Source organism: Lactuca serriola, chromosome 7, assembly GCF_051521515.1.
Source record: "Lactuca serriola cultivar US96UC23 chromosome 7, Lser_US96UC23_V15, whole genome shotgun sequence".
Classification (NCBI taxonomy): domain Eukaryota; kingdom Viridiplantae; phylum Streptophyta; class Magnoliopsida; order Asterales; family Asteraceae; genus Lactuca; species Lactuca serriola.
The window spans coordinates 37652036-37724124 of record NC_136414.1 but is presented as its reverse complement, the minus strand read 5'-3'; the positions used below and the strand labels follow the sequence as shown (position 1 = coordinate 37724124).

General features: G+C 33.4%; 4 protein-coding genes across 6 annotated transcripts; 1 reads left to right on the top strand and 3 right to left on the bottom strand.

Moving 5' to 3' along the window:
* Positions 1-25420: 25420 nt before the first annotated feature.
* LOC145060963 (eukaryotic translation initiation factor 4E-1-like) lies at positions 25421-26962 on the bottom strand. The gene is made up of 5 exons (XM_079008293.1): positions 26640-26962; positions 26113-26278; positions 25914-26039; positions 25732-25797; positions 25421-25652 (listed from the first exon to the last, which is right to left on the bottom strand). The coding sequence occupies exons 1-5, from the start codon at positions 26924-26926 to the stop codon at positions 25602-25604; spliced, it is 696 nt and encodes a 231-aa protein (XP_078864419.1). The 5' UTR covers positions 26927-26962; the 3' UTR covers positions 25421-25601.
* Positions 26963-33772: 6810 nt separating this feature from the next.
* Positions 33773-36451, bottom strand: LOC145063646 (DNA-binding bromodomain-containing protein). 2 transcript variants are annotated; one of them, XM_079011241.1, is made up of 5 exons: positions 36353-36451; positions 34806-35608; positions 34662-34725; positions 34298-34416; positions 33773-34192 (listed from the first exon to the last, which is right to left on the bottom strand). In XM_079011241.1, exons 2-5 carry the CDS (start codon positions 35577-35579, stop codon positions 33998-34000), a joined length of 1152 nt encoding a protein of 383 aa, XP_078867367.1. In that variant the 5' UTR covers positions 35580-35608; positions 36353-36451; the 3' UTR covers positions 33773-33997. The 2 variants fall into 2 exon arrangements, with proteins under 2 accessions (XP_078867367.1, XP_078867368.1); XM_079011242.1 differs by having other exon boundaries at positions 34806-35589; positions 36353-36433.
* A 1920-nt stretch (positions 36452-38371) lies between these two features.
* On the bottom strand, positions 38372-42484 carry TOZ (Transducin family protein / WD-40 repeat family protein). Its single transcript, XM_079011240.1, has 14 exons — positions 41940-42484; positions 41680-41859; positions 41440-41589; positions 41152-41351; positions 40773-41061; positions 40542-40676; positions 40336-40454; positions 40089-40245; positions 39752-39998; positions 39581-39657; positions 39392-39511; positions 39173-39303; positions 38928-39102; positions 38372-38838 (listed from the first exon to the last, which is right to left on the bottom strand). Exons 1-14 carry the CDS (start codon positions 42234-42236, stop codon positions 38560-38562), a joined length of 2556 nt encoding a protein of 851 aa, XP_078867366.1. The 5' UTR covers positions 42237-42484; the 3' UTR covers positions 38372-38559.
* A 4431-nt stretch (positions 42485-46915) lies between these two features.
* On the top strand, positions 46916-51039 carry LOC145063606 (5'-3' exonuclease family protein). Of its 2 annotated transcripts, none has more exons than XM_079011204.1 (13): positions 46916-47188; positions 47814-47933; positions 48007-48130; positions 48246-48383; positions 48520-48729; positions 48846-49023; positions 49143-49213; positions 49318-49447; positions 49565-49662; positions 49754-49808; positions 49906-50328; positions 50504-50555; positions 50656-50792. In XM_079011204.1, the coding sequence occupies exons 1-12, from the start codon at positions 47028-47030 to the stop codon at positions 50548-50550; spliced, it is 1755 nt and encodes a 584-aa protein (XP_078867330.1). In that variant the 5' UTR covers positions 46916-47027; the 3' UTR covers positions 50551-50555; positions 50656-50792. The 2 variants fall into 2 exon arrangements, with proteins under 2 accessions (XP_078867330.1, XP_078867329.1); XM_079011203.1 differs by having other exon boundaries at positions 46917-47188; positions 49906-50324; positions 50656-51039.
* The last annotated feature ends 21050 nt before the right edge of the window (positions 51040-72089 follow it).

Sequence of the window (72089 nt, the reverse complement as noted above, 5' to 3'; positions counted from 1 at the left end):
GATTCTAAAATCGGTCAATGTTCAACTTTTGAACATTGTCACCTTTAGTCCTTCCACTTTTAATTAATCCAATTAATTCCAATTATTTGTTAATTAAACAATATTATTTCTAATTAATATATCATTTTCATTATATAATAATAAATTATTTATTTTTGATTTCTAATTAATTTATTAATCATATAATAGATTAATAAATTAATCTCTCTCCCTCCAAAAAGCATTTCAGTCAATTGTTAGGTTTGAGGGCAACCTACAATGACTTTGCTAATAATTCAAGATTATACTAATTTAGTTATTGGTTTAGACACCTAATCCAACAATTATAAGTTGACATGAATCATAAACTAATTACCACATCATTTTATGTACATTAAATGTGGTGAAATATATTTATATGAAATCATTAAACTTAAATATGAATATATGTTTCTTGGACATCATTCTTATGCTAAAGCCTATATGCTTGATATTTATGTTGCTCAAAAACTAAGTGTTAGACTTCAAATACTCTCTAATATGATGGTTTACAAGAATCATGAACAATAAACCTAATTTGTTAAAAACTTTAATAAAGTAAGGTCAAAATGTAAATACACTAAAGTGGTGGACTAGTTTTTATATAAAATCAATATTTTATAAAATTAAAGTTTATAATAATTTTTGCAAACATCTTATAAAAATATGTTAGCTTCTATGAAAATTATATAGCTTTTATATAAAATCTATACTATATATAAAGAGAAAGTTTACAAAAAAAATTGCAACATTTTATAAAAATATGTTAGTTTTTCTAAAAATATGATGATTATTATATAAAATTGATATTTTATACGAAAAGTAAGTTTACAAAAAAGTTTTGCAACATTTTATAAATATATGTTAGTTTAGGATGATTTTTATATAAAATTTATATTTTATATAAAAAGGAAATTATCAAAAAGTTTTGCAATATCTTAAAATAAGTTAGTTTTCTTTTTAATATATGTTAGTTTTTATATAATAAATTGATATTTTTCTATAAAAACAAAGTTGTAAAATATTCTAATGTTTTTGGTTATATATATATATATATATATATATATATATATATATATATATATATATATATATATATTTTACATATATAATAAACTAGGTGTGATACCCGTGTATTAAACGGGTTGATTTAAAAAGAGATTAAATATTAAATTAAAATGTAAATAGAAAATATTTTTTAATATATAACTTTTAAAATAAGAAAGGAAGAAACCTATTTATTGCAATTTAATATCATGTATATGATATTTAATACTTTACATATATAAGTATATGATTTTAATTTTAAAAATTGAAACAAATCAAAAATTGACAACTGGATAATATTTATTTCAAAAATATCACAAAATGACAAGTATCAAAATTCATGAGAGATTGACATGTGTCAAAAAAAACCTTCATTTATTAAGAAGGAAATGTAGTCACGAATTGAATATATATATATATATATATATATATATATATATATATATATATATATATATATATATATATATATATATATATATATATTTGTTAAAATATGTACCTTATACATATATAATAAAAGTGTAGTCACTAATAAAATAGGAAATTGAGTATTAGCATTTTTCAAAGTGTTATATATATATATATATATATATATATATATATATATATATATATATACTTACAGGGCCGGTCCAGACTGTGGGCGATCCGGGCTATCACCCAGGCCCTACAACCCCAGGGACCCAAAATTTATGGGCTATGTAGTTTATATATATATATATATATATATATATATATATATATATATATATATATATATATATATATATATATATATATATCCCAAATGATTTTTAGGACGTAAATGATTTTTAGGACGTATATTTGGTTAAAACTCATATTAGCTTAAAATATAAACAATTTAATTTGTTTTTTATTTCTAATTGAAAACGTCTATATTTAAGAGTAATGATATTTTTTTGAATATTTATAATATGTGTATTTGAGGAGCTCTTTTTTTCTTTTTGTCTCGGGCCCCATATATGTTTGGATCGGCCCTACTTACTTATGACGGCAAAAGAGTTATAAAACTTTGTTAAAAGTTTGAGACTTAAATGATGACAAAATCCTAAGTTTGATATCCTTTCTTGAATGTTTCGAATGGATTAATCAATAAAACTATCATAATAGTATGCGGCTGAAGCATATGCATAAAATCCAAAATTTACCAATTTAAGTTCATTCTATATGAGAACTACTTCATCACTAAGAACTCAAAACTTAGTACAATCCCTCTTTGCTATAACCGTTGATCCGGATGGAATATGGAACACATTGGTATACAATTAGGCATGGCAATTGGGTTGGGTTCGGGTTGGTGGGTCACAGGTTGGCGGGTTGGCGGTTCAGAAAACATAAACTCAACCCAACCCATTTAATATATGGGTTGACGGGTTGGTGGGTTGGAAACCTCAACCCAACCCAACCCATATAACCCGTTTAAGTATATGGGTTCGCGGGTTTACAAAGTAATTGATCAAAACCAACCCATATAACTCGTTTAATAAATAAGCAACACATTTTAAAAAATGAGGTTTTTTCAACATAAATTCATAAAATAATTAAATTAATTAACATAAAAAAAGGTTTTCAACATAAATTCTTAAAGTCGATAACAACCAAATAAAAATGAAAAATGATAATATTCATAGAAAGTAGATGTGTTCTGCGTTCGTGAATCGTGAAAATAACGACATTTATTTTTTCTTTTTCTGATTAACGAACCGCAAATGCAGATTAATCACATACGAATACAGAAGGAATACAATGATATGAAATATTATGAATACAAACGGAAATCAAATTTCATTAATAATTAAATATGATTTTTGTTAAATGTAATATATATATATATATATATATATATATATATATATATATATATATATATATATATATACGGGTTGGCGGGTTGATCCGCGAACCCAAAGCGATAACCCAACCCAACCCATGAAATAAACGGGTTGGTGGGTTGGAGGGTTGACGAGTTGATGAGTCAAAAATCCCAAGCCAATTCTATTTTCGGGTTGGGTCAGTGTCAGGTTACGGGTTGGGTCGAGAGTTGTCACCCCAAATATACATCCATATGGGTTGATAGGCCCGTTTGCGGCTACTAGCTACAACCATCGTCTGATGAGTCAAAACGGGCGTAATTATTCAGTCACTTTATTATTTCACAACGTCAATGAAGCGTTAGTGATGGTCACAACACATCTCCTCACGGTGCTACTCTACAAAGCCTTGCACGTCTATAGTTTGGTTATAGGCTCATATTAGAACCCATAAATTTAATCTAGAATTCCTACCACAAAAACAAAACTTTTGAATGAAACGGTTAAGTGTTGAAACATTATTTTATATATTTTATACAGTTCCCAACACGACACTTTTTGTAATTATTACTTAGGATTATTAAGTTATAAACGACAAAAGAATCTCTTTTACTTGTATAGGTTTACAAGGATAGAACATGATGCATTTATGCTTTTATAATTCATTAGTCTAAACATACTCTTTATTATAAAAACACTTGTATTTCAAAGCTATAAACAGAAATATTTTTACTTATAGGTGTTTTACAAGGGTCAACATGTTGCATTTTTTAATCTTTTATAAATCATGAGCCTAAACACACTTTTGATTATAAAAACATACAGAGTCAAAACCTATAAACCTCACCAACATTATTGTTGACGTATTGTTTTCAAACGTATGAATCTTCAGGATCTAGGAGTTGGAAAACACATCATGTGTGTCATGGAATAATACATTTCTTTGGTTGGCCGATCTATTAGGCCTTTTGTTTCATTTTGACTTATGTTTATAGCATTTGTTCTTATATTTTATCGTCTAACAACAATGTAATTCTTCATATCAAATTTATGGAAGATTGTAGCGTTTATATTATTCAATATATGTTCTAAATCGTGATCCAATGTTTATGTCACAACCCCGGTGTTTCCGCCATTGGTCAGGGTGTGACACTAATTTTCCTGAGAATTTTTTTCATTGCAAGTTCCTATGATCCATATAAGGTCGGTAGATTTAACTATGTTGGTAATGACATTGTCTTAGAATCACAACTATAATTAACAATATAACATAATAATAGAGTTAAATCATAATATGAAATAGATAAAAACAAATTAATTTCAAATATAAAGCAACAAAACCCTATTGGGCTTCAGATGTTGTTGATTCCATTCAGGTTATCTCAAATCGTATGGAACTTATATAATCTCACCCATGTGGAATAAATAAAACACATTAAAGGCAACATAGTACATGAAGAAAGGTGTGACTTGTCTTTATCACGTGAGGGTATGGTATTTGGCAGAGAAAACTTCAAAGAACATGAAGACATATTTGCATAAAGGAAGCATATGTTGTGTCAGTACAGTTGACAAATAGACAAAATGCATGATTTCCTTCATTGTCAAATATTTTTCATCACTCAAAGCAGAGCTTTTAGCTTTATCCTCGGCGATTATACTTCTACAAGTAACGCAAGCACGGGCTTTCAGATAAAAAAAAACATTAATCGATTATGTGAGCTACAAATAAGCATCTTAAATGATGTGAATATCATATAAAGGATGAGATAATATCACATTTCAAAAAACTTGAATCAATCAATTCCAACAATGGTATCAAATCCGCTTTTAGACTTTATGATAACATTGTTTTAATTTATTTACATTTAATAATGGATATGATTTATGTTTTGTTGTATTTTTAGTTTTTAATGTAATTGTAAAATACGGAAACAAGAAAAATACAAATACATAAACCCTAAAAGGCATTAGACAAGACAACAAAGTGAGTCGACAGGTCATTCCTCAGCCTCCTAGGCCAACAGCCTTGGCAGCATCATAGTCCCTAAGCTAGTTTGGCCCAATGAAGCAGTAAACAACAATGTCCCAACAAGGTTAGCCAATCAGACCACGCCCACAAGGTGAGGCCCGTAAACAACTACTACACCTCTCTCTCTTGTTCGGGCCAACAACGTTGCTTCTCCCTTGTGGTGGGGGTTGGTGACTTGTGATAACAAGCATAGTGGGATGACAACACGACGACAACATATGGCGAGGAATTTCCTAATGACACCAAACACTTTTCCTATATTCTTACGGTAAAAAAAATTATGAAATTTTTTTTTTCTATATGTATGACCAAATTTAATCATGATGGCTAATGATTTATGTAAAGTTCAGTTTCTGGTATGAATTTAAATTGCTAATTTTGAGTTTGGTAGATGGCCACGACGTGGTGAATGGTTCAATACGACATGGAAAATCGCATGAAATGTGTGTTTCATTAAAGGTTACAACGATATGGCAGCATGTGTTCCACGACGTGGCGATGGCAGATGAGATAAACCCCAATTTTTGGGCTTAAGGCCCTATTTAAGGGAAGTGATGGCTAGGGTTTCCTCCACCCTCAACCTCCATCACCTCCCAAAGCACTCTTGATAAACCCTAGCCTCTCTTTAAAGTTCTTAGCTCAATTTTGTGTCTTTGGTTCCCCTTGAAGGAAGAATAAGGTTTTGGGGTAAGGATCAATCAAGCAACTCCTTTCCATCCTTGGAATCATTCTCTAGACCATTTGTATGGCTTCAAGATCTTATCTTTTTGGTTCCTCTTTTGTAAATCTAGGATCTGTATCATCTTTGGGTTCATAGTTGTGATTGGGATGGTCCTATGAGATAAAGTTTTCAACTGTATGACTCATCTAAGTCCCTGGAGCCTTATATCTTTCAGGTCTAGAAGATGTTTGATCATGTTGTTTAGGTCAAATTTTCTCACATTTTGACCGAGTTGGATGAATTCTGGATTTTTATGATCCTTTGGAGTCCCTAGAAGCTTTCTAGAAAGTATGATTTTAGGGCTTAATGGATTAAGGGTTCAATCCATTAAGAAATCCAAGAATAGTAGCCACAACATGGCAATTTGGTTACCACGATGTGATGATTTAAGAGTTGTAGTGTATAGTGATGCTAGCTTTCAAAATGACAGGGATAATTTCCGCTCTCAGTCGGGCTGGGTCCTTACCCTAAACGGAGGGGCAATTACTTGGAAATTTTCCAAGCTGGACACAGTGGCTGATTCCACTTGTGAATCAAAGTATATAGCAGCAAGCGAGGCAGCAAAGGAGGCTATATGGCTAAGGAACTTCATCGGAGACCTTGGAGTTGTACCAACTATAAAGGAGCCAATGGAGATTTTCTGTGACAGCAATAGTGCGGTTGCCTTATCCAAGGAACCAAGAGATCATGGGAGATCCAGACACATTGACAGAAAATATCACTTCATCAGACATCGAATAGAAGAAGGAATCCTCGTGGCAAAGAGGGTATCATCGGATGAGAACCCAGCAGACCCCCTAACGAAGGGACTGACTCGGCTTAAGCATCACCAGCATGCTCGGAGCATTGGGCTGAAGGATGATATTAGTTTTAGTAGTTAGATAATCTTGAAATTTGTAAAATGTAATTGACATTTGATGATAAATAAAATCTGTTATTTATGAGTAAAGTGTTTCTATCTCTACTCAATCGTTTACTATTATTTCTTTTTGCATGTTTTGACTTCCAGAATAATTATGTTATGGTTTATATCATATTATTCAAACTATCCACAGTCGGTCATATGTTTGAAGTAGATATGAATCAAGACTGTCATGGGTTGGCTTGTAAAGGTCTAAGATGTTAGACAAAGTGGGGCTACAAAACTCATGAGGGCTCATAAGTTTTGAGTATTGGATTCAACCCACGCTCACTTGTATCACTTCATGGAATTTATCTCGAGTGATGGTGAGATGCTAATATCATATAAGTCTTCAAACCTAGAGATATGATTTGTTGCCTATGAGTTGGTTATGCATTGATTGCACGAAAACGCATTGGTAACTCGATGTTATAAACCGTGCTTTTGTGTGTAATTTAACAAGTAGTAGAACAAACATATGAGTCGAATTTTATCTGTTCTTTCTAGGATTAGAAGCGATATCTGGGCCCCTAGATGATTTTGTTTTGACCTATGTACCGGGCCCGGTCAGAACTAAATTGATGTGTTAAGTTAAGTTCTATGTTAAACAAATCGGAAATTAGGAAACAAATGCTGGACAATAAGCAAGACCATGTTCCATGTATTTGTCCGGCTGATATCTAGAATAGAGGATTATATGATCACTAGCGCTTTATAGTTCAACAAAGTTTAAAGAGCAACGATTGTTGATCGGTTCCTGAATTCATACTTGCAACTATAGTTATTAGACTTATCCAAGTGGGAGACTGTTGGATATAGTGTCTAAGTTCATAACTATAATTGGTATGTTCTTGACCCGACCAGATATGGTCCATTTGGGTTGCACTTCACCCGAATAATTTATGGATAATCTTTTATGAATAGTATAAGTTATGATTTATAAATATATTATAAGTTCTAATATATTAATATAAAATCATATTATTTAATTAGTGTTGATCTATAATTAATCTAGAATTAATTTAGAGATCAAAAGTATGACTAATTAAATATGGGCTCTTGTATTTATATAGTGTGGGCTAATGCTTATTTGGAATGGGCAAGGTTTGCATGGAAAGTCCATGGATACTCCATGGAGCTTTAACCCATGGATCTCATGGAAAGGAAAAGACATGGGTATTAGGGTTTACATGGATGTAACCCTAATCGACCACACTATATAAAAGAGACTTTGGTTCTTGAAATCACACTAGTTGTAGTGAGTATACTAAGAGGGACGATTTCAAGAAGGTTGTTACTATTCTCTCAAAGTTCCAACGTTTGTGGTGATTTGTGATTTCCATTTGAGGCATCCACACTATTGGTTCTAGGCTCTAAAACTCCAAGCAATCAACTACAACTACAAGGTAAGTAATTCTACTAGCTTTATTTGATTCAAGTTCCCCATGCCATGCTAGATAGGATAAGAACCTTGGAAAAACAATTATTTTCATGTATCTTAGTCAAACATATATCCAAGGTTTCTAGGATTGCATGTACACCATAGGAGTGTTAGAATGCTCAAAACTCATCAGTGGTATCAGAGACTAGGCTTGTTTACTTGATACTTGATGCAAATAGCTTGAAAATCGAAATTTTTGCACGTATGAACTCATCGAGTCCATCGGGGGACTCGACGAGTCCATGAAGAAATGCATGCTACTCGTCGAGTCTGTTCATGCACTCGACGAGTAGAGGTTGCAGTGTCCAGTTTTTCGAGTTTTGCTGCTGGAAATGGACTAGAAACATTACCCTAAACTGTTTTGGTGTTATAAAACTTGTTTTAGATGGTGTAATGTTTATGCTAATCCATTTACAGTGGCTATTAACAAAATTACAAGTTTTATGAGTAATTTATGATTCTTGAAATGTTCATATTCATGTTCTTGAACTTATGAAGATTAGATGATCATAGGAATTGTTTATAACCTACTTGGTAGTTTAATTCATGGTCATTATGTGTTTTAATGGAGTCCATAACATGTCCTCAAGTTATGGAAAACCAAAGGTCACACTTTAATAAAAATCATTAAAAAAACACAAGAGTTAGAAAAATGAAGAGTCTTTATTTTTAATACTCAATTAAATTCATAAGTTATAAGAAATGAAAAGTTTTGAAAGTTTACAAAACTTTCCCTCAAGTTTTGGAACAAGTAAAGTCATGATTAAAACTTTAGTTCCAACCCTTAGAATTTTAAAAGTTAAAATTCAACCCTTATACTTTATAATATTATAACTTAATAATAATAATAATAATAATAATAATAATAATAATAATAATAATAATAATAATAATAATAATATATATATATATATATATATATATATATATATATATATATATGTATGTATGTATAAGATCAAGTCGTCTTACCGCTAGTACGTCTCATTCACGAAGCCGGTCTATAAGGGGGTATAAGGTTGTTGCCTATAAAATGGCAACTTAATGGGTGTCCACTCTCACCCACCGCTTCCTTGATCGGTGGAGGGTCGTTAGCCGAACGGGTAGGACAAGGACTTATAAATTCTCATTAAAAGTATAATGATAATTATAAAGTAACTAAATGCTTAAATTAAATTCCCAATCTTAGTTACTTTAGGAAAATGTGAATAAGGTGCTAATCCATGAAATTACACTTTACACTTTGTTTAAGTCGTTAGTGGAACGTGTGTGGTTAACCGGCACACCAACTTGAACTTAAAAAGGTAGGTAAATGGTGACTTAATGTGTATCATAGTATCGATGGAGCGTGTGTGGTTAACCGGCACATCGATTGAGGGGTAATACATTAAGGGTACCACGTAATTTGCATGTTTACTTCACACCTTGTTTTGTGATCCTCGGCATCCCAGTCACAAAACTTGAAGGGCACTCTCGAGATTGAAACATGCCATTGAAGAAATTTCAATGAATCTCAAAGAATCTAGGAGTTTCTAAAACCAACGAAAACCTAATTAAATATTTAGTTTTTCATGGTGGAAATTGATGAATCGTCATTCACCTACCTTCAAATATCTTATAGCTTAGATTACGACATCCCTCTTCTAAGTTATAAAATATTGTGTTGGGTCCTAGCCTTAATATTACATTTGGGTGTTTTATTAAGGACTATCTCTATATCTAATCTAATCTATTCCCTCTTCTTTTCATATGTCTTCCAATAACAATGCTTCTGGCTCAAACCCTACTAGCTCCTTCTCTCTCATGAATCTTTGTGGGAGAGTCATCTTTGATGGGTCCAACTTTACAGATTGGATCAGAAACATCAGGATGGTCACTCGGTATGAGAATAAAGAATATGTTCTCGACAAGGAGCTGAAGGTACCCGAGCAAACTGCTACTCCTGAAGAGCTTGTTGAATATGAGGTAGAGATGCTACAAAAGTGGCATGCATCATGATAGCCACCATGACAGTCGAGCTCCAAAAGTCCTATGAGGACTATCATCCTTTTGAGATGCACCAGGACTTGATGGACCGCTACCATCAAAGTGCTCGTCAAGAGCGATATGAAATAATCTCCTCCATGATAACAACCCGAATGAAGGATGGTGAACCCATCACAGGCCACATGCAGAAAATGCAAAGGTATGTGGACCATTTACTGAAGCTGAATGTGAACTTCCCCGAGGAGTTAGCAATAGACATCATTTTGCACTCCTTACCATCCTGTTATGATCAATTCTGCATGACATATCACATGAACAAGGAAGAAGTCACCCTCAGCAAACTTCAAGGACTCTTGAAGACCGCCGAAAGTGGTCTAAACGGTAAGTCGGTTGTTACTACTCTTACTCCTACTCCAACTGTGGCCAATGTCTTCGCAATCGGGCATGGAAAATGGAAGAAGAGATAGAACCCTTCTAAGGGTACCAAGGGTAAGACCCTTGAAGGCTCCTTTTCAAGCAAAACCAAGAAAGGTTTTGTCACTCCTTCTACTAACCCTAATGAGGCTGAATGCTTCTATTGCCATGAAAAGTCGCACTAGAAGCGAAACTGCCCAAAGTACCAGCAAGATTTGAAGGATGGGAAAGTAAAACCCAACCATGCAGGTATATACACTATATTGTCTAATAACTCACCTCATTCTAAGTCTTGGGTCCTTGATACATGCTGTGGTATTCACATATGTTGTGATTTGTAGGGACTAAGAAGACGTGAGAATGTGGAGCAGGGAAAGGTAAACTTGATCATGGGAAACAAGAAAGCTTCACATGTCACCAAGATAGGAGTTTATTCCTTAGTGCTAAATAGTGGGTTTACATTAAATTTGAATAAATGTTATTATTCGCCAGAAATGGCAAGAAATGTTATTTCCTTTCATGCATTGTATAAACAAGGTTTTACCTTTTATTTTGATAATAATAATGGTAGTATTGATGCTTTCTTTAATAATGTTCTTTATTTTAAAGCATTACCTTGTGATGGTGTGTATGAAACTGTATCTGTTGTGGATAATCTAGGAAATAATGTATTGTGTATTGAATCTTCCACTAGCTTAGATAAAGCATCTTTATGCCATTGTCATCTTGGACATGTAAGCAAGAAATGCATAGGCCAACTCCAAAAGGATGGAGTCTTGGAGTCATTTGTCCTAAAGTCAGATGATAGTTGTGAATCTTGTTTGCTTGGTAAAATGACAAAGTCACCTTTTACTAACACTTGTGCTAGGGGTGAAGGTGTGTTGGACCTCATACACACGGATGTGTGTGGACCCTTCAAAACTGCCACAAGAGATGCTAATCGCTTCTATGTGACTTTTACTAATGATTTTAGTAGATATGGATATGTCTACTTAATCAAGCATAAGTCAGAAACCTTTGAGAAATTCAAAGAGTTTAAGCAAGAAGTGAAGAATCAGTTCAGCAGGAACATTAAGATGCTTCGATCCGATCGTGGTGGTGAGTATCTTAGTACTGAGTTCCTTGACTATCTTAAGGAATGTGGGATTGTCTCACAATTGAGACCTCCTAGGACACCACAGTTGAATGGTGTAGCTGAGAGGCGCAATCGAACCTTGTTGGACATGGTTCGTTCCATGATGAGTCGAGCTTCGCTACCAATCTCATTTTGGGGGTATGCCTTAAAGACTGTCGCTCATATCCTTAATCTAGTCCCTACAAAGAAGGTTGCCAAAACACCTCACGGTGTGTGGACAAGAAAAGTTCCCAATCTAGACCACATCAAGATTTGGGGTTGCGAGGCTTTAGTGAGATGCGAGACTCACGATAAGCTCGAACCCCGAAGCAAAAGGTGTATTTTCATCGGATACTGTGACATCCCCAAAATCTCGGCCAGAAAAGACCGATTTCATTTATGCTTTTTAAAACATTTTCAGAGTAAATCCGTTTGATTTTAAAAGAGATGCGGAATTTGTTCCCAAAAACAAAACATGATAAAATAGATATTTATCAAAACATTTCATATAGAAATATGATTTCATTTCATAATCAAAAGTCGGGATGTCATGTTCCGATATAGATCATAAAGCATAAACGATGATATTACAAGTCATTCAACAAATATATACATATGCAGACTTGTAAACAAAAATGACTTGATGATTCGCCCATCCTAAGCTCTTGCGCCACTTCCTGTAATACAAATCAACTGAGTGGGTCAGGCTTGGGAGCCTGGTGAGCATATAGGGTTTTCAAACCCACAATAATTATATTTAATTTCATCAATCAACAATAAACCCGATTACCCATACCCGTTATCCTCACCTTACGTTCCTAAAAATAACGTCTATTATAAGGAACTTATATTCAGGATTTTCATCGGGACGGACATTACTGCAGAGGGGCTTCCTCAACACAAAGTGTCCTAAAGGCAACCATGTGGGGGATAGAGTACACCGGTGAACACGTCGTTCACAACACCTACAGGTAATGAGCCTGCTAGTGTTCCACAGGACAGTCTAGAATAGTCTGTGGTCGTCATCCATACTCTGCTGAATGACTAGAATAACACCAATAACACCGAGGCCTCTCATCTGTTTATTTCACACCAATTATCTACCCATGTTCTACCCAACATATTAGTAGATAAAAATATACATTTTTATACATTGTTTAAAAACCTGTATAGCATGCTTTAATCAATACATATTCCACATAACAGATGAGGCATACACACATAACACGTATTTCATAGAGAATATATCAGATCTATGAGATAGAAGAGAGTGAATATACATTCACACATATAACCACAAAATATATACACGTAGCACGTATTTTATATTAAATACTTCATAATATTGCGTTTTGAAAAGGGACTATACACTCACTTGATCAGAAGATGATCCGACAGCACTACGGCTTATAGAAGTAGCGTCTCTCCGTAGATCTGGAAGATCTTCACAAAAACCGGCTCCTCGTGGGCAGGGCTTCGGCTCGGGAATAACGCTCTTCGGGATTCTCGGGGCTTCGGATCTCGCTTCGGGGCTCGGGAATAATACCGGGGCTTCGGGATATGATTGGCACGCAAATCGAGGCAAAACTTAGAGAGAGAGAAGAGTTTGAACAAGAGAAAATGGCTGATTTCGAGTTCTATTTATAGGCTGAGGGTCTGGGATTACGCGGGGCGTAATCTTAAATTACGCAGGGCGTACTCAGTACGCGGGGCGTACTTTGACGTCACTGCATGCGTCGATCTGTGGCACTCGAGTATTGGTCAGACAAGTTGCATCCGACTGAGTACGCGGGGCGTAATTGACTCGTCGAACTTCTAAATTGCGTAACTTTCGCATACGAGCTCCGTTTTCGACGTTCTTTATATCCACGCGAAGGTCAGACCATACTCTACAACTTTCATTTAGACTCCGTCGGCTAATTTTGACTTTTATTTTTATTATTTATTTTTAGAAGGCCGGGACAGAAAAACTTCGTTATAAATTCATAACTTCTTCGTTTGACGTCCGTTCTCGCCTCACTTTTCATCGTTTCGCTACTAACAACGAGATCTTCGATTCTCATTTAGATTGTTTTGGCCAAAAACCGCTCGATCTCAAATCGAGTATTCGGGCTGCATACTGCTAAGTCGAAACTTAGAAAAATCATAACTTCCTCATACGAAGTCAGATTTGGGCGTTCCTTTTATGCACGCTCTCGGTTTAACGAAATCTACGACTTTCGTTTAGATCGCTAAGGCTAAATATCGCTCTATCTTAAATTCATGTTTTACGTCACTCAGCGTCGTGCCGTTCCCGTCGCGAAACTTCGACAGGTCATAACTTCTTTGTTATAACTCGGATTTTGGCATTCCTTATATCTCCGGAATCCTTGTTTCAACCACTACAACTTTATGCAAAGATATCGGGCTTATCTCACACTTTAATTTTGACGCTTATTTTATTCTTAATTCATTAACTTATAATAATTAAGAAAATAAACACATAAATCACATAATTCACATAATTCACAAATAATACATTTTTATTATTTCAAATTGGGTTACAAAGGTTAACCTAGACTATTACATTGCTAAAAATGGCAATCCCAGAAACACGGGCGTTACAGCTACCCACAGAAATCCTTTGGCTACATCTTCTACACACCCAGTGATAATGTGGTTTTTGTAGCAAGAAGAGGGTTCTTTCAAGAGAGAGAATTCATAAGCCAAGGAGACAGTGGGAGGCAAATTGACCTTGAGGAAATTCAAGAGTCAAGTGGTGAAGGAACCTCAAACCCTAGCCCTCAACCTGAGGAGGAAACTTTTGTTGAGCCGAATGAAGAATCTATACCTCTAAGGCGTTCCACCAGAGTTAAGAATGCACCTGAGCATTATTATGGTTTCCATATTACTGCAGAAGGTGAAACACTTATCAGTAATAACACACTGGTAAATCTGGATGAACCTAACAGCTACACGGAAGCCATGGCAGGCCCTAAGGCTGCTAAATGGAAAGAGGCTATGGACAACCAGATACAGTCCATGTATGACAATCAAGTTTGGAACTTGGTTGACAATGTACCTGATCGTAAGATAGTTGGGTGCAAATGGATCTTCAAGAAGAAGACCGACATGGATGGTAATGTACACACTTATAAGGCACGATTGGTTGCAAAGGGTTATTCTCAAACTCCGGGAGTTGATTATGATGAGACCTTTTCACCAGTGGCCAAGATTAAGTCTATTAGGGTTCTGTTAGCCATTGTTGCATTTCATTACTATGAAATATGGCAAATGGATGTCAAAACCGCTTTCCTTAATGGAAAGTTGGTTGAAGATGTTTACATGGTTCAGCCATAGGGTTTTGTCAGTACAGGGTACCCCAATAGATTGTGTAAGCTCGAGAAATCCATTTATGGATTGAAACAGGCACCTCGCAGATGGAATCTTTGCTTCGATGAGAAAGTCAAAGAATTTGGCTTTTCAAGGAGTGAAGATGAATCTTGTGTCTATATCAAGGCTAGTGGGAGTATAGTCAGCTTTTTGGTATTGTATGTGGATGACATACTACTCATAGGAAATGACATCCCAAACCTGCAGGAAGTAAAGTCCTGGCTTGGGAAGTGTTTCGCTATGAAGGACCTTGGAGAAGTTGCCTATATCCTAGGGATAAGGATTTTGAGAAACAGGAGTAAAAGACTAATTGGACTTAGTTAAAGCACCTATGTAGACAAAGTGTTGAAAAGATTCAACATGCATAACTCCAAGAAAGGTGAGTTACCTATCCAGCGTAATGTCATACTGAGTAAAGCTCAGAGTCCGAGTACAGAGGCTGAGATAGCTGAGATGAGTCTAGTACCATACGCTTCTGTTGTAGGCTCGATCATGTATGCTATGACTTGTACTCTCCCTTATTTTGCCTTTGCTTTGAGCATGGTTAGCATATATCAGGGGAATCCTGGCAAGGCTCATTGAACAGCAGTAAAGAATATTCTCAAGTACCTGCGAAGGACTAAGGACTGGGTTCTTACCCTTGGTGGGAGTGATGACTTGAGAGTTGTAGGCTATAGTGATGCTAGCTTTCAGACTAACAGGGATAATTTCCGCTCTCAGTCGGGCTGGGTCTTTACCCTAAACGGAGGGACAATTACTTGGAAAAGTTCCAAGTAGGACACAGTGGCTGATTCCACTTGTGAATAAGAGTATATAGCAACAAGCGAGGCAGAAAATGAGGCTATATGGCTAAAGAACTTCATCGGAGACCTTGGAGTTGTACCATCTATAAAGGAGCCAATAGAGATTTTCTGTGACAGCAATAGTGCGGTTGCCTTAGCCAAGGAACCAAGAGATCATGGGAGATCCAAACACTTTGACAAAAAATAACACTTCATCAGACATCGAATAGAAGAAGGAATCCTCGTGGCAAAGAGGGTATCATCAGATGAGAACCCAGCAAATCCCCTAACGAAGGGACTGACTCGGGTTAAGCATCACCAGCATGCTCGGAGCATTGGGCTGAAGGATGATATTAGTTTTAGTAGTTAGATAATCTTGAAATTTGTAAAATGTAATTGACATTTGATGATAAATAATATTTGTTATTTATGAGTAAAGTGTTGCTATCTCTTGTCAATCATTTACTATTATTTCTTTTTGCATGTTTTGACTTCCAGAATAATTATGTTATGGTTTTGTATCATATTAATCAAACTCTCCACAGTCGGTCATATGTTGGAAGTAGATATGAATCAAGAGTACCATGGGTTCGCTTGTAGAGGTCTAAGATGTTAGACAAAGCGGGGCAACAACACTCATGAGTGCTCATAAGTTCTGAGTATTGGATTCAACCCACGCTCACTTGTATCACTTCATGGAATTTATCTCGAGTGATCGTGAGACGGTAATATCATATAAGTCTTCAAACCTAGAGATATGATTTGTTGCCTATGAGTTGGTTATGCATTGATTGCACGAAAACGCATTGGTAACTCGATGTTATAAACCGTGCTTTTGTGTGTAATTTAACAAGTAGTAGAGCAAACATATGAGTCGAAGTTTATTTGTTCCTTCTAGGATTAGAAGCGATATCTGGGCCACTAGATGATTTTGTTTTGACCTATGTACCGGGCCCGGTCAGAACTAAATTGATGTGTTCAGTTAAGTTCTATGTCAAACAAATCGGAAATTGGGAAAAAAAATGTTGGACAATAAGCAAGACCATGTTCCATGTATTTGTTCGGCTGATATCTAGAACAGAGGATTATATGATCACTTATCTAAAATGGCGCTTCATAGTTCAACAGAGTTTAAAGAGCTACAATTGTTGATCAGTTCCCGAAGTCATACTTGCAACTATAGTTATTAGACTTACCCAAGTGGGAGACTGTTGGATATAGTGTCTAAGTTCATAACTATAATTGGTATGTTCTTGACCTGACCCGGAATGTTCCATTTGGGTTGCACTTCACCCGAACAATTTATGGATAATCTTTTGAGAATAGTACAAGTTATGATTTATTAATATATTATAAGTTCTAATATATTAATATAAAATCATATTATTTAATTAGTGTTGATCTATAATTAATCTAGAATTAATTTAGAGATCAAAAGTATGACTAATTAAATATGGGCTCTTGTATTTATATAGTGTAGGCTAATGCTTATTTGGAATGGGCTAGGCTTGCATGGAAAATCCATGGATACTCCATGGAGCTTTAACCCATGGATCTCATGGAAATGAAAAGACATGGGTATTAAGGTTTACATGGATGTAACCTTAATCCACCACACTATATAAAGGAGACTTTGGTTCTTGAAATCACACTAGTTGTAGTGAGTATACTAAGAGGGCCGATTTCAAGGAGGTTGTTACTATTCTCTCAAAGTTCCAAAGTTTGTGGTGATTGGTGATTTCCATTTGAGGAATCCACACTATTGGTGCTAGGCTCTAAAACTCCAAGCAATCAAATACAACTACAAGGTAAGTAATTCTACTATCTTTATTTGATTCAAGTTCCCCATGCCATGCTAGATAGGATAAGAACCTTGGAAAAATAATTATTTGCATGTATATTAGTCAAACATAGATCCAAGGTTTCTAGGGTTTCATGTACACCATAGGAGTGTTAGAATGCTCAAAACCCATCAAGATTGTCCTTGTGACTCTTACATGCATATTGGTCGGGGCATGTTATGTTGGGTGGGGCCCGTTTTATGGACCGGGCCGATTAGTTGTCTGGTTCAGGCCTGATGTTATGTATGGTATATGGTATTTTGGGGAACACACTAAGCTTTGTGCTTATCGTTTGATGTTTAAAATATTTCAAGTACTTCTGGTTCCAAAGGGAAGGGCCCGGCTTGATCGCACATTCGCACTGCATCCCCTGGAGTCTTATTTGTCCTTATCTTTTTGTGATTTATATTTGATGTTTGAGACTACTTAAATTGTGATTATATTTTGAAATAAATGAATGAATGATTTGGTTGTTCTAAAATTGAAATTATTACCTAGTATTTTAGGACAATACAAGTTGGTATCAGAGCCTTGGTTTGACCGATTCGGACACACTCTCGGGTGTGTCTGGACTCAAAGTGAGGAATTAATAAAATCTTTTCAAAAGAAATTGCTTTTCTAAAAAGGTTTTTACAAGAAAGGTATGTGATGCATGCAATTAGTCGAGCTCAAGTACATTATTCCCAAAATACTCATACATGAATGTTATGCTTTAGTATGCTATTATGTTGGTTGCATGCTAGAATAAGGCTATGGATCTGCTCAGGATCGCATAATGAGTATGCATGTTAGGAGAAATACCTTTATATGTTTGTTATGTGTAGATTGCTTAGGTGCTTTAGGGTCTTTGGTATCGGCAGCGACCTTTCCGGCACGTGTGAGGGGGATTCCCCAAGAGAGCCTAGGAAGTACTATTATGTGTTATATTTGTGGTACCTATGATTCTTGAGGAACGTACGGATAGGTGTGGAAGGTAGTATTGGGCCCGTACTACTGAAAGCACGAGATCTGTACTTGAATCAAGGAAAGTCACGGAAATTCTAAGAAGCTTATAGTGTGATAGATCCTTATGGTTCTAGTTTTTGTTATGCACGCAAGTTTATCACGTCATAGATGTAACATTTATTATTCATTTGATTTACCTTTTGATCCTTAGTATGAGAATTTGTTTGCAAAGTTGGTCCTTTGGCACTTAAATGAGAAACGCGAGTTGTATGTGTATGATGGGCATATGTGGTCGATGTTCAAACCTTAATTTTTAGGGTTTGAGCCCTATTTAAGCAGCATTAACTCCCAAGACCTTTTCCCTCATCAGCCTCCATTGCCCACTTCGTCCTTTACAACCCCTAAACTCTATCGGTGGTGTTTTGAGCTCATTTTTGGTGTTTGGTGTCCACTCTTGAAGGAAGGAAGCCATTAGAAAGCAAGGAAGGAACTCTAAGCCTTGTAGATATGAGTTTTACACTCCTTCGGCAACCTCCAGAAGGTATAAAGTTCTGAACTTGCTTGTTATCTCATTAGATCTTGCTAGATGTGGAGTTTTGTGCTTATTAGTCCCATAATATTGTTCTATTTGGGTATGAGCTACGCTATACCAAATAAGTTGTCCTTATGGACGTTTTAGAATGAGTTGAGTTATAAAAATGGGATCTTGATCGTTCACATCCCTCCATGCATCCATTTTAGTGACTTAGAACCTTAGGATAGGTTAGGATCCTAGTGTTGGGCACTTAATAGCCATGCAAGCTTATAAAGGTGGAAACTATATGATTTAGTACGTTATTTAGGACTGGATCTGGGTTTTGGACTAAAGGACTTAATAGATTAAGCACTTAATAGAGGAGAAAAAGTGGAAGCTAAGTAAGTTGGGCATACTTGAGGGTACGTTGCACGTACCTGGTCAAGACCTCGTAACCTGACCAAATGAAAGCACTACGCGGGGCGTAATAGCTGAGTACGCCAAGCGTACTTGGCCTGAGTTGACTCGATTGACTTTTTACCTTTGACCTTGACCCGGATTATGACCAAGTTTTGACCTAGGGGTATTTTGGGTATTTTGAGGTGTGAATTGACTTTAGGTCATTGTTTTCTATATAGGTGACTGGTAGAGTTGACATTTGGAGTAGCGTACTTCTCTGCTATCTTTTCAGACATGGAGAGTGCTCCGCAGACAAGTTGTTGCCTGGGGGTTGAGGGTGAGGTTTGCAGCTTGCCTTCTGAGAGATCAGGCTCATGATTGGTGGGAGGAGTTTGGTCATGTGCTGGGAGCAGAGGTAGTTGAGGCCATACCTGGCCTGATTTTGTTACCAGATTCAGATCGGAGTTTGCACCTACTATTAAGGTGTAACAATTGGCAAGGGAGTTCCAGGACCTTCATCGAACAACGGAGACTATGGCAAAGATCATTGTTATGTTCAGAGAGAGGGATTCACTAGCTCCACAATATGTTGCAGATGAGGAGAAGAAAAAAATGAGATACCATGATATATTTAGGGATGATATCAGGGAGTTTGTTAGAATTATGGGATGCAGGACCTTGGAGGACATGATTGATAGAGCTTGGGAGCGAGATATTAAGTTGGAGCTTTGGACGAAGTGTAATCCAACACAAGTTCAAACAGTTGAGGGTCCAACAAAGAGATTCAATACTTTTGACTCTCGATCTAGAGGCCAGCAGGGTCGTGACCGATGTGTCAAGTTTGGGAGGGCAGATGAGGGGAGTTATGGGAGTTTCTTCAATTATAGCCAGACTAAGCATTACAACAGAGATTTCATATGGGGAGCACTGATATGCTTCCACTACAACCAGACGGGCCACAAGAAGGCCGATTGCCAGCAATTATCTGGAGGGGTCGCAAGGGCACCCACTCCAACTACATTGAGGATTACTGATGGTCGTGAGGGGAAGACAGAGGCTCTCATGGTGAAAATCAGAGCTTTTCAGTTGACGGTAGAGGAGGCCCGAGCAGCTCCATATGTCGTCACTGGTATGTATCCTTTTTATATCATTCATGTCTCCGTTATTTATGGTTATATTGTATATGCTTATGATTAAGGATGCTTTTAGTCAATGGTGTGACCGTTCATATTCTTTTCGATTCGGGGGCTATCCAATCTTTTATGTCTCTTATGCTTAGCAAGAATTTCAGTGATGCTCCAGGAGCATTGGATTACCCATTAGAGGTTGAGATTGTTGATGATCATAGAGTAAGTGTTACATATTCCTCTGCGAGGAACAAAGATTATCGTAGACATGGATTGGTTGAGTTAGAATAGGGTTGTTATTGATTGAGAGCACCAGTTGGTGAGAGTTAGAACCCCAAGCGGGGGAGAACTAGTTATTGATGACGAGGGTGCTTTGCGTGGACCTGCTATTTGCTCAGCTGCGAGGGTTAGGAGGTATCTTCGTCAAGGATGCTTTGTATTTTTGACGTATATTATAGATACTCAAGTTGTAGAGAATTAGATTGTAGATGATGTACCTATCATTCGATATTTCCATATGTATTTCCTGAGGATTTGTTGAAAATGCCTCCTGAGTGGCAAGTAGAGTTTCAGATTTATTTGTTACCGGGTGTGGCTCGAATAGCCAAGGCACTGTATCGTATAGCTCCTCCAGAAATGCAGGATTTGTCCACACTCGACACAGTTGCAAAAGCTATTGGACAAGGTATTTTTCAGTTCAAGTAGTTCGTAATGGAGAGCACTGTTCCTATTTGTTAAAAGGAAGGACGGTTCACACACGATGTATATTGATTACCGGGAGCTGAACAAGTTAATGGTAAAGAACCGTTATCCACTTCCAAGGATTGATGATTTATTTGATCAACTTCATGGTGCATCTTGGTTCTCTAAGAATGATTTGATGTCGGTATATCATCAGATGAGAGTCAGTGATGAGGATGTCCAGAAGACAGCCTTCAGAACTCGTTATGGTGATTATGAGTTTGTGGTGATGTCATTTGGGCTCACCAATGCATCGACAGGGTTCATGGATCTCATGAACTAGGTGAGTAATCCAATCTTGGGTCACCTCATCAACCAAGACAATATCTTGGTCAATCTGGGAGATCGAGGCCATGATGCAGTGGGAGGTCCTGAGGTCTCCATCTGATATTCAGAGCTTCCTAGGTTTGGCAAAGTATTATCGTTGTTCCTTTGAACCAATTGACAAAGAAGAATGTTACTTTTCGGTGGGGCCTGAGCAACAGGTAGTATTTGAGATCTTGAGGCAGAGACTTTGCGAGGTTCCGATAGTGACCCTTCCCGAGGATGTAGATGGTTTTGTAATCTATTGTGATGCTTCTATCATGGGTTTGGGGTAGTGCTTATGCATAGGGGTCATGTGATCACTTACACCTCAAGGCACTTGAAGCCTCATGAGGCCAACGAATTATCCTACTCGTGACCTGGAGCTTGTTGGATTAAGGTGTCTAAGGTCCTAACTAAATTGGTATAATGTTGATGAATTGAATTAAAGTCCTTTTTGGGTCTCCCTCAACATCTTGGATTAATAAAAGGAGATAGATAAATGATTTATTAATATATTAAATGATTAACATATTAGTTTGAAATAGTAATAATTAATAAAGAATTAATCAGAATTAATTTAGAATTAACTCTATGTTAATAAGAATTAATTAAAGGTACAAGGGCTAAGCTACAATTGTTTAATAGTTGAACAAAAGAGATGGTCTATGACCTCCTTATGATATGGACGGTTTTGGTGCTCTTGATAGAGCTTTTGGAAGCCTCCAATTGATAAAAGAAAACTAGATTTGAAAAAAAAAATATTGAGTTCAAATCTAGGGTTTCTAGGATAATCAGCAGCTATATAAAGGGCATAACCACTTGCTTTTTCTTCCTAACCATTAACACAAGAGAATTCTGGAAATTCACATCCTCTCCCCTTTCTCCTTCAATCCTAAAGTTTTTTGAATTTTGGGTGTGACGCATTAGAGGCTGCCATACTTTTGGAGCTAGTTTGTCAAGGATACTAGAAAGGGTTTCTAATTGGCTAAACTGGACTTAAGCTAAAGGCATGTGGTTCTATTCATGAATTTGATTCATAAGGTTTTATAGTTTTTGTTTCATAAGTATGTTTCTATTAATAGTGAAAAGACATAGATCCAATTTAGGTTGCATGTACCCTTATGAGTTAAATAAAATTCCGCATGTAAAAATTGATTATAACATAAAAACCCTAACAGTGGTATTAGAGTCATGCTTTTTCAATTGATAATGCATAAAAGATGAAACCATAAAAACAAAAAAAAAAAACCACAATCGGTTCTGGACACAACGAGGGCATCCATCTGCCACGTCGTAGGAACTGCCTGGAATCTGAACTTCGGGATTTTCTTGCCACGTTGTGAGGCCTTCTTGCCACAACTTCACTCTCCTGTCTATCCTCTCAAAAGACAAGCTCACTGGTCCCAACTACATGGATTGGTTGCTCAATTTGAAGATGACATTGAGATATGAGAACAAAGAGTATGTTCTCGACACTCCAGTCCTAGAAATTGACAAAAAAATATGCTACTCATGAAGAACTGGTTGATTATAATCAGCATGTTGACGATGCTACAACAGTCACTTGCATTATGATTTTACCCATGGCACCTGAGCTCCAAAATACCTATGAAGAGGCCCTATGACATGAACCAGGCTCTTTCTAAAATGTTTCTCAATAAATATAGACAAGAGCGTTATGAATTCGTCAAGTCCTTACGGTGTGCAAGTTGAAATATGGGGAATTTGTGTGTGCTCATGTGCAGAAAATGCAGAGACACGTAGAAATATTGGAAAAGATCAATGTGAAATTTTACAAAGAGCTTGCTATTGACATGGTTCTCAACTCATTGCCAGTAGTTATGATCAGTTCATTCTGACTTAACGTTTGAACAATACTAAGGTGTTGTTTGTTTTTTTCTCAAAAGCTCTTCTTGACCACTTTTGTCTGCGCCCCGCAGATGGTGTGCAGACATTTAACCTTGCAAACCGTTTGTTTTTTAGAAGACTACAGACCTAAAAAGGTCTGCACGCCCTCTTCTTGAAGCAGACTTGGCCCATCCACTTCTTACCTCTTCAAACATATGCACGTGTAATTTCAATAAAAAAGGATGCGGCCCTCCATTATAATTTGTAAGAAACAAAAGGCCACTGCTTTTTTATTTTATTTTCAGTTATGTATTTATTATATAAAAGCCTCACCCTTTTTTCTTTCTTCAATAAACCGATGTGGGTGGGACACATGACTTTCTTACAACACCCAGTGTTTTCACAATTAGCATTACTTCAAATATTACATAAAATATAATTCAATTTAAAATAGTGTCTGAAGAAATATATTAGTTTTAAAACTAATATCTAATAATTTAATAAGTTAAGGGGCGAATACATGAAAATACAATAATTAGTATGTTTCTAATTATATAAAACAAATTTTTTGAATTTTAAGTATTAATAATAATTTTAAAAAATTAAAAAAACTATAATGGTGGTTGTATAATTTTAATTTAAGTGTTATGAAACTATAATTATTGGAATAGCCTTTTAAATTAAAAAAAAAAAAAAAAAAAAAAAAAAAAAAACAAGTTTATTTAAACTTTATTTTTTTACACATTCTGCAGAGTTTAAAAAAAACAAACAGTCTGTTTCCTGCAGACGTTTGGTCCACCTCTTCTTCTACAGATGTCTGCAGATATGGCTCGCAGATTGCAGACATTTTACCTATTAAAAAACAAACAACACCTAAGACCATATTGATTAAGCTTCACAATCTATTGCAAACAGTTAAATCAGGAATGAAGAAGTCTCACTCCAACAGTGTTGCAGTTGCCCCAGTTATGGCTATCCAACAAACCAAGGGTAAGAACGGAAAGGTTCATTCACAACCCAATTAGAAAGGGAATGCCTACGTTGGAGAGTCCAATGGGTTAAAGGGAAAGCCCAACTTTAAGACTCCTCTTATTGCGGATCTGAAAGAAGTCGTGTGCTTTCATTGTGGCTAAAAGGTCATTGGAGAAGAAGCTGCCCCAAGTACCTACAAGAAGTGAGAGAAGCTAAGGGCAAGGTGTCTGGTTCTTCTGGTATATACTCTATCCAAATCAATGACACTCGTATTTCAAATTCTTGGGGTCCTTGATACGATATGTGGTTTCCAAGAGATGTCTTAGTGAGTTTGAATCACTAAATCGACCTTGTAGAGGTCTTCATTTATTTTTTGTACAAATCGAACTTCTAAACCACAATAATATCTCCTGAAAGGGTAACTATGCCTTTTTTGTTGACTTGTAAGTGAGTTCAAACCATTGGACCGACCTTTTATTTGTTGTACAAATTGAACTTCTAAACCACAATAAGATTTCCTAAATCAGTCAATTGGTTGATATTGCAACAAAATTATAAATGTAATGACATAATTGAGAAAAAAAAATCCGGTGTCAAAATCAAAATTTTATGATAATATAGTGACTTCCTTGCAATTTGAAAGTCGGTGTCAAAATCAATTTTTTGATAAACTTAGGGACTTTATTGCAATTCGAAAAAAAATGGTTACCGAGAGAACAATAGAAAATCGATCATTTGGTTGATATTGCAACAAAATTGTAAATATAATTGACATAATTGAGAGTGTCAAAATCGAAATTTTATAGTAATATAGTGACTTTTCTACTATTTGCCCAATATAAAATCTATTTATGGTTTGTTTTAGTGAAAGTGGGATGAACGAAACAAAGGAAATTTTTGGTGTCTTCCATACATGAAGAAATTTTTTAGTCCTTTTAGGTTAAGTTGATTTAAATATTTTAGTCTAATCTTTTTTTACCATTGGATAACGATTGTAATGTAACCATCCCATGACCAGGTTTGAGGTTACAGTTATAAACTAAAGAAGGGCAATGCATGTCGAATCCAGTTTTAATTGGTCCATTCGAACCCATTTTATAAAGATGTTCATCAAGTAATCAAACTGGAACTAAAAAATCAATCTAACTAAACTAAAAACCAAATTGACATCTAACACTTCGATCCCAAATCAAACCATAAACCGAATACAGCATTCATGTAAATCTTTGAGAAATTTTGCCCACATCATGTCGTGTATTTATTTTTCGCACCTCTATCAAGTTTCTTTGCATCCTCCTGAATGTAATATCACACGCAATTATTAGTCAAAATCAAATGACTTACATGGATTAAAAACACACACACACACACTTACATGGAATATGAACCCTATGACATCATTGTAATCAAGAAATTCCTTCCATTGCCTCCCAATACTCATCTGCAAACAAGCCCACAACTTTTTTTTACATTTATATATCTAAACTTTGTCAAATTCGTATCAAAATTACATTACAATGGTTTATGAAATTGAATCAAGAACAGTCTAAAAAGTACCTGAGCAGCCTCATTGGCAGCATTCTTGGTCCAGAGAGCTATCTTTTCTTGCCTTGATCTAACATTTACAACTGCACCACATATCTCATCTCCATGGTCAAACTGTTCTCCGATCATTGCTAGCAACTTTTATATAAGAAAGATGTTAGAGCAAACATAATAACATGAATTCATATGAGTATATATCTGTGTAGAATACCGTATAGAGCCAACATGTGTCGGATTTTGACTTGGGAAAAGTCATGGTCCACTTTCCACCAGGAGCACAAACGGGGTCCTCCCATTTAGGCTCGATTCTGTTTTTGAAACAATGGAGATCTGCTCCTGCAGCCAATCTGCTTGGTTTATGTAAATTGTTGTAAAGGCTGCATGGATAACAAGCATCAAATTAAACATGGAACAGATTAGAGAATTGCATCTGCGGATTCATCTTGTAAACATGATTGTATTCAATAAGATAGCCACAGTTCCATGGACGTCTTTTAGGTTTCTTTAATATACGATAATCTATAGAGAAGTCTTCTAAATATGGTCTAATTCACCGAGTTTCATCTGACTTTACTAATTGATTTCGTTTAACATTTGGAAACCGGACCAAAGTATTATAATGATTGAGAAAAAGAGAGAAATCGACATGTTAGAACCTATCTGATTCGCGTTAATATAACGAAGAAAGCGTATATTAGAAACGATCACAGAATTCAGAATTCAGAAACATAAACATACCTCCAGAATTCTTCAACAGTGGAGAAAGTGAAGATTGGACGGATCGAACTACCCCAAGCGACCTGCTTAGACTTCGCAGAAGGATTATCGAACCAAAATGTCCATGAATGCTCAAGCGGATGGCGTTTGGTTATGTCCTTGCCAGGTCTCGGAGACGTATCCCCACCACCGCCATTCTCTCCGCCTTCTTTCCGCCGTTCTTCTTCTTCTCCGTCCGATCGAACACCCCTGTGTTTACTCGCATCATTCGTCTTTTGCTCCTCCGATTTCTCTACCTCTTCCACCATCTCTCTATCTCTCTCTCTCGAATAATGTTTCTCTCTCTAATCAGAAACAATAACTGAAATTTCTCTCTCTAATCAGAAATAATAACTGAATCTGTTTATGGATTGAAATTCTGTTAAGCTTATTGGGCTGGACCCAGTGTCTACTAACACTCAAGCCCAATTAAACCCTTGTTTTTATTTTTAATAAACAATTTCAGTCTTTTATCTAAAAATTGTGAGAAAAAACAATGATAAGTTGTTTTATTATTTAATACACTAAATACCTACGAAAATGTTCAAAATATCAGTTCCCAATCCAAAATAGCCGATGTGATATATCTCGGAAATTATTTATTGCAAGTGTTTGTAGCATGCTACCCAATTTTAATAATTAAATAATGGCTTAAATGAAAATGTTCAAATAAATCCCCCATTTCGTAGATGTCACTGTGTTTTAAAAGGCATAATTAGTGGTGAATTTAACTACGGTTATATTTTTTTTTTTAGTTTTCTATGGGTTTTAGTTTTGTTATTTTGATGTGTAATATGTTTGTAAGATATTGTCTTGTTTTGTATCGTTTTGGTAAGAAGAATGAAAATGATGGAAATATATTAGTGTTCAAAATACAAATACAAAAAAAAAAAAAAAAAAAAAAAAAAGAGAGAGAGAGGTTGTTTTATCATAAAATACATAAAGCATGTTACATAATCAAGGATAGACTTCCAATGCTTCTAGTACATCGGCGTTATAATAAACATCCAGCTTTGGCATTGTTGGCCAATAAAATTTGCCTCTATAGTTGGGGTCAGCACATGTGCATTTTTAATTCTTTTCCACTAACTTGATGCAACAACATTAGCAGTAACCACACAGACAAGTGTTGCAAAAGTCAGCTTACACGACCGATTAATCGGAATCGGGTTAGGGATGTCAACGGAGGAAAATAGGACGGGGATTGCATCCCGTTCCCCCGCCACCAAAAGTTTCCCGTTCCCCCGCCCCCGAAATCTCCATCTTTTCCGCCCCCGAATTCCCCTTCTGACCCCCGCCCCCATTATTTTGGGCTAACTTATTTGGGCTAAAATAAGTTCTTGTTTGGGCTAAAAGAAACTATTTTTTGGGTAACAAATAGATATTTATAACATATATTTACATGTTATAAACAACTTTAAAACATGTTTTTTGTTGAATTTTTGTATGTAAAAATCATTTTATTGTTTATTATATTTATATAATTAATATATGTGAATTTATATAATTTATTAACGGGACCCCCATGGGGGTTTTGGGACAGGACAACCAACCTCTGCCCCCGCCCCCGAAATTAAAACGGGGGTTAACCTTGCCTCCGCCCCCATCCCCGATTTTTTTCAACAAATGCTCCCATACGGGACGGGGCCCCCACGTGATCGTGGTCCCACGGGACTTTTTGACATCCCTAAATCGGGTAGAGGTCTAGGCGTCTAATCAGAAACTTGGTCAAAATCGGTCGAATTCGGTTAAAATCTGAAAAATTCGGAATCGGAAAAACTCGGAAATTTTTACTTTTTTTTAGAAAAAAAATCTATAATTAATATTCATCTATTTTGTTATAATTTTTAATAAACTTGTTATATTTGTTATATATATAATTTTCTTAAAATTAATTTCATATAATTTATCCAATCCGAGTACTCCCCACCCAGACCGAATACTCGCTAGGCGTTAGTCAAACGCCCCTAGGAACGCCTAACGAGTTTTGCAACATTGCAACAGACCATGTTAATCCCATCAAAATAGGGTATCGGAGGCGGATGTCGACATTCGTGTCTTAAAAATAATAGAGGGATTGTGTCACATAGAAGACCTTTGACATGTTAAAAACAATAACTTGTAAAATAGGCAAACAATGATATCGTAAGAAAACATGAGTAAGAAAACATGGAAAATCATAACAATAGGGAATGAATCCGACAACCTGCAAATAGGAAAAACAAAGGGAGAGTAAGTCAATGTGAGCAGTAAAACAAAATATGAATAAATTATAATACAAGCATATAGATTAGAAGCATGTATCAATAACAAAAATCATAAAACAAAAACATAAAAAGAGACTAAGCTACTCAACTCCCTTAATGTTAAGCATTTGCATCCTCTTGAGGTCATGTCTTCTAAAAAAACAAGGTTTTTCTATGTCTAGCCTCATGCTATCATCTTTATTCTTTCTAGGACGTCGTCTTCTTCTATTATCATCATCAATCACCATTAACTCAACCCTTCTTCCATTGTTGATGGTACGGCCCAATAGGATGGGCGACGGCCCGGGCCACACTATGATTTGGGCTCTAAAATTAATTTTGTTTATATATATATATATATATATATATGACAAAATTGCAAAAATGGTCCCTGTGGTATGCATTTTTTTTGGGTTTTAGTCCAAACTACGACTTTTTTGGATTGGTGGTCCTTTTAAGCTAGTTTCGTTGCATTTTTGGTCCTTCAGAAAACTAAAAAGACTAAAATGCCCTTCTGATACATTTTTTTTATGGTTTTTGCTATTTAATTTAAAGTTTTATTAATAAAAATTATGGGGCCCACCTCTCTCTCTCTCTCTCTCTTTCTCTCTCTCTCTCTCTCTCTCTCTCTCTCTCTCTCTCTCTCTCTCTCTCTCTCTCTCTCTCTCCAGCCAAAGCAACAATGATTCCTCCTCCTTTAACCACTGCCCAACCACCCATTGCAGCTGCTTTGCTCCACTAAATTCGTGATAGCCAGTGACGGAGATTCGACCAACAAAGGAGCGACGGTCTCGACGGACCCCTCCCCTTTCTTCACGATCTGCCTCACACAACCACCCTAATCAACCCCATGCCCTCACTATCACCATGGATCGAAGGCAATAGCCCTGTTAGAAGCTTGCAGTCGAGAGAAGACACGTCGGAAAACCAGTTGCCCCCTCTCCCTCTTGAAATTTCAGATTCAAAAATCATTGTCTCCATCCACCATCTGTTGTGTTGCCTCCGATTTGCTCCACCTTTTCCCTCCCTTTGTGTTTTCTTCTAATCAGACAAGGAAGTAACCACCAAAAAACCTCTCCATCTCCTTCAGTCGATCTTCGCAGTCCTTTCCATTTGATTCGTCCAGCATCACCACAGAACCACGATCCTTTCCCTTTTTGTGTTTACAAGAAATCGATCTAGAAGAGAAAGAAGACGTTGGCGACAGCCATCTACCGGCGCCCCTACATGTGATTTACTCGATCATCGCCGGAAGCTGGTGGCTGCCTCTCTCCCCTCCCCACGATTGATTTAACACCACCGAGCGACCACCCTTTTTCTTCCTTCGACTGTGTTTTCTTCCCGATTGATTGAAGAAGAAGCGTAATCCCTCTTTTTGTACATTTGGTGGTGTTAGCAAAACAAGTCCCTACATTTAGTTATGCCGCCATCCATGAACAATGTGTATGTTCATCAGATATAGATCGGGGAAGATGAAGAAATAGGTAGGGGGTTTGATTTTCTTTTGTGAGAGAGAGAGACAGAGGTGGGCCTAATTTTATATTTAATAATAATAATAATTTTAAAAAGTGAAAGAAAAATAAAAATTAAATTCATTAAGGGTATAATAGTCTTTTTAGTTTGGACAGGGACCAAAACTGCATGTAAATTAGCTCAAAAGGACCACCAATCCAAAAACGTCATGGTTTGGACTAAAACTCCAAAAAAATGCATACCACAGGGACCATTTTTGCAATTTTGTCTATATATATATATATATATATATATATATATATATATATATATATATATATATATATATATATATATACACCACACGTTTTGTTTAAAGGGTAAATGTCACCGTAGCCCAACTAACTTACTGATTTTGGTTTAAATGATCCCTAAACTTAATTTTTTGCTTTTTAGGATCACAAAGTGTGTGCTGACCGGTTTAAATGGTCCCTTTCACCGTTGAAAACCAGTTGCTTATGCCACCTCTACTTTTGAAGTTGATGTGTCACCCACATCAACATTGTAATTTCAGGTTTCCTTAATGACTATGATTTTTTCACTAAAAAAAAAGAAATAAAACTAAAATCCTTCATCTTGTTCTTCTTCGACATAGTTTTTTGTTGCTCCCCGTTCATAGAATCCAACCACCCATCTTCCTCAAACAACTTAAGATTGGAACCTCATCGGGACTCTACAGATGCACTCTATGGCTATAAGTTTTATTTTTTTGGGTTTTGTTGGCAGTCCATCTCATCGGCTCTGCCATTGCAAGTGATTGTTCGTTGATTGTTCAAGGTCCGATCAGATCTATGAAAAACAAATCTCAGTGGTGGCTATGAAGATAGAGTCTTTGGGGATCAAACTAGAGAATCAATTCAACGAGTATCAACTTCTTAACCTCTTGCATTGAACCAATGAAATGGGTATTGACTCTCAAGCGAGCTCAATGAGTCCTTCCATTTCGGAGATTCCAACCATTATGATGACTATGGTTTCTTCTCCGATGGAACCTGATGCATCAGTCGATGTACTTTCCTTCATTATCACTGTATCGTCATGTGGATCCCCATTATTGACAACAACGTCTTCTGAGGGTGTGTGGTTAGTATAGAAATTTTGATAATGGAGATGATGTTTGTTAGTGTCTAGATTGTCTTTTGAGGGTGTAAGTATCTTGATTGATTAGGTGGTGAAGGTGCAGATGGGGAGACGGATGTTGAAGTTTGGTAAAGGTGGTTGAAATCGATGAAGTGATTTCTGGTCACTGTGGCAACATAGTCTTTTGGTAAAGTAAGGATATTTATATGGATGTGGCCTAATGAGCTTGAATCCTATTTGAAATTGGTAGGGTTCATGTGATCTAGTAGTGAAGGAGAAAGTGAGAAAGAGATGAGGGAGTGACATCGCCTTTAGAACAATGGTCTGGTTCTGAACGATCCACCGACTTCTTTTACTTTTGTACTTACATGGATCTGAACTGAAACAAAGAAGGCGATGAAGATGAAACTTAGCAGGTGAGCGGTCAACAAAGGGAAGGGTTTCAATTGGGGTCAGTGGACCTCTGATTCGGAGATTCAGATGAAGCCTCCGATTTAGGTGAATTCGATAGCGGTGAATGCATGTTTTAGATTTTGGCTTCACGATACGGATTCATTGAAACAAGAGGAATTTGGATGTGGCTGTCGATCTGTCTTCTTCGTGTTGATGATACGAGAGAGAGAAAGAGAGAGAGAGAGAGAGAGAGAGAGAGTTTTAATTCCTTTTTTTATTACTCCAAAAGTAAAAATGCCATTTAATCCAAATTTAACCGGTAAAACCCGGAAAAATGAAATTCAATACCTTTTTTAATAAGTCAATTCTAAGTTTAAGGACCTATACTACCAAAAAAATATGTAAGGGACCTTTTAAAACAAAACCGAAAAATTGGTTGGACTACAATGACATTTACCCTTGTTTAAAAGTATAAAAGATGTAGTAGCTCAATTGGTTAGAGATATTATATGTAGCCGCCTCTCTTTATCTGAGTTTTTAACACTAATGTGGTAGTTGAAAAAAATATTTATTATTTTAGTGTCCTTTCAAAAATATTTACCAAAATAGTATTTTTCTTATTTTCTTTATTTTTTTAGTTTTCTTTTCAGTTTTTTTAATTTATTTTAAATATCTTTTTTTTCTATTTTATTCACCTTTTTATTGTTTTTTTTTATATATTTTTTTTTAAATGACAACTTTTATTTTAGCTTTCTAACCTTTTTTTACTGTTTATTTTAATAACATATTTTTTTAATCTTTTTTTTTCTGTTTTTTTTTCCTTTTTTTAAATATCTGTTTTTCTTATATAATTTTTTTACCATCAAATTTTCGCCATCAAAAATTAAAAATACAATATATTTTAAGGTGCAAAAACTCCAACATTCACATACAATATTTTTAAGATAGAAAAACAAACAAAACCTCAACATTGTTTGTTAAAAAAACACCATAAGTTTCCTATAAATTATCAAACAACATTAGAAGAATTGATGAATGTGCGGGAGGAGGAAGCAGACGACAGTCGTGTGGTGAGGGGGGAAGGAAGAATCGTCGATGATGAAGGGTTATTCGAGGGTGAAGATCATCGAAAAAACTGTGGTGAGGGGAGAAAGGAAGAATCGTCGATGATGAAGGGTTATTCAAGGGTGAAGATCATCGAAAAAATTGAGTCTTCATTGGTTTATTTGAGAGAGAGAGAGAGAGAGAGAGAGAGAGAGAGAGAGAGTTCTTAATTTTTTAAATATAAAAATAGATAAAAAAAAAATGAAAGAAAAATGAAAAAGAATTACATCAAGGGTATTTTAGTCTTTTCAGTTTTCCGAAGGACCAAAACTCCAAGCAAACTAGCTCATAAGGACCACAGATCCAAAAAAATCAAGATTTTGACTAAAACCCCAAAAAAATTGCATACAACAGAAACCATTTTTGCAATTTTGTCTCAATTATATTTCATCCTTGCGTCAACATCGATTTGGATCACGATTTGTATTCTGATTTGTATATCTTGGTTTTTCATGATTTGTATTCTTTTTGTTGTTTCGCCTCCATGATGGACTTCTCCTTGAACCCGTCTTTTTCCACGGCTTTAATCCAACTGGAATAAGGTTGTGAAAACTTGTTTGATATAAAGAAAGTTATGACTTATGAAAATTGGTGTAATAAAATAATACAAGGAATGTGATAAAATACTAGGTATGGATTAAAAAAACGACATACCGAAACTCTAGCCTACAATACATTTTCTTTTAAACACACGCATTTGGTTCTATGTACTAGATATTTCATTCAAGATGAATTAAAAAATACCTACATATCACTTGAGAAAATCAACAACATTACACATTTTCCAGCTTTGCAAATATACCACCTGTGCAATATATATTATATATAATATTATATATATATTCACTACAAGAACACCACCTAAACAACCCATTCCTTCTCAGACAAAAGAATTCGTCATTTACACTCCTATTCCCTTTTTTCACTTGAGAAACACTCACACAAACGCACAAAAATACCCACATTTTCGGTGTTTGCAACAATAAAATTCCTAACATTTTTGGGTCAAAAGATCTCTCCATCTTCTAACTCATCATCATCATCATCATCATCATCAATGTACTCATATCCATAATAATACTCTTCTTTCAATCTTAGCCCAAGTTTCTCCAATGGGTTTTTAATCCCTGAAATTTCACATAGCTTCTCAAGCTCCCTTAGAACTGTTAGGTTGTCATCCATGGTTACTGTTCTTTCCATCTGAACACACAAAATGAAATGTAACCAATAAAGATATAAAATGACCATTTTGCCCTTATATTCCAATAAACAAAATGTTAGAAAGATTGGTAGATGAAAACAAACCTTCTCTACTCTTTCCCTTTCTTTATCGCGTTTCATTTGCAAATCGGATTTTGCACTTTCTAGTATGGCTTCTTTAGCAGCTCGAGCAGCTCTGATTCTTGATTCAATATTTGACTTTTCTGTAAACAAAAATAAATCAATAAATATGATGTGCAAAAGACATAAATGCCCTTCCCATTCTCATCATCAAGATATAATTATTTGCTTTTACTAAAGGGTATTGTAGATATTAGACATTGATAGGAAAAATCACATGATTAGGACTTAATGGAAAAATCTCATTTCCTTAACTTTCTCTATTGATTTGTTCTTTCTACATTAAGCCAAAAGAAACAGCACTTAAAGGGTATTATTGTAATATCACCTTCAAGTTTTTGTCTCTCAGTAGCTTCCTTTGTCCATTGTGGTTTTACACAATCATCCTTGGCCTACACGATATTTAATACTCACATCAAAACCTTATAATAATAACAATATCAGTATCAGTATCAGTATCAATAACAGTTACCTTTTCCAAACTCAAACACAAAGAACCTTTCAAGGATCTTTTCAACTCCATTAAAGTATCATCCCCAAATGAATTAAAAACACTCTCAATCTTCTCTTTCCTTGAATAAATCAAACCATATTTCCTTAAAAAACCACGCAAAGGTCCAGTGATTTCACCTCTCAAAGCCACCATTAACTCCTTCTTAATCCTCATCTTTTCCTCATAAGTCATCAAAGTCTTCCCCTCTGAACAACTTGAAGCCTTACTTATTATATCTTCACTTTTCTTTACTTTTACACCAACACTAACATGAACACCTTGCTTTTTAACCGGTTTACAAATCTTCACCTTTTCTCCACCATTTTTGCTTGGTTTCCTCAACTTTGGCTCGACAGATTTCCAAATTTTAATGAACAGATCGTTCATCTCTTTTGCCATCAAATGAACAGAGTTTTTGGGTGGATTATATCGCATGGCATTTGAGAAAGTAAGTCTGATATCATTAGCAAATGATTCAGGGAAAGAATAGATATTGTCTTCTAATTTGTTATGAATTGTGCCCAAATCCATAGGATGAGAGATTATCTCAAAATAATCAGGGATACCAAGCTCGACAGGGTCCACGGGTTGATTGAAAACAGATCCGAATTTATGGGTCATCAATGTTTTGAGAATCTTTAAGCACTCAATCTTGACACCATGATCCAATTTCTGCTTTTTTTGTTGTTGACCCTCTGATATTTCAGGTGGATCTTGTCTTTTCTTGGAGCCCGGTAAGAGGATCTTCACCATTTTTACAACTCTGAACACATCAAGGTTGCCTTTCAACAAACATTTGAAGATACAAAGATTCAATATAAGTACTAAGTAGATAAACCCTAATAACAAATACCCATGAAAGGTAATGAATGGGTGAACCTTATACAGAACTTTCTATTGTTCTTGAGAAAATAAAAATTGTTCATACCCAAATGGATGTAATCAGAATCATCAAGCACTAATTCAAAACCCATGAACGTACGCAAATTTGAACTGATTATTTCAATTATATAACACAAAACTAATTACTTCAATTAAGAAATATAGTTCGTGAAACGCTGAGAATAAACCCCTAAATATCGTTCCAAAAGAGATAAAAATCGAGGCAATTAACTTTTAGGATTCGTTATCTTTAAACCCTAGCAGCAAAACCCATAACGATATAACTCTAAATTGCGTTCATGAATTTAGAAAGAGTAAAAAGAATCAAAAACCCTAAATATCGTTCCAAAACAGGTAAAAATAGAAGCAAATAACTTCTACGATTCGCTATCGTTAAACCCTAACAGAGAAACCCATAAATATTGAACTCTGAAACGAATTTCGTATTCAGAGAGATTAAAACCTATTAAACCCTAAGAACGGAACGCCCCATAATTGATTCCAAAGTGCAGAAAACCTGATTCGTTAAAATCTTGATACGATCGAATAACAAAAATCCATAATCCCGATTTCTAACTATAATTGCACAACTAATTGATGAAAAACAGATTAAATTTCTAGTTTTAAGCAATCAAAATAGTCACCTGAAAGCAGCCGGCGAGTTCTTCTTTCAATTGTAGCCGAAAAGTGGCGACCAGGGGGAGTAGTGGTGACGAAATAAAAATCTGTCTACGTTTGTTAGATGGTCCGGGTCGGGTGATTAATAAGACAAAACAGAAAGTTACATAACTTCCCCCTGGACTATTTAATAACTTACTTTTTAGTCCATTATCTACCTTTCTTTCATTCTTATCCAAATCAATTATCAAACAATATTTTCACCATTATCTATTTTTTAGTATTCATTTACTTTCCTAGCACTTTTTACCCAAATTTAATATTTTTTATCAAAATCATATTTTTTTTCTTTTTTTTTTAAATAACAAGAACCACAATATGTGATCATATATGTGAGAGTTGTAGCCTGAAGCATAGCATGGGTTTGATGATCTTTATTTTTTGTCACTTTATTTTACAACACTTGGTTGATGGAGTTTATGAATGGAGTTATGGAAGAATACTAGTATTTAAGTAGTTGTTACTTGTTAGTATAAATCAAGATATGTGAGAGTTTTAGCCAAACCCATATTAATGTGATACCAAAAAAACGGAAACTTTCATGCATAAGAAATTAAAATAAAACCCAAATTAAGCATAAAGCAAAGTGGTATTTAGTTTAGTCGGTGTTAGTTACGATTCTAAATATGTTAAATAAACTTTTGGTTGTTTAGTTGTTTTGGCCTTTAATTTTCGGGAAAATGATACAAAGGCTCTTTAACGTTGCCAAATTTTCAATTTTACTACGACATCGTTTTTCTTTTTTCGCATAAAAGTTTGGAATTTGCACAGTTTTTTTAAAGTTGTCATTTATCATGTTACATTTTTCTTAGCTAGTTGTCATGTCACGTGTAACCACATTGGTTGATGATTGTGCATATCATATTAAAAACCGTAGTATGCCATTGAACTTGAGTTTGTGAATTTGGTTACTCGAAAATATAAAAAAAAAAAAAAAAGATGGAAAATTGAACCTTAGAATCTTCTAAGGGCATCCACAATCCATTGAACTTTATACAGTTCAATGGATTGTCACATCATCCATTAAACATCTATAGAACACCACCCAAAAACCCATTAAACACCTATTCAATCTTAATCATCACTTTATTTCTTCTGTTGAACCATTCATCGATCATTCAACTCTACTACATATAATCACCCACACTTCATTCAACTCTTGTTCAATCATAGTCATCACTCTATTCAACTCTTATACTACTTGCATTGTAGATGCTCTAAGTATTTGTAAGAATGTTACCACCAAAACAAACCATGATTTTATGATTAGTAATATATGTTTTTGTATATAATATATATTCGTATACGTAGTTATTGTATCTTTCAATATAAATATGGTATATGTACATTTTCATATTATTAATGTATTAAATACGTTTTTAATATAAAAAGTCACATTAAATACATATTTTTCATTTACTTTTGTATATATAACTATATATATACACTTAAAACAGCATATATACATGATTTAAATTGTATTTTGATATTATATAAAAATATGTATTTGTACATAGAAATACATATATCTATGTATTATTATGTATAAAACATAATTTAAATGAAAAACTACATATTAAATACATTTTTATATAACTATTTGTATTTTAATATTTAAATACATACTTATTGTGATTATATCGTTTTATAGGTAAAATTATATATTTATACATAAAGGCCGAACACATGAAGTTGTGTATAGAGTAGATACTAACTTTGTCTTAAAATATGATATAAAGGTACAAGTTTTATAGTGTAATTAAACGAAAAATATTCGACATAAATAATGATATAATTTCTTAGTTATTTGAAATAAATATAAATAGAACAAGTAAATTGCGCTTTCTACATTAAATAAAACAAACACGTTTACATATATGATATACCTTAAAGAATCAAAGTCAAATCTCAATTAATGTTGTCCGTACATAAAAAGAAAAAGGCACAAAACGCAAAGCAGAAATGCATCCTCTCACACAAAGCAATTTCAATAAGGTAAAGAAGATATAAGCCAAATAAAAACGTAACACAAAAATAAGTGTGTAATCACTAATCACATCTACATTCCATAACACAAAAAAACAAGTGTGTGTAACGAATCATTGCTCTAGACCCTTAACAAAATTCCAGAACACAATAACAAAAAATGTAAACCACATCTACATAAAGCTCATTACATTCCCTTCACTTTCTTGTTTCCTCCATTTGATTTCTGAGACTTTCGTTTCTTGGAAGACTTTTTTGAAGCTTGTTGTTCATCAGAAAAACCAATAGAAGAATCTTGGAGTTTTGGTTTAGGGTTTTCCACAACACCTGTTTCTGGTTCAATGAGTGACATTCCATTCAAAGTGTAATCCAAAAGATATGTGCTTCTTTCCAATCTGTCTATCCTGCTGTAATGCCTTTGGGAATATGGGATCAACCCTTCAACCACTTCCCCAACACCTTTCATCTTTAATCAAAAACAAAAACAAAACATATTTTATTAGATTTTGACATTTTGTCTTTTACTTTTTATAAAAAATAAAAAATAAAAATTACCTCGACTATCTCAGTTGGGGGAAGAATTGTGAAAAGGTGAAGAAGAACAAATTGAGCAACGTGGCATAGCTTTGGCTTTGTATTCCATTCACGAATGTATTCCAATAATTGTCTGTGTTCTTCCATTCCAAGAACACCAAGAGCTTTCTTCACCTCATCTTTCGCATCTTCCCTCCTTCAAAATCTTTTATTTTCAGAATCTTTATGATAATCACATTAAATTTAATAATAAAAATAATAATAACCTGCAAAGTTGGGCAAATAACTCGAATAGTTTATGTGGTCTACGAAGCTCAAAGGCAAGATGAATTGCTTTGGTGTAATTGGCATCTAACACTGCATTTTCTAGCTCTTGTCCTTTTAATACACCTTCCTCCTAAAATAATTAATCATTCTTACATAATTAATAACTCAAAGTAATAACATGGATGGCATTTATGTAAATAAAGAAGCAAACTTGTCACCTCTTTCCTGAATTCATCCTCTTTATCAGCAGCAGTGGAATCATGCCACAAATTGATTACAGCATCACTGCCACCTGTCACCAACATTTCTGTCTTCTTCCCAACACTCAATGCCCACACCTATACATTACATAAAATATAAATTTCCCAAACTCTTTTTAAAAAATTAAAAAAAAAAAAATTTATAACCTTGTCTTCATGTTGATCATAAGTTGCAACACATTCATTTGTCTTAACAGTCCACAGCTTTAACAAACCATCAGCACCTACAAGAAACAATATATTGTTATTATTTTTATTATTATTATTCAGTAGACCGACAATATAATAAAAGAAAAATTAGGATGACGTCATCTTTACCACAAGAAACAATCTGGGCCCCACGAGTAATAAACTGGACTTTGAACACACTTGATGTGTGTCCTTCAAATGTTTTTAAACAAGATCCATCTGAAATGGCCCAAATTTTTATTGTTTTGTCTCCAGATCCTGTTATTACACACTGATCAACAGGAGAAAATTCCACAGACCATATTCCTCTTTTGTGCCCTTTTAAGACAACGCCAGGTGTCAAGTCTGGAAGCTTCCAGATGCGAGCTGTTCGATCCTGATCATATATTAAAAAAGAAAAATGAAAATTCAATAACATTTAAGTCATAATAAAAGAATAAATACTTTTAATATTCAAGAAACTTACCTGGGAGCCACTACAAACAAGGCTGTCATTTGGTGCAATAGCAAGGGCATTAATGTCTTTATCATGAGCTGCAGTGACTGCTTTAGTTTTTAAACTAAATGCTTCGTTTACATCATCTGAAAGGTCATCTAAACTCCATACCTTTAAGGTAAGATCACTGAACAAAACAAAACAAAATAATATAAATACTACAAACATTTTGAGAAAAATGTAAATGGGAAGAAAAAAAGATTGTGATTTTTATTACCTACTACCACTAACGAAAAAAGATTGTGACTTTTTTGCAAAAGAAACAGCTCCAATGCCACCCATGTGACCTCTTCCAATTCCAATGCAACAATGGCTGTTGGAATCCCATAATCTTACCTGTCAGTTTAGGGTTTAATGAAATTCAAATCTTATCATAAACAAATAAATGAAAGTATTTTTTGCATTTAAAAAAAAAAAGCTCACTGTGTTATCTTTGCTTCCTGTTACAATAAGTGTTCTTCCAGATGTAGTTGTACACGTGTCAAGACATAGTACAATGTCTGTGTGTCCTGACAATACATAAGAACATGACATGGAGGAAAGATCATACACTCTTACCTGAAAGTAAACACCAAAATCATGACACAAATTCAAGAATCGAATCCAAAATTTGTGATTAATGAAGGTATCTAGGTCAAAGAATAGTAATCTTGCCTGTTCAACACTTGTAGCAACAGCAAGAAACTGTTCTTCAACACCCAAAAACTTCATGTCCACAATCTCCTCATTGTATCCCACAAGTCTTTTGTCAAGATTTAAATGAAAAGTTCCTTCAGGGGTTTCAGTTGGTGAATAGAAGAGAAATTCTTGATCAGCAGTGCTACATAATAACCCTTGATTAGATGGCAACATCACTGCAGATGTGAAGCCCCTTTTTGCTTCCTCTTCATCTTCTTTGCTTACAGAAACATCAGAAGATGATTGTTGAAATAGGCAGACTGCACTGTTTGTTTCAAATAAAACTATGGATATTATAACTTTGAAGGTGGTTTAGTTTAACATTTGTTGACAAGAAATAAAAAAAATTCCTTACCCATGAGAATTCCATATCCTAACAATTCCATGTTCACCAACTGTAAGATATTGGAATGCATGAGAGTCACCAGTTTTCTTTCCTCTCAGACATGAAAGAAAAGGAGATGCAGTGCCAATAACACATACAGCTTCAATTGCTTCATTTGTAGGTATACTCATCTTGCAACTGTAGTCATGTAGGTCCCACATGTTTACAACCTAAAGTTTTTCGTATGTTAGATTGTGAATAACTAATAGAAACACCAACTTACTAGAACACAATCATCAACTAATAGTTAACACATGCCTGATCTCTGCCACCACTCAACAAAGTCCATCCATCTTCTGTTATTGCAATGGAAGTCACTGTTGATCGATGTCTCTCTAAAGTTGCAACACATTTCTTGAGTGTAAGATCCCAAACTCTTACAGTTGTATCATCACTTGCAGAAAAAAGCTAAAAGTGCAACAAAGAATGAAAGAGTTGCTTCTTTTAATCAATGAAAACAGAGCACACATAATATGGTTCTGAATTATAGAAACTTACAAGCAATCGATTGGGGTCAGGATGAAAAACAACACTGGTCACAACCCCTTTATGACCCTTGAAGAAATGTGTGCAGAATCCACTAACATCCCATACTTGAACTTTACCATCTGCTCCAGCAGTTGCCAGCAATCCACCAGAAGCATGACATGTCATGCCCATTACTGGACCTTGATGTCCCTGCAAAACTCCATACATAAAAACACTAGAATAACCAAATGATGAAGGATGAAAGTGGAAATGTAAAAATATAAACTAACCTTCCAGGAACGTAGGCATTTGAGGGAGGAGAGGTCCCAAACCCTAATTTGTCGACTGTGACTGGCAGAAAAGAGGAACTTGTCATCAGGACTAAGGGTAAGAGCTGTAACAGGCTCTGAATCACCTTCGATGGTGGATTTAATGGAAGCATTGGAGGAATCGACTATGGTGATTGTGTCATTGCAGGCACAAGCAATGAAAGATCCATCGGAAGAGACTGTGTAAGGTCCACCTGAGTAAAATTGTTGCAATGACTGAACACAACGATAGTTCTTTTTCAATGCCACTGAAGTCATTCTTTTGCTTCCTTCCGGTTATCAGCTAAGAAGAGATGTTTTTACTGAAAACTCGATAGAACTGGTGATGGCTTGTTGACGGCGGCGACGAGGAGAAGCAAGGAAGACGGCGAGGATAAGCAAGGAAGGCGGAGAGGAGAAGCTAGGAAGACGGCGGCGAGGAGAAGCAAGAACGACGGCCAAGTGAGTTCTTGTGTTAGTTGCAGAGGTAAAGCGGCGGGAGTAGGAAGGAAGAGTTGTGGAAGACGAAAACCTGCTTACTTGAATGCTATTGTTAAATGGGCCGGGTTTTCATGATCCAATGTCCATTATTAGTTTATTACCACCATTTTTTTTATGGAATATAGAGATATAGAAGCCCTTAAACATTATCTGTGGGTGAGCAAACCGGTTTTTTTTCAAACCGAACCGGTTCATAAAACCGGTTCGGTTCCGGTTCATGAATAGTAAAACCGATTCGGTTCAAACCGGTTCCGTCATTATTAAACTCGAACTTATCTAAACCGGTTACACCGGTTCAATCGGTTCTAAACCGGTTTGACTACCGGTTCTTAAACCGGTTTCAATGTCTAAAATCTCGAACGGGTTTAAACCGGTGGTTCGGTTATTGAATCGGTTCGGTTCATAGCGGAACGGTTCATGGTGAACCGGTTTACCGGTTAAGCGACCGGTTCGGATCCTGAACCGGTTTTTTGTGCAAGCCTACCGGGTACATTATGTATAAATATTTTGTTCAAGAGATATTATCAAAATTTTGCAGGGATTATAAAAACATATTATTGAAGAAAATAATCGATGGCAAATTATCAAGACTAATGATCATAAGAAGAGATGTGAATATTGCATAAGACAAAAATAAAAAAATAAAATAAAAATAAAAATAAAAAATAATTCAAAAAGAAAACCATGTAAACATTCAGTTACCAATTTCAAAATCAAAATCTTCGATAAACAGAGTTGAAGCTTTTGGTTATAGGCATTCAAAAAAATTGTATTCTAAAATTCTTTTTATTCTTTCTCAAATGTTTAATAAAAAAAATATACTATTTTTCAAATATTGTTTTATTTATTATTCTTGTCTCTTTAAAATATTTTGTTATAACCTCGTGCCGCCTTTATTATAACCTCATTCCGCCTTTATGGTATTAGAGTCGAGTGTGAGTATGTGTTTAGTCAATAAATGTTTAAACATGTTCAATTATCTTGTTAATTTGATGTTGATTTTTTTTTTAATCTGATGTTGATTTTCTTTTAAATTATGAGTTTTAACAAGATATGGCAGAGTACAATTGATTGATTGGATTAACGTGAGACGCACATATAAGTTTGTAAGTCGTGGTGTCGGACATCGTCGGATGGACTCCCTTCTATTCATCATTATTAAAACGAGTAAGTTTTCTTATAAAATATTAATTCAAAGCTAAATAGATATACGCATAGTTTTCATATTTATTATTACAAAAATATATTGTTGGCAAATATAGTAAAGAATAGGGTTATCATTATAATCAACCAAATTTCATCCGATAACAAATACTTTGCATAAAATAAATTTTTAAATAATTGGACAATATCTTAATTAATCGAAGAACACATATCTTACATAAAACAAAGTTTAAACGATTTGACAATACCTGAACTAAGTATTGATACAATTTACAAAATGGAAACTTTTGATTATTTTCAAATATATTCAATTAAAGTTAAATAACAAACACTGTCTATTCACTATTGGTTAGAATCAACAAAGTATAAATTTATTATCAAATGATCTATTGTTTAGCATAGACAAAAATATAAATTTCTTCATATAGATTTAGTTCAAATCGTTATCAAACTTTTATTTAGAATTGGCATTGATGTTCCGGTTTTACTAATCCTAAGAGATAAAATACATAAAGATTTTCATAATTCGATTATAGTTATGACTGAAACTAATACTGCTAATAGACCAATTTACTTTAATTGTTATCCTAATTTTTTTGTAAGGGTTATTTGACAAAAAAATTGTTCCATTTCTTTCTTGCCTCCTGCAATCGCGCCTCTGTTGGCGATGTTGCAGTCACAACCCCTTTTTTCGGCCATCGCCACACTGCATTCTCTGACCTTGTATCTATGGCGTCGCTATTCGCATCTCCGGCACCACTGTCTCACAATAGTGCTCCATGCCTCTTCATGTATGTATTTTGTTCTTCAGTTTTTCCTTGTATATTTTGGTTTTTGCTGAAATCAGCGATGAAGTAATCAATTTCCCCTTATATTGATGTTTCCTTTTTTATATTGATTTTTACTGGATATTATAAGTGTCATAGGTTTTGTTCAATATATCGAAATCATTTGGTTTATTCATACAAAATTACAACATTTGCATTGTAATTAATTAGTTTCATTTTGGGCAGTTGGTTGAGTTTGTAGTCTTAAGATATATTAAAAAGTGGTCATGTTGCATATGTGCAACAATTTAAAGTTGTTTTGATCGTGTATCATTATAACAAAATCACAAGTTTAAAATCTTTATTGATTCATTTTTGCACTACATATCAATATGATTAATCTTGCCATAGGTTATCTTGAAACTCCTTCTGTTGATTACATGAGATTTTTGTTAGTGTGTTGTGATGATTACTTTATATGTTAATATGATGATAGTTCCTGCAACAACATGACAAGTGAGTATTTTACGAGGACACATGCCAACAATTGTTGAGTTAAAACCATGCATTTCTTTCAGTTTATGAATGGAATGATGTAAAAAAAAACTCATCAATAATGGGTTGCTTACTAGGTTGATGTGTTGTGATGATTACACATAAAGGTGATACAAAGATACTTCATGAAGTTGAGGATCCTACTAACAATTAATTAATTTGTATAGGTTACAAAATGGTTGATTTTCACATGGTGACATTAGACGATGATGAATTTTGGTTGGGTTGTGCAACATGGTCAGACTATTGTAACAAAAATTAACATTATATTTATAGTTGTTAGATTACTATAACATTGTACTTCCTATTATAATTTTGAAAGTAAAAATTGTTATAGTTTTCAAAGTATGGTGTGCTAATAAGGAAAATGTTGAAACTATAATGTTGTAATCGGAAGAAATGATAAATAAAGGTAAAATTGTCATATTTATCCTTTAACACAACAATTCAGAGATTTCAACTAAACATCATCTTAAAAACTCAGATTTTAAAAATTTAGACCATTTTAGAAATTCAAATATTTTAAAAAGTCAGATATTGTCAATCAGCCTCCGACTACCTTGCTTTGTTGCTTTTAATATACTTTCTAGAAAACAATAATTTAGGGACGAGCGAAAACCGAATCATAAATAAAAAATAACCGACAAAAACCGTGAACAAACAATGAAACCAAACATAAAACGGACGGGTTAATTTCTTCTCTTTTATCAAAAACCAAAAGGATTTGATTCGGTTTTGGTTTCTAGAATCTGCAAAATCGAAAAAACCGCATCAAACCGATTTTGTAAAAATTGCTAAATAAGTATTATGTAGTATGAAGTATTAAAAAGTTTTACGAGGTCTTAACACAAATAATTGTTAGCTCCGTTGGTTAAGGCGCTACAAATTCGAACCAAATGTTTGGCTTCTATATTACAAAACACATTTTTGTTAATTATTTGAATTTGCTTTATTCCATTATTTTGATACATGGGTAAAACAAATTTTCATTTAGTACTTTTTTAGTTTTTAACTTCTAAGAATATATTCTAGGCCATGATTTTTTTAACTTATGTTCCTTATTTTCAATTTCTTTATTTATATCTGTTTTAATTTGTGTTTACTATATCTTTCTATTGATTATATATCATTTGGCAACAATGGTAAACAACCCATTTCATAATCACATCACATAACCTTCTTTTGGGAACCGTTTATTTAAACTTGGGTTACTTACTGAATGTGTTTGGAAGAATCAAGACATTTTTTCAAAATTCGATGGGTTGGTGGGTGTTTTTTAATAAGAAAATCTTAAAAAAATAAACAAACCAATGCAATTGTCTAATTCCATTAACATCTTTTTGTAAAAAACCAAACACATCCTAGATAATTATCCTCAGTAGATAATCTAAATGATAGGCATTTGTTTTTTTAATATTTAGGGGGTGTTTGTATTAGCTTTTAAACTGACTTTTAACTTTATCTTTTAAAAAATGTCCAAAAAGATGTTTGGGTAAAATGAAAATGGCTTTTTAATCAACTTTTGCTATAGTATAAATTTCAGCTTTTTGAAAAGGCACGAAATCCTGACTTTTCACTAGCTACAACATTGAATTACATTTATAGCCCATCTAAAAGTTAAACCATGTCATTTTTAGTCCTTTTTAGTCATTTTACATGTAAAAGTTAAACCAAACATTTTAATTTTTGATTTTTTCCCTTCAAAAGCTAATACAAACACATTTTAAAAAACAACTTTTACAAAAAGTTCTTTTACAAAAAGGACTTTTGCCCCACAAAAGCTAAGCCAAACACCCTCTTAGAAAATTAATATCAAGTTCAAATCTCTCAATGATAGGATCCTATTAACTTAATACAATCATACATTCACATTCGGGATAATATGGAGGACCTCTATGATATTTCCTATAACCCAAGGGGGTGTAAGTGGTAATACGACGTCTTCATTTCAAGTAGCCCAGTAATATTCCCGCCATCTTCGACATCTTCCCTCCCCAAATTGGGGATAAATCGTTTCCCCTTCAGACCCCAATTTAGGGTTATACTAGCAGTGAACGATTGGTGCTTTTCAGCAGGAAGTACAATGGGGATCCAGGGGCTTTTACCTCTACTGAAATCGGTTATGGCTCCGATTCACATAAAGGATCTCGAGGGCTGTTCAGTTGCTGTGGACACATACTCATGGCTTCATAAAGGAGCCCTTTCTTGCAGTATGGACCTCTGCAAATCCCAACCTACTTCCAAGTAACCCTCTTTCTTGCGTTCGTTTTTGTTGTTCCCAGTACATTTCTTATGATGGGTTCTATTTATTTTGTTTCTTAGCCTGTCATGTCGAATTCTAACTGGATTACAAGGGTTTTGCAAGCAAAATCAACCTGTTAAGAATTTTCATTTTCATTTTATATTGTTTTAATTGTTTGCTTGTATATGCGAATGGAGATCATCGATTTTAAAAGGCTAGATTGGTGTTATTTGCGTGCGTCTTTCATGATATCATGGTTTTCAGTTTGTTTTAATGGCCTTTTCTGACACCGATGTTAATGTATCAGTGTTTTGGCCTTTTGGGCACGAATAATTAACTGTAAAATTCTATTAAGGCTTATTTTCTTAATGCCTTGATTTTGTTTTCTTTAATATTAGTTGCATGTGGTTGCTCATAAGAAATGAAGTTTTTTGTATCATGGAAGTGAATTTGGCATTTGATTGCAACTTCAGTCATGTGATACATAGAAAATAATCTAATCAAAAGCAACTTCCCCAACAATTTTCCAATCAAAAACATAGAAAGTACATTTGTTTTTCTTTTTGGCTCTTTAATTTGACTGACTTGGTAGATTCCCATCTAACTTCTATGTTCTTTCTCTTTTAGGCATGTTGATTACTGTATGCATCGAGTGAATTTGTTGAGGCATTATGGTGTTAAACCTATTTTAGTCTTTGATGGAGGGCATTTACCAATGAAGAATGAGCAGGAAATTAAGCGTGCTAGGTACACTTTTTCCCTAAATAAATCAGCTCATTTCATTTTTTTTTTATTTTATATTTTTTATTTTGTCCCACAGGTCAAGAAAAGAAAATCTTGCTCGTGCTATTGAGCATGAATCATGTGGGAATACATCAGCAGCTTATGAATGCTATCAAAAAGCAGTTGATATATCACCTACAATTGCATATGAACTAATTCAGGTAATTGAACACATTAAAAAACTGATTAATCAAACCGCATTTGCAAATGCAATTTCCAAGATTCTATAAGATCATCTTCTATGATCTTTACTAACCAAATGTCTTCATCTTGTAGGTGTTGAAACAAGAACAAATTTCATACGTTGTGGCTCCTTATGAGGCTGATGCCCAAATGACATTTTTAGCCCTTAGCAAGCATGTTGATGCTGTCATTACTGAAGACTCAGACTTAATACCATTTGGTTGCCCAAGAGTAAGTTCATAATCTTTTAACAATTCTCTTTTAGGCTTATTTGTTACATAAGATTGGACAAGCTTTCTAGGGCTATTTATTTCATTTGCTCAATTATGTTTCTACTGAGACACTTTTTTAATCTTTTCACCCTCAGATTATCTACAAGATGGACAAATTTGGACAAGGTGTTGAATTTCAATACTCAAGACTACAACATACAAAAGATTTAAATTTGTCAGGTTTTACTAAACAAATGATTCTTGAAATGTGCATTCTCAGTGGTTGTGATTATTTACAATCTTTACCAGGAATGGGCTTGAAAAAAGCCCATGCATTAATAAAGAAATTCAAAACCCATGAAAAGGTGCATCCTTTTTCCATTTTTATTCTATCTTTCCAACACCCTTTTTCCTGTTTCAATGTGTCTATTAATCTTTTTTTCTATTTAAAAGATTCTAAACTTGTATGGACAATTTGCAGGTGATTAAGCATTTGAAGTTTAGTGCAATTGTTGTTCCACCTCTCTATGAAGAATCCTTTAGGAGGGCAATATTGACTTTTTTACATCAACGAGTGTATGATCCAATAACAGAAGATATTGTTCATTTATCTGATTTACCTGATAACATTGATGAAGATTTGGATTTTTTAGGGCCATATCCTTATCTTGCTATATTTTCATATGAAATCTACTCTAAGATGCTGTTTCTTTTTCTTTCTTTATGGAAATGTAAGGGTAAAAATGTCATTTACTTGTTCCTTGACCTAACAACACATCGATACCTAAAAATCTAGCAAAAGGCATAGCAAGTGGAGATATTGATCCTTTCACCAAGTTGTCAATCCAGGTATACTTTCAATTTCTTAATTATTATTACATTACACTTGTTTTTTTTATTCTATAATAATAAACAAATTAATAAAAATACATTGCTATTTTTTAATTTTACAGGGAGAGTGTGTTAAAGTTAAACCTGGACCCCTTCTTGATAAAACATATGATCTAAAAAGCTTCAAATCTGGAGATACAGTAAAAAAGCTCGACTTACCTGCACAGAAAAATCTTCTAACCAATTACTTTTGTATCCTATTTTTATAGCTTTTTAAATAATATATATATATATATATTTTTTCAAATGCATATTTATAGTGTTCTAGAGTTTATGTATTATTGTTCATATATCCTTAACATTTGAAAGGTTTTGCAACTCTGGAAGCAAAGAGGAAATTCATGGCTCCTCGAATTTCACCAAAACATCCAAATGAAATTCCTCAAATGGATAAAAATGAAGAAATTGTGAGTGAAAAATGAAAATATCATTTAGTTTTTTTACAAATTTACATGTAGCATTATGAGATGAAATGATGAATTGTTTTCTTTCTTTTAGGTTGATAAGATCCCTGCAAGAAAGACTTCAATGCTTTTGGAATCACTATCTCATGGTTAGTTACTTAAAACTCCATTTGTTGAATAATTTCTTCAGTAAAAATGAGGCTTTTCCCATTAATCACCTACTTTTTACAAATTTACCCTTTGTAGACAACATGAGAAAGGTACAACACTCAAAGCATCCAATACACCCCTGCATAGCCTCACAAAAAGAATCAGAATCTAATTCTTCCATTGATGGAATTGAGGGCAAAACAAGGGTGCAGAAGAAACCTATCATTGTTAGAAGCTCTTATTTTCAGCATAAAAACTTAGAAGAAAATAATCAAGAAAACACGAAAATGAATGATTCAAAAGATGATGATGATGATGACGTGGCAGTTGCAAGCAAGAACACTTGTTCAGATGGTGTACACGTGTCTGTTTTCCATGCACCTGAGGTTAAGACAAGGGTAGAAAACAGGAAGATGATCACAAGTCGTTATTTTAGTCAAAAGAATCAGGAAAACACGAATGAAAAGTCAACCATTAAAAGGAAGTTTTCCATTTCTGAAGATAGTGTTCAAAAAGTAGGTATATTATTGATTTATTTCTATTATTACACTTAATTTATATGGAATTTCACCTTCGATTAACGTATTTATGCAAAATGTTTCAACTTTTATTTTTCGTTATGGATAACTATAAAATATAAAAAAAGAAAGTATATCAATTTTGAGCTCTAGGGTTTCTAATTATTTCTATACAGGAAAACCTGAACCAAAAATTCATGAGGCCAAATCCATCTTCTCCTAATCAAGGTATATATTTTGAGATAAAATCAAACAAAAAAGAGTACGAATACAATAATTAATATATTATGAGTGTTTAATTTGCCGATTCTAACATTTTTTTTCACAGGTGATAAAGAATATGATGATAAAATCGAAGTAACAAGAGATGAAGAAGAGAAATTCGGATGTAATATTTCTCATTTGGGAAAATATTCAGAAATAGCAGAAAAATCAATGGATAAATTCATTTCGGTGATATCGTCATTCAAATGCACGTCATCTGGGTCACGTGCTAGTGGTCTACGAGCTCCTCTTAAGGACATGCGAAACACGTGCTCAAAAAACTCATCTTCATATTCAATTGATGATATATCCAAATTTGCGTACAAATCATCAACCAAGACATTACCCTAAATCATTCAATAACATTGTTTCACTTTGACATGATATTTGTATTAAAACATTTATCATTGTATTATTTACTGATAAAAATGTTCCAATTTTTTTTTCAGGTTTTTACTTCTTGTATTTTGCAAATGAAATGTAAAAAAAATTAGAGCAAGTTATTGCAATTTTGGCCTTAAAAGGTTTTTCTTTTGCATATTGATTTAGAAAATAGCCATTTTATTTGGAATAGGACCAACAATATTAGAAATCCAATTTGCAACAAAACTTTTTTGGACCAAAAATGAAATAAAAACAATGTTCAAGTACCAATTGTAATTTGCTCAAAGTTATAGTAAATTACATTTTTGGTACCAGTAAAGAGTAGTCGATATTTACAAATTTAATATTAAAAAGTTTATTTGGTCTTAAATCATGTTCTTATAGTGTTTTGGTCTATGGTCCAAATAAAATGATTATTTTTAGTATCAGGGTTTAGCCATTCATAATAGAGATAAAAAAAAAACTCAGAATATAAACAAAAACATTATAAAAAAAACCCTAAATAATGACTAAATTTGCAAGATTAAATTTTTTGATAAAAAAAACAGCTAACTTTAACGATCACAAATGCAATTTACTCAAAATATTATAATCAATTAGTAAGGTAATTGGAATCTTGGGATTACAACTTAAATACAGGATATAACTCCAAAAAAAATAAAACCAAATTTTAGTCATATTATCTAACTAATTTGCTAATATATAAATAATTTTATTAAGGTATATTCTAGTTCTGCTGGTTTACACACCATCCAGATTCTAGTCTCTAAAGATAACTTTCTACTCAAACTTACATTTAAAACCCTCATTTATGCTCTATGCTTCATAATATATGCAACCCTCCATTTTTTACTAAATCAGTCTCCATAAGTTACACATTTAGCCCCAAACTCTTATAAATTCATATTTGTCTTTTTTTAATTAATTTAATTTACTTTTAGTTTTTCCTCGTCACAGCTTACACCCTTAAATTTTTTGCTTATATTATAAAAATTATATTTAGGGTCATTTTTTCTTTTTTGTACAAAAACTTCAAAATCAATGGACCCACCATATTTAAATGTACCATATTATCATATCATATGTAATATTCATTTAACATTACATTTTTTATTACTATTATTTTAGAGCAACAAACACACATACATTTTATTTTACTATTAAACTATATATTTCATCCACAAGAAGACTTGGACTCATAACTATGGTTAAAAGACACCTTTCATATATCGTTAGTCTACAAATCTTTTGGTATTGTAGTTTTTACATAGTAGAAATAACAAACTTTAATACATATAATTCTAACTTTTGTTATTAGTTTTGAGTAATTTATATCTTCTTAAATATAAAGACAAATTGTAACAGAAATATGAAATGATTGATTTCAAAAAGATGCTAATACTTTCACTGCTTTACCAATTCATACAAAATACCTTTGTAGGAAAAAAAATATAGGAAGTTAATGGATAATGGCTAAATTTCAATTCCAAAGTAAAGAAAACCTTAACAATTTATGTTTTGTAGATTTATATAATATAACATTTTAAAACACATTGTTGTGTAGGAAGAAAACTTGTTTTATACAAATCACTTCCTATAATTTAATGATTAAAATTGTGCTTATATCCCATATAATAATAGTTTTTTTAAAGTATGTTCTTCGGCAAGAAAGCTTCATTACCATAAACTACAACCTATAGTAATTGTTTACAACTATGCGATTTCTTCGTTCTTTAAACATTTAATGTAATAAACTACTACTTTTACTATTTTTTTTGGGATGAGATGGCGTTGACCAAATTAGAAGGTTAATGGAAAATTACTTTTTCAACATAAAAGAAACAACTTTCTTGGAACCTTCGAGTTTCGATAAGTCCCTCCTATGAAATAAACTAAACTAAAATAAAAATATATATATAATTTGAAGTCTAGAAAGTTTCATATTCGTATACATCAGAGATGAGATGTCAAATTGTCAACAAAAAATATCATATATGTTTCGGTTGCAAAATGTCTCGGACGATAACACAATATAAGTTGAATAGTTGATTGTTTTAGATAAAAAAAAATATAATAGTATATTTTATATGTTACTATTTACTAGAGTGATGCAAGTAACTTGATATGTAGCACAAATTTATCCTATTTCTTTTACCATTTTATTTTAGGTTGTTTGGCGCCTAGTCTTAATCCCAAAGGTCCTTTATCTTTCCATATTAGATGGTGAAGTCTCTTCTGGAATTATATATATATATATATATATATATATATATATATATATATATATATATATATATATATATATATATATATATATATATGTATTTTCTATTAGTAAAATTTTAATGGAGGTACTTTTCTCCTTTATAAAAAAAAAACTGATAAAAATATCTTATATTCTATAATTATCATATTACACGATATTTCCAAATATCATTTGAGATGTTTATGAACTTTTTGAGTAGAACATATAATTATTTTGCCTAAAATTTTGCCACAAAGAATATATAGAAATGAAAATGACTTATTTGGCCAAAAGACACATGTTATGTGACCACAACCCACATGTTGGTGGCTTGGACCACTTTCAATTAATAATGTGTATGGACTTGTTAGCAACTACTTTTAGCCACAGAAACCATATAGTAACATCAACCATAAGCTTAATTAACTATAGTTGTCTTTTTAAATGGTTATAAAACCATATAAAGAAGATAATTTTAAGTAATAAGCTGTCATAATCCTAATCTCCTAACATAAAGTCATGCTTAAACAATTCCAAATTTTGCAGTGTCAATTACAATGGACAGTTCTATAACATATCGTCTTAAGAGATAATATTTGTTAAACAGTTGCATTATTATATCATATGTATGAGTTACGTACGCAAATGAGAAATGTAATCACGCAAAGCAACAAGAACAAGGCTATCATTTGTGGGCATGTATTATATCAATTCATCTTACATATTCTTGTTATGGAAGATGTTTTCTTGGACAATAGTGATAATAATATGATATGATATAAAAGTACTAGTATTATTACGTATATTTGATGATAGAATATTATATTCTCTCAAGTAATAAATTATTATACATATCTAATTTGAAAGTGAAAACGAACACTAGAGTTTTGCATTTGAGATTTTGGCAATGTAGTCATTTACTTTGTGGGTGAGTTTTGCTTTTGAGATTTTGGCCACAAACATTTGAGATTTTGGCAGATTTAGTCTCTTACTTTGTGGGTTTTAAACTTTAGCTACAACAGTTTTTTTATATTTACAGTATTGGTCCCCAAGAGATTTTGGATTTCAATCTTTGGCCACAATAGTTTTTTATATTTGTAAATTTTGTCCCTATAACTTTCATATATTGCCCTGTTTTGTCCCTACATTTTTTGGTTTCACACTTGGCCACATAACTTTTGTATATTTTTAGGTTTACTCCCTACATTTTTGTAGTTACGTAAAGTCGGTCCCCTTGTGGGGTAGTAACTTACTAGTTTTATCTAATGGAAATAAAAAAAAGTAAACAATAACCAACAAATTAGATTTCGTAAGCAATAATATAACATCACGAGTCTAAATGTATTGTGTGTTTTGATAAAAAAACAACTACAATATGACTATATTGCTTTTGAACCGAGTCTTGATATGGTTCGGTCATTTTAGGGCTGGTATGTGTAAGTCTTTTTCGGTGTTTGTTTTTTCTTTTTGACTGCTTTTTTTCATTTGGTCTCAATTTAGACTAATCCAGTCTCATAGTCTTCTTGTTCTTTTTTCTCATTCGGTTCAGTTTTAATTCTTTTTGCAACGAATTTCAAATTTAGGGACCATCTTTGCAATAAATTCCTCATAAGGACCAAACTAAGTACATTTTGTGAAGCACGGCCATTTATGTAATTTTGTCTACAATTTATTAGATTATTATGGATTCGCCCATAAAACTTTATGTTTCAACAATGCGATATATGCGGAACGTACTTTATAATGATACAAAAAACCATATTTTATAACAATATAAATAAAAACAGATTTTGAGACCGAAATCATGTCATACTATTAAAACTTTTCATTAATAACTATGAGTAATATATCATGTCATTTGTCAAATTATTAATTATCAATTTCAAATTTTAAATTTTCCACTCTAATTACATTAAATTAATAATTGATTCTCCATTTTAAATTTCAAATTTAAAAATTTTTCATTCTAATTATATTAAATTAATAACATTAAATTAAAAAAAAACCAAAATCAATACAGATTATAAGGTGATATAAATTCACATATTTATTTAAATCAACAGTTATAATTCTATATAACTAAAAAAATATCTCTTAAGTAATATTTAAAATAATTGATTAGTAATTTTGATTTTTTAATATAAAAATTTAATTAATTTTATAACCGTCGGTTTCATGGGTTATAAACTAATTAATAAACATGATGTGACATTTAATAGGTGAAATTTGAATAAAAAAAACTTTAAAAATGACAAGTGGATATTAAATAATTCAAAAAAAATCTACAAATGACAAGTATCAAAATGAAGGAGAAAATGACATATGACAAAATCATTTTTATTCTTATATATTAGGTAGATAAAGAAAATTGAATTTTAAAGCGGAAAATATGTACGGCAGATTGATACTAATCTATATTATAATATAGAAAGAAAATAAGACAATGTCAAAGATATATTCGTATTCATATTGAACATTACCCACTGTAACTATGATAGAAAATCACAATTAAGCTTAAATTAAACATAATATTTTTAAAAATATAATTAAAATTAGATTTGTTGATTAAACTCTATGAAAAATGTCTTTCTTATGCATGGAGAAAACATGTAGTAGTAGATAAATAAAAAATAATATAACTATTATTCAGCCTTGAAAAATTATATATATATATATATATATATATATATATATATATATATATATATATATATATATATATAGAGAGAGAGAGAGAGAGAGAGAGAGAACGCTAAGTTCAAATGTTTCTAGCAAGGATTGTGTGTATGAATGCACCAATAGGAATTTAAGAAAAAATAAATTATTAAATAAATCATTTAAGGTTATTATTGTAATCTTTGCATAGTTAATTATGGTAGATAATTAATATTCCTGATGAAACAAAGATAAATTTAAAACATTAGCCCTAAATAAAACTCACTTTCGTTTCTGATCCACCGATTCTGCTTCTTCTACAATCGATCATCAATAATCAAACCCTAAATCACGAAAGTCCTCCAAGTCCTCAATCTCTCCCTCTTATAAGTTATCTTGTCTCCCGGTTGGCTTCTTCTTCTGCTCCACTTCGTCACAACCTAACCCTAAATCACGAAAGTCATTGGACACCACGACCACCACAGCCGCAATAACCCCTAAAATCACCATCTGATTCTGAAGATTCTAAGTTCAAACGATTCTGAAGATTGGTTGCTAATGAGAATCATGCATCTCCATCAATGCCAAGATTGGCCGCTAATCAGAATGAAGGAGATGATGAAGCAGAAGATGATGAACAGGTTTCACAAGCAGAATTCCTCTTTAGCATCGTCTGTTGATTTTAAATCAGGCGAAAAACTCGATTTCAAGTTCTCTAGCCTTCAGTCTCTTCAGGTATATCTCTTTCGTTTTTCATACACACAACTATTATCTTTTCCTCTTTGTCACTTTAGATGGATTGTCTAAGCTCCAGGAATTGCGAACCTCTTCAAAGCTAATGGATTTCCAATTGTCGATGCCGACGTCATCGCCCGTGTAAGACCCCTCACACACACACACACACTACCTCTGGATCTGTTATTCTATTTCTTTATTTAACTTCCATATTGTGCAAACATTTAATTAAAACAGTAGTTTTGAAGATACTTTATGATTGCTTCTGTTGTGAAGAGATCTCTATTGAACAATAATTTCTTCTGAAGTAAACATATCTCCATTGAACAATAACACTTGAATGTATGAATTACTTGGCCTAGCTTGAACCGTTTGCCCTTGAGCAGTGGGTGATCACAGACACACACATAAGTACTGATGAGTTTCTTAGCATCACTAATTACTATAAAGACTCGTGAGTTGTTTCTTAACACTCTGTTCTAACTTAGATACGCTCTTAACACAACTTGCAGGTGCAAACAAAGGTGGTTTTTTACACCTGGTGGGATAGATACTATCTATTTGGACCTTTTTGCCCTTGGAGGGTCTTCTTTCTACTTATTGTTCCCTTATGAAGATGGTTTATATATTATAATTGTTTTTTTTCTTAGTCACCTTTTGTGTTAACATGATCTTTTCATGCATTTATATTTCAAATGTTTTGTTCGTTGGGTATATTCTTGATAATACAAATTCTTTAAGAATATTCAAAACCATTCTGCAAGAATAGTTTATTCTGTAAGAATATTATTGATGTATTTTGATAGAATTGTAGTTAATTATTTATATGTTTAATGTGGAGTTGTTACAAGTGTATCACTACAAAATACTTGACAATGAATTTGTGATTGAAATTGCTTAAAGAATGGCTTGAAGACCTGATGGGAAAGGCTTAAAAAATGAATTAAAGAATGATCACACTCGTTGTTTAAGAATGTTATTATTTTTTAAGAATTACACTTGTTATTCTTTTAGAATGTTGTTATTATTCAATGAATTACAATCATACAATGTAATTATTTGGTATATTATTAGTTCAAGAATCGATTTTGTGTATTCTTTCAGAATGTATTTACTACTTTATGGTTATCATTCTGTCATTATGACAGAATAAAAATCGAAAAATATATTTACTAGTTTATGGTTGGCGTTCTATCATTCTGACAGAATAAAATTGGATTTTTAAATTTGAATTAATTTAAAATATTCAAAATTTTAAAAATAAAGGAATTAATTATCCCTAAAAATCCGAAAATTTACTTTTTTAATATATGTTAATTGACTAAAATCCCCTTATGCTGAAATTTGTGTGATTATATGGTACATGTTATCATATTCTAATATTACAGACCTTCAGATCATGACCTTTAAAAAATGTCTTTCTTACACATGGAGAAAACATGTAGTAGTAGATAATAAAAAAAATAATATAACTATTATTCAGGCTTGAAAAGTTTTATATATATATATATATATATATATATATATATATATATATATATATATATATATATATATATATATATAAAAGTTATTCATTTGAAAATGTAATATTTATAAAACATATTCAGATAATTAATATTTTTAGCAATTAAATAAGGGATATTGATTAAACTAATCCTAATTACTAAGTTAATTAACAAAGATAACAATATTTTCCCGTTTTTGAAAAATAACTAATTTGTCCGAAGAGCATGCATTCTGGAGTACTTATGCATGTTCCGGGCACACATAAAATTGTGTGAGATATGAGGTAAAGCAAGTCTCGAATTTGATGTGTCAGCTATAGGTACAATCAAGACTAAGGGTGTGTTTGGATTAGTTTTTTAACTTATTGTTTATAGCTTATTTGTGGTGGGAATAAGCAATAAGCAATAAGCATGGGGAGGGATGCTTATTAAAATTAGCTTATTTAGCTTAATAAGTTGGATTTTATCCAAACATTCAAATTAGCTTATTGTGGGAATAATCAATAAGCACCTATTTTTTTCCTATCCAAACACCCCCTAACATCATATACTCTGGACTAAACATTTGAGACACACATACTAAAATGTTTCACAAATAAACAAATACAACCTTTGTTTCCATTATTTCTTTTATTACAACTACAAATTCGTAATAGCCTATTCATCTTAAAAAATAATTTAATCATATGAACTTTCGAATGAACCTCTCTTTTTAATATCATAAAATTACCAACCCCTAAACTTTTTACCCATATCAAGAAAAATGTGAACAAATGTTTTTGCGTTTTGTTTTCTCGTTTTGAGATGTGTTGTAAGATACTTTTTGTAATACATTACTCGTTTGTTTGTTACAATTACATTAATATTGTTATCATTGATTGGTGTAATAATTTGAATGTTGGGAAAATTAGGGTTTGCGGTGGAGATCTGGATACCAGCTTGGATCGTGATATCACTTTCCGAACTGATATTTCTACCCTATGCCTGGGTTATAAGAAATTCAGCCTAGGATAATCCAAGCGGACACCTACGTTTCTAGGCACATAAAACGTAAGCTATTATGCTAAAAGGTTCTATGAATGTGTGATGAAAAACGAGAGCTAAAAACGTCCGTCTTCTGGAAAGGAATAGTTGTTTATATTCTAAACACGATTAGGGTTTCATTAGGGTTGGGCCGTCATTACTTGCTTAGGAAGCAAGTAATATTAATCCGGATAAGGGTTACCAAAAACTAACAAGTTTCGTTAGTTTTACCATAATCACCCCAGCCAGGGGCTCTGCCCCTTGGACCCCGCTAGGGGCGCTGCTCCTAGACCCCGCCAAAGGGGCGCTGCCCCTTTGGAAACCCCGGACCCGGGGGCGTTGCCCCGGACCCCTGACTAGTCGCCGAACCGGCTTCTGACTCGATCTTATACATGCGTGCGTTGCCCCTTTGTTATCATTGATTAGTGTAATAATTTGAAGATTTATAATTTTTTTTATTTGCATGATATCAATGATCTTCATAGGTAGACGGTAGTATCTTTCTAAATGGAACTACTTATGCAAAATATTCATAGCGGTTGCCAATGACAGAAACTATTAGACCTTGTTGCTAGTGTGTGGTTTGGGTACGACACAAAATGTTACATCTTGGTCATGGTTCCTATTAAAGTTAAAAGGAATGGAAGTTGCATTCATAACCAATATGTTACAAAGATATTTCCCTAAACCCGTGTAATACATGGGTTTTACACCTAGTGATAATAATATAAAGATATCTTATAGTAGACATACAAATCAATAATATTGATATCTACTACAGATGCAAGCACAAAAATATCTGTGTACTTTTGGTATTTAATATCACCATATATATATATATATATATATATATATATATATATATATATATATATATATATATTTAACAACATACAATGTGACAATTGAACCAATTTACTAATTGAATCATTTGTATAATTGTATTTTTTAATGGCTCTTAATCTAACCTAAGTCCTAAACTACACCAATGCCTCCAACAACATTTAAACCTTAACTTTTTTAGAAGAACCATGTACCTTTTCAAAATTATGATATCATTAAACTATAAGCCTATTTGTTATGTAACTGTATTGTTACTTCATGTGTTAAAAGATCGAATAAGATTACACGGTACGGGCCCGTGGGGAGGCGTTTTTGCCTACGTGGAGGCTCCTTAACGCCGTTACCACGACTGGAATACCGCCCTCGCCTCTAGTTATGAGATGTGGCGTTATGAAATGTGGTAACAAGCATGAGAGGCAACACCCAATCAAATCATTGCTTTCTCTTTTTCTCTCTTTCTCTCTCATATTAACACCATTTTATAACATGAGAACACCATCCCTATTTCATGTTATAATATATTAAAATGTGGAGTAGCAATATGTGGCATCATAACCTCGTTGCCCACACCCAGTCGTCTAAATAACATTAAATATCTTAGCTAAAAATGAAAAGGTTAAATAAATAAATAAAGTCTGAGAAGTTACTAAAGTAATCTTACGAAAAAGAATTGATCGAATTATTTTGGAACACAACAAAATAAAATACAATAAGGTAAAGCTTTTAAACGATTATGTTTATATATATTAGGAGGATGAGATTCAATAGAAAACCATTATTAACAAATTACCAAAAAATCAATCGTGAGCGTAAGAAATCATAATGATCAACGGCCAACGAAATGAATGTATACTTGTACATTGGAGACACATACACCGCATTATTAAAAAAAAATCATCTTTTTATCAAAAAACACACATTTTTTTCAGTTTAAATTTTTTAGGCCATGTTTTTTATCGAAAAAAAAAAACTGAATATATCGTTCACGATTTTTCATCATCTTTCAATAGAGGTCTATTTTGATATATAAAAAACAAACTTTTTTTTCGACAAAAAGCCACTTCATTTTGCTGTTTTTTTTTCAATATTTAAGTTTATTTTATCTAAAAAAAACTAATTATATCAAAAATCTTAATTAATAGACATCAACATCAATTAAAAAAACATTGATCAATTCAGATTCACAATGTGAATCTGAACTGCAAATATTTCAATATTAACATTCATAATGTGAATCTCATTTACTATTTCAACTCTTTGATCATTCACAAAATAATTTAGTGAAATTTATGTATGAATCGAAATATATTTTCATGTAATTTTATAATATTTTAACGTTTTGATTACTTATAAATTAGTTGTGTAAAATCAACAAATGAATTTATTTACATTGTGAATTGCTTCACAATGTGAATCTAAACTGAAATTTTGATTATTTTTTATATATAAAAAATAAACTTTTTATTCACACTGTGAATCTGAACTGATTTATTTATTTATTTATTATTATTATTTTTAACCTCAGTATGAATATATGTTTAAAGAGTACCAAAAATATGAATTTTGATATATTTATTGAAATTTTTGGATAAAAAATACTCCATCCGTCCCAATATTATTGTTTACAGACAAAAAACACACATATTAAGAAAATCATTAATTGCCACTAACTTTATTTAATAAAATGACAGTTTTGTCCTTACTTTGTATTTAATGTTCAATTAAATGCTTAGTTGGTTAAGTAATCATAAGGGGGTATTTTGGTAAAAATGTTATTTATTTTTAGAAGTGTATTATTATTTTGGGACAACCCAAAAAAGAAAGATGAACTATAATTTTGGGATGGAGGGAGTAGTCATTAACTTTTAAAAAACAAAGAAATAAAGTGGGTCATTTTGAAAAAAAAAATTAACTTTTTTATATTAATATGGATCACTATGGAAAGATAACGGAAAATCATGAACAATGGTATATTCAAGTTTTTTCAACAAAAAAACATAGCCTAAAATAAAAGTTAAACTAAAAGAAAAAAAATTAAATTTTGTTATAATCTGATGCATGTGCGTCTATTGTAAAAATATACAACCATTCCTTTTGTTATTAATTAATATATAATTGTTATCTATTGAACTTTTACTATATTTGTATTTAAAATATACAATTAAATACAAAAATAAGTAATAAAGATCGATAGAGATTAATTCTTATCATTTCAAACTTATTTGTCACATTATTGTTATATAAATTTTGTCTTTTCATTTCCATCCATTTCATCCAAAATATATGAAAATCCATTTATTTTATTATTTTAAGCTAATTCAACTATTTTTTTAGATATCATTATATATATATATATATATATATATATATATATATATATATATATATATATATATATATTAGGTAATTGTGTTATAACTAATTATTGTGTGGATATAAGGATCATTGTGAACCAATCATTTTAGTTATTTTAAGAAAATGATTAATAAATATTATTGAATTAAAAATGATTGAAAATACCATCTAATTTCATTGTAAGGGTATTTTAGTCAATTAACATAAATTTAAAAATAGAAATTGCAGATTTTAGGAAATAATTAATTCTCTTAACTTTAAAATTTTAATTTTTTTAAATTAATTCAATTTCAAAAATTGTAAGCATAATCGAATTTATTATATCAGAATGTTATTCTGTTAGAATGATGTTATATGAAAATGTTCTGACAGAATACTATAAACATACATTATCAAAATTTATTATTTTTAATGAATACATATTTTATATGAAACGAATTTTAATATTTTAGAATCAGTAGTTATATTCATTCTTAAATAATATAAATATGAACATAAATTACATTCATTCTGAAAGAATACGAGTAATAATTGTTAACAATTGCATTTATTCTTAAAGGAATAAAATTGAGAATTATTAAAAATCAAATAAAAACATTGAAACTAAGTAAAACACTAATAACAACATTCTTGAACAATATTGTAAAAAGTATTACAAGTTGGTCCATTCTTAAAAGAATATGTTGATGATGCAATCTGAAAGAATATGTTGATGCATTCTAAAAGAATAGATGAAAGAATAGACTGATTCATTATGAAAGAATATGTTCATGATGCAATCCTAATCTTCATTACTATTCATTCAAACTTGCAATTTCATTCCAATAGTGAAACCATTCCCATACACCTCATTCCAAAATTGCAAATTTGCATTCAAAATTAAAAAATGATCATTTTAAGGTTTATTAAAACATAAAGATCATACATAAACCCAAAGCCTAAATACCATTTCTATTGTAGGAATGCAACTTGTCTTCTAATTAACAAAGGAGCCTTATCGATTTCATTAAAAGTTATCGCAGTTATGGTATTGGACTGTCTTTTCCGCTGTCAACACCTACAGAAAAAGATGTAAAGAACAAATTTGTAGTTAAAAGAAAGACGTGAAGAACAAAGACAACAAAGATTCAATAAAAACATTACATCCACATTGGGAGAAAGAAAAAACGAAAACAAATTTGTTGTAAATTTAATTGTTCATTTATTTTACAAAATCAAACAAGAGAAAAATATAAAGTTAAAAATATTCGTTTTTTTTACAGATCATAAAAATCATATTAATTATTGTCATTCTTTTAAATTCTAACCACTTCTAGCAATGCAATAATAAACGAATAAGGTTCTTATTTCTCAACCTCAAAAGGTTCTTATAAAAGCAAAACTATTGTTAAGGACTTTTAATAAGCAATTAACATACAAAATTTAAAGATCACATATTAAAGTTGCGCCCATGACATAAAGAAATACATGATTACTAATTTATCAAAAATAGATCACATTTGGAAGTGATAAAAGGAATTTGATTACAATCAATTTGGGATATCTACTAATTAAAATAATCAATTTGGGACATACATGATATATATATATATATATATATATATATATATATATATATATATATATATATATATATATATATATATATATATATATATATATATATATATAGTTTTTGGAGCAAACTTTTGGTCTCCATTACAAACTATAATTGCACCTTGCTTGCATATTAGATAATTAAGAAATTAAAACAAACATAAAAAAAATTAAAAAAAAAAAAAACAAATATACATAATTTATAAGCCTTCTCAATTTCCTATACAAAACAACAATCTGCAATTTACTTTTTGATTACCCTTTTCGATTTTCATTACAAACCATCTGTTTCATCAAACCAATAAAAAAGGTTATACAAAATAGAAAGGTGTTTTACCTATGCAATGCCATTATGCCGTTGATGAATTGGTATCAATCCGCACATTCTGCACAAGAAAGAGGATCACTAAGTTGCCATTACTGAAGCAAAAAAAAAAATAATGCTCTGTAGTCGTACTAACATGATTAGTTCCAACAGTAGATAAATAGTTGTGCATTTACATATACAATGGTGCGCTGATTTTGAAAATTATATTTTGTTGAAAAAACAGAACCAAAGAGCTTAAAACTGGTTGCGTCTTTGTGACATCCTCATTTTAATGGTCAGAAAAAAAACGATTTGTTTGAAAATCAGAGTATCTTTTAAAGAAATATGCTATGAAATTTGTTCCCAGAAAAACAAGATAAATACGTTATCAAAGCATTTCCAAAGAAATGTATTTTATTTATTTCAAAACAATGGGATATCCTCGTCAATACAAAAACATAAGCATAAACAAACCTTACATTCATTTACACTAGTGATCCACATCTCTTTTAAATCTCTCATTGTAAAGTAGCTTCATCGCGACACCTGTGATATAAATAAACTTGAGTGGGTCAGACTGAGAAACCTGGTGAGTACATAGAGATTTCACCATATATAAGCAACTCTTACCCCACCCCGTCGATCCTCACAACGACACTATCCATACTCTCAGACCTTAAAATTTATCTCTTTACCTAATCCATACTCCTGGATCTAATTCATGCTCTCAGATCAATAATTGTGCCCATTCCATACTCTCAGACTAGGGATAATTGTCTATGTCTAAATCCATACTCCCGGATTAATGACAAATAACTATGTCCTATCCATACTCTCGAACTAAGGACAACTGGCTATGTCTTAATCCGTGCTCCCGGATTAATGACAAATCATTGTGCCCAATCCATACTCTAGGACTAGGGACGAATGACTATGTCTAATCCATGCTCCCGGATCAATGACATAATTTAAAGTTCTATTCTCCGTGTATATCTCACTCGTACACATAAGAAGATACTACCCAATATTCCTCATAATTAATTTAGCTTTATTCTTTATCCTAAATCATCATATATTATCAGGTATGCTCTTTAACACGTATTTCAGGCAAAATCAAATATTTCACACATAAACATACATTTAATACTTCAATTAATACTTGTATTAAACTCATGTTCATGAAAGGGACTATGCACTCACTTATTAAGGTGGTGATTCTGAACTCAGACAGTGCTTCGCTTCTTAAAAATAATTTCCTTCGACGAAACCTAGTATTATTACCACTAGATTTTAAGTCTAATATTTATCGTGAATAATTATTAGTCTAGATTCATCATTAACTCATAGTCTACTTCATGATCTATCAAGTAAGGATCATCCAGGAAGGACATTTGGGAGGCAGGACCATTTAGGCATATAACTTTTCTGAAATCCAACAACCAAAAACAATGTGACCATTCTGGACACCTCTCCCGTAAGTAGTTCAATAAGTATAATAACTTTGAATCACTGATAAATCTTATTTATAATTTTATAATAACGATATTATATTTAAATATAAGCTATATTTAAAGTAGGGTAGACGTATCTCACTTACAACGGGTTTTAATAAAAACCAGGCTCCGCTGGAGCAGAGCTTCTAAGTTGAAAAACTCTTTTTCTCGGAGCCTTCGGGCGTTTCGGGGCTTTCCTCTAGCACCTTGAGATTACTAGGAATTTATAGGGGTTTTGGGAGTCTAGAGAGAAGTTAGAGAGAGAAAGAAAGGCTTATGGTGTGAAGAAAATATGAAGAATTCATCCTTTATTTATAGGGGTTTGATCATAGAGTAGGCCCTAGGTTTCGCTCGTATCTTCTGTGTACGAGAACCGTTTTCTACGCTCTTTATATACACGCATTGGTATTTACGAGTACTACAACTTTCATTTAGACCCAGTCGGCTAATTCTCATTCTTTCTCTGATTTACAAAACTGTATCAAATTTATCGCGTTCGAAGAGTAGAGACTAAGTTTCGTCCATATCTTTAACATAAGAGCTCTATTATCGACGTTCCTTCTATCCACGCGTTAGTATTTACGAGTACTACAACTTTCATTTAGACCTCGTGGGCTAATTTTCATTCTATCTCAGATTTACAAAACTGTATCGAATTCGCCGCACTCGAATAGTATGGACTAAGTTTCGTCCATATCTTTCGCATACGAGCTTCATTTTCGACTGTCTTTTTATCGTTGAACTCCTATTAACGATATCTTCATTTCTCGTTTAGATTATTTGGCTAAAAATCGACCGATCTAAAATTCGAATTCTGGGCTGCACACTGCTATGCCAAATCTTACAAAATTCATAACTTACACATACGAAGTCCGATTTGGATGTTCTTTATATGCACGCTCTCGGTTCAACGTATACTACAACTGTAACACCTAGTTTCTGATATTTATTTTAATAAAGAATTATTCATTTTTGCAAAGGGACTCGACGAGTCGGAGGCCCCAGACTTGTCGAGTAGGAACGAATGAATGGACACAGGACTTGAAGTCTACTCGATGAGTCGAGAGACCTCGACTCGACGAGTAGGGCTGCCAGAGTGAAACCCTAATTTTCAGGGTTTGCACCCTATTTAAAGACCTTAACACCCCCATTGTGGCCTCCATTATCGCCTCCCATAGTCCAGAAAACCCTAATTCGTGATCTTGAGCTTTGTGAGTGTGTGAGTGAAAAAGAAGTGATTTCTTGGTGTTTTATTGAAGGAGGGAAAGCTAGAAGTGCTTGGTTGAAGGAAGGAGCTTTGGATCCAGAAGAAGAACTCCATTTCCAACTCATTTGAGGTATAAAGTCTATACCTTGTCTATTCATCTACTAGATCCCTTCATGGAGTAGTTTAGGGCTTTAAGGAACCATTTTTGGAACCATTCATGGATGCAAGCATGTTTGGGGTCAAGACTTCAGATCCATAGTCTTTGAGGGACTCCATGGCATAAAGGTGCCAACTTTATGGCCATGGGAGTCCCATGCATCATAAGAACCACTTTTAGAGCCTTTTGAGCGAAATAACCCATGCATGAATGTAAAGTTTGTAAATTTACATTTTATAGCCTAGGAGGCCAGATTTGGGTTTTGGATGCATTAAGCCCGACTAAGAACGACTATATGGACTTGGATTTTGGTGGACTCGACGAGTCGTTCATATGACTCGGCGAGTTGGGATGTGGTTCCCCAACCTTTTCTGTTACTGAGCAAACTTGTTGAATCTTGAAGATGACTCAGCGAGTTGGACGTGTTTATGGACTTAAAGATCAAAGAACTCGACGAGTCCAAGGATGACCTCGGCGAGTTGAGAGCAAAATGTCCCAACTAATATGAAAAGGAACTCAACGAGTTCAAGGATGAACTCGGCGAGTTATGAATGAAATATCTCGACTCTATATGAAGGAGAATTCGATGAGTCCAAGGAAGGACTCGACGAGTTCAAACGAAAATTGTGACATCCTTAAAATCACGGCCATAAAAGACCGATTTAATTTATGCTTTTAAAATAATTTTTAGAGTAATCTTTTGATTTAAAAGAGTTGCGGAATTTGTTCCCAAAACAAAATATGATAAATAAAATTTATCAACGCATTCGTTAAAGAAATGTATTTTCATATACAACAAAACTCGAGATGTCATGTTCCAATACAAACCAAAAGCATAAACGGCACATTATAAGTCTTACAACAGTTATATACAACTATTGTCCTATAAACAAAATATTTTCACAAGTTGTCCAACTTATGCTCTTGTGCCACTACCTATAATACAAAGAAACTGAGTAGGTCAGGTTTGGGAGCCTGGTGAGCATATAGAGTTTTCAACCCACAATAAATAATTATATTTAATTTCACCAACCAACAATAACCCGATTACGCATTTCCGTTATGCTCACTTTACGTCCCTAAAACAACAACTATCACAAGGGACCTAGTTTAAGGATTTTCATCGGGATGGACATTACTGCAAAGTGGTTTCCTCAACAATAGATGTCCTAAAGGCAACCATGAAGGGGGATAGAGTACACCGGTGAGCACATCGTTCACAACACCTACATGTTATGAACCTGCCAGCGTTCCACTGGACTGTCTAGAAAGAGTCTGTGGTCGTCATCCATACTCCGCTAGATGACTACATCAACAACAACATCGAGGCTCTCATCATTTTTATTTCATCACACATCAACTATCTACCCATGTTTTATCCAACATTTTTGTAGATAATATATATATATATATATATATATATATATATATATATATACACACACACACACACACACATTCATACACAACTTAAAACCTGTATAATATATTCATTCAATACTCATTCCAAATAACAGATAATATATAAACACATAGCATGTATTTTATAGAGAAATAATTCATATCTATGTGTTAGAAGAAAAAACTACACACTCACTTGATAAGACGATGCTCGGACATCACTATTGCTCTTAAAATAATAATCTTCGATGAAACCGAGATATCTTCCAAAAATCGGGCTTCTCGCGGGCAGAGTTTCGGCTCGACAACTCTATTTCTCGGGATCTTCGGGGCTTCGGGACTTGTTTCAGGTGTCGGGGTTGATACCGGGGATTCGGGGGTATTTCTCGCAAAGTAGAAGAAAGAAAAAGGGATGAAGAAGTGGAAACTAGCAAAAAAAATCGGCATCCCTCGAGTTCTTTTTATAGGGTGTTGGGCATCAGATTACGCTGGGTGTACTGCTTCGTCGACTTGTACGCTGGGCGTACTGGGTGGATTGGATCAGATGCGTCACGGAATCGGACCCAAGACACTTGAGTGGTGGAGTAGGGCGGCGTGACCCAACTCAGTCCATGAATCATGAGTACGCAGGGCGTACTCCTGTACGCTGGACGTACTCCGCATTTCCAAACTTCTAAAATTCGTATCTTTTGCATACGAGCTCCGTTTTTTACGTTCATTATATCCACATGTAGGTGAGACTATGCTCTACAACTTTCATTTAGGCTCCATTGGCTAATTTTGAATTTATTTTTATTATTATATTTTTAACAGGTCGGACAAGAAAAGTCCATTAAAAATTCATAACTTTTTCATCTGACGTCCGTTTGCGTCTGTCTTTTTACCGTTGAACTACTATTAACGAGATATTCGATTCTCATTTAGATTGTTTCGGCTAGAAATCACTCGATCTCATTTTCGAGATTTGGGTTGCCACCGCTAAGTCGAAACTTAGAAAAATCATAACTTCCTCATATGAAGTCAAATTTAGACGTTCTTTTTTTGCACACTCTCGGTTTAACTTATTCTACGACTTTTGTTTAGATCGCTAAGGCTAAAAATTAATCTATCGTAAATTCACAATTTACGTCACGCAGTGTCGTACAGGTTCTGTCGCTAAACTTCGACATGACATAACTTCTTCGTTATAACTCGGATTTCGGCATTCTTTATAATTTCGGAATCCTCGTCACGACCACTACAACTTCCTTCATAGATATCAGACTTATCTAATATTTTATTATTACGCTTACTCTTGTTATTAATTCATTTAAGTCACACAATTAAGCATAAAACACATAATACTCAAATAATACATTCTTATTATTTCAAAACGAGTTACAAAGGTTAACCTAGATTATTACATCAACATTAATGCATAACCTAGAAACACGGGCATTACAAAAAGTCCCGATTCTGTCACAAGAAAGGACTCGACGAGTTAGATCGCGAGTTTGAGATTCTCTAAATCATGGAACTCGACGAGTTGATGGACCAACTCGGCGAGTTGAGTCAACCAGAAAGTTGACTTGGACCAGAAGGTTGACTTTGACTAGAGATTTGACCTTTGACCTTGACCATTGACCAGAGTTGACCCTTAAAAGGGTTATGAGTATGAAAAAGTAATTAAAAGGTATGTTATGTGTAGGAGTTTAAGGTGAGTTGGTTCCAAAGTCGAGGACAGTTCAGCTATTGCACGACATTGAGGTGAGTTACTTTCCAGTAGAAGTGGGTCTAAGGCACCAAGGCCAGCCCACTAGTAAGAGTTATTATAGTAGAGATGATTGACTCTGTGATAATTATCTGATATATCGCTATTTGTTATGTTTAGGTGCTAGTATGATTTGATGTTATGTGATATGTGATAGGAGGGGTAAGATAGAACCCAGTACCGATCGATAGGGTCGAAGGGGTATGGCAGCACCCGGATAAGCTAGGCAGTATATGATTATATGTTTATGCACTAGGATGCTATGTGGTAGAGTAGGAGTGAAATAGACCCTGGTACCGGTCGAAAGGACCAAAGGGGTAGGCCAGCACCTTGTATGTTAGGCAATGTACCAGTCGAAAGGACCAAAGGGGTATGCCAGCACCCTGATATGCTAGGCTAGGTGCCGGTCAATAAGACTGAAGGGGTAGACCAACACCCTGATATGCTAGGTAGTTACGGGTTGAAAGAGACCGAAAGGGTAGTCCAGTACCCAGATATGTTAGACAATATGTATGTTATATGGTATGTGGTATGATGGGGGAACTCACTAAGCTTTGTGCTTACGATTTTCAGTTTTTGTTTTGGGTCCTTCTTCTTCAAATGGAAAGGAGCCGACCCGGTAGAAGTGCATCACACACATGATTTTCCGCACATGATATTCTTGGGATTTGTACTCTGACATTGTTACTATCATATGAGATGGTTTTGAGACATGTGATATATGGTTTTTATGAAATGAATTAACTTGATGATGTTTTCTTATAAATTGTTTATAAATCGCAATATCAAAAATGAAATTTTTGGTCTTGAATTACGGGATGTTACAACAACTTTCATTTAGATCTCTAAGGCTAAAAAGTAGTTTATCAAAAATTCACTTTTTACGTTACGCGGTGCCATGTCGGTTTAGCCGTAAAACTTCGACAGGTCATAACTTCTTCGTTATAACTCAGATTTCGGCGTTCTTTATATGTACGGAACCCTTGTGACATATATTATAGCTTGGTTGAGATTATTTATAAAAAATAATATTCCATAAAAAAGTCTTTTTTGATGCTCATTGTCTCAAAATTGACTAGCTCGAATCTGCAGGTGTTACAGTCCTCTTCTTTCCGAATTGAACGAGGAGTCGCTAAAGCCATGTAGGGGTGGTGGCTAGAAGTAGAAGAGGTAGGAGTGGAGGTGTGGGGCTCTTCGATAGAGCGATGATGGTGGGTGGTAGGGGTATGCGCCGTTGCCTTGCTGCAACAGGGAGGATACAAACAACACCAACAAGTCGGCAATTGGTGGAGGTGTAGAAATCGGGAAAGGATGAGCTAAACTTAGATCAGTAGGATAATAAAATTTTATTAGTATCGTTGAATCCTTTTGTTGGGTTAGTGTCTAAGTCCATAACTATTTTGGTATGTACTTGACCCGATTGTGAGCATGGTCCTTTTTGGTTGCCTTCACACTGGTGACTAGACATGATGATTGTTGAGGAGAGAGGCTGGTTTATTGTTAAAAATAATAAATTGGGGTATAAATATGATTTTTTAATATATTATATGAATAATATATTAATTTGGAATCATATTATTAATTAGTATTTAATCAGAAATTAATTAGGAATTAATTTCGGGATTAAAGGAATTAATTAAAAGTACAGGGGTTGTTTTGTAATTATTTGATAGTTGAGACTTTGGGCTATTGGATCACCTTTATTAAGGCTTGAACGAAAATTGTAGAAGGATCTAGGAGTTTTAGTCCAAGGGCTTAAGGAAAGGAGTTCATGGACTTGCTTAGGCCCTAAGCTAAGGGATTAGGGTTTCCACCTTGAAACCCTAGTTAGCCTTAAGT

Bases quoted from the DNA above. Each gene is read 5' to 3' on its own strand.
- LOC145060963 (XM_079008293.1), bottom strand. From the start codon at position 26,926: ATGGTGGAAGAGGTAGAGAAATCGGAGGAGCAAAAGACGAATGATGCG. The intron at 26,279-26,639 runs GTATGTTTATGT...TTATCCATGCAG, and splicing joins ACTGTTGAAGAATTCTGGAG to CCTTTACAACAATTTACATA. The intron at 25,653-25,731 runs GTAAGTGTGTGT...TATTACATTCAG, and splicing joins TCATAGGGTTCATATTCCAT to GAGGATGCAAAGAAACTTGA.
- LOC145063646 (XM_079011241.1), bottom strand. From the start codon at position 35,579: ATGGTGAAGATCCTCTTACCGGGCTCCAAGAAAAGACAAGATCCACCT. The intron at 34,726-34,805 runs GTAACTGTTATT...AATATCGTGTAG, and splicing joins TGTGTTTGAGTTTGGAAAAG to GCCAAGGATGATTGTGTAAA. The intron at 34,193-34,297 runs GTTTGTTTTCAT...TTGTGTGTTCAG, and splicing joins AAAGGGAAAGAGTAGAGAAG to ATGGAAAGAACAGTAACCAT.
- TOZ (XM_079011240.1), bottom strand. From the start codon at position 42,236: ATGACTTCAGTGGCATTGAAAAAGAACTATCGTTGTGTTCAGTCATTG. The intron at 41,352-41,439 runs GCATGTGTTAAC...GAAAAACTTTAG, and splicing joins TGAGTGGTGGCAGAGATCAG to GTTGTAAACATGTGGGACCT. The intron at 40,677-40,772 runs GCAAGATTACTA...GTTTACTTTCAG, and splicing joins TTGCTACAAGTGTTGAACAG to GTAAGAGTGTATGATCTTTC.
- LOC145063606 (XM_079011203.1), top strand. From the start codon at position 47,028: ATGGGGATCCAGGGGCTTTTACCTCTACTGAAATCGGTTATGGCTCCG. The intron at 47,189-47,813 runs GTAACCCTCTTT...TTTCTCTTTTAG, and splicing joins AAATCCCAACCTACTTCCAA to GCATGTTGATTACTGTATGC. The intron at 49,809-49,905 runs GTTAGTTACTTA...TACCCTTTGTAG, and splicing joins TTTGGAATCACTATCTCATG to ACAACATGAGAAAGGTACAA.